The 72089-nt window shown below is 39.4% G+C and overlaps 2 protein-coding genes and 1 pseudogene across 4 annotated transcripts; all 3 read left to right on the plus strand.

The window, feature by feature from the left end:
* The first annotated feature begins 4122 nt into the window (after positions 1-4122).
* Positions 4123-30019, plus strand: LOC133252797 (uncharacterized). The gene is made up of 4 exons (XM_061425742.1): positions 4123-4612; positions 7356-7485; positions 13167-13228; positions 29831-30019. The coding sequence occupies exons 1-4, from the start codon at positions 4202-4204 to the stop codon at positions 30017-30019; spliced, it is 792 nt and encodes a 263-aa protein (XP_061281726.1). The 5' UTR covers positions 4123-4201.
* SPTSSB (serine palmitoyltransferase small subunit B) lies at positions 29835-60314 on the plus strand. Of its 3 annotated transcripts, none has more exons than XM_061416959.1 (4): positions 29835-31475; positions 42518-42611; positions 52046-52109; positions 58736-60314. In XM_061416959.1, exon 4 carries the CDS (start codon positions 58768-58770, stop codon positions 58996-58998), a length of 231 nt encoding a protein of 76 aa, XP_061272943.1. In that variant the 5' UTR covers positions 29835-31475; positions 42518-42611; positions 52046-52109; positions 58736-58767; the 3' UTR covers positions 58999-60314. The 3 variants fall into 3 exon arrangements, with proteins under 3 accessions (XP_061272943.1, XP_061272933.1, XP_061272930.1); XM_061416949.1 differs by lacking the exon at positions 52046-52109 and having other exon boundaries at positions 29839-30001; positions 30612-31475; XM_061416946.1 differs by lacking the exon at positions 52046-52109 and having other exon boundaries at positions 29839-31475.
* Positions 60315-67545: 7231 nt separating this feature from the next.
* Positions 67546-69612, plus strand: LOC133252802 (MAD2L1-binding protein-like; annotated as a pseudogene).
* The last annotated feature ends 2477 nt before the right edge of the window (positions 69613-72089 follow it).

Here is a 72089-nt window from a genome sequence, read left to right on the forward strand (position 1 = left end):
GTAGACCTGTCACAGATTAAATTTATGCATTTAAAACTGCTCTTGAGATTATCATACTAAATGAAATCAGAAATAGAAAGACAAATACATTATATCACTTATATGTGGAATCTAAAATACAACACAAATGAACTTATTATCTACAAAACAGAAAGAAGCAGACTCAAAGATATAGAGAATGGACATGAGGTGTCTGGGGGGCGGGGTGGGGCAACATGGGTTGCTGAGTGGGGGAAGGATCGATTGGGAGTTTGGAGAAGGACACGGCAACCCACTCCAGTATTCTTGCCTGGAAAATCCCATGGACAGAGGAGCCTGGCAGGCTACAGTCCGTGGGGTCACAGAGTCAGACACGACTAAGCAACTCCAATGTCACTTTCTTTCTTTTGAGACAAAACTCGTACATATAGAATGAATAAACAACAAGGTCCTACTGTGTAGCATAGAGAACTATATTTAATATCCTGTGATAAGCCATATGGAAAAGAATATTAAAAATGTGTATATCAATATATGTAAAACTGAATCACTTAGCTGTAAAACAGAAACTAATACAACATTGTAAATCAACAGTACATCAATAAAAAAATTTTTAAACAAAAAATAAAAATGGCCCTTGATTAACATTTTTGAAGATAAGTTTACAGACTTTCATGAAATGATGTGCCAAGTAGGTTGACTTGATTTACTCGCCTGCTTTTCACGTTGAAGGTAGAAACTTTCGGTGTTGAAGGCCAGGGCAATACCGACTGATGCTAATGATTCAACCATGAATACCTTGCTTTGCACATCATATTTAAGAAAACTAACTTTGAATACTGCCTTACTGTTTGTGATTTTATGTAAACATATTGCTTTGAAAGTGAAAGTGTCAGTCACTCAGTCGTATCCGACTCTTTGTGACCCCATGGACTGTAGCCCGCCAGGCTCCCATGTCCATGGAATTCTCTAGGCAAGAATATTGGAGTGGGTAGTCATTCCCTTTCCAGGGGATCTTCCTGACCCAGGGGTTGAACCGATGTCTCCTGCACTGCAGGCAGAGTCTTTACCATCTGAGCCATCAGGGAATCTTGCTTTACAGTTTAGGATTTTATGTACGTGTTTATCTCTAGAACTAATTCTGAAAGCATTTTGAAATTCCCAGGTGCCTTGCAATGTGAGGACAGTTTCTTTCACCCATCTCAAAATGAGAGTACTAAAAATCAAATAAGTCCAACCTCTTGGAGATTCCCACCAAATCCCTTGGTAACCAGATGTAAGTCATCAGTCAGGGTCCCTGAAGAATTGATAGGGTGAGACTAGGTTATTCAGCCTAAATCATAATATGAATTTTCAAAGGGGGTCCCTGGGAGATAAAAATCTGTTTAGCATTTTCCACAAATGTTATATATTTTAGAGACAGGGATGGAAAACATCTCATTCCAGAAAATTCATCAGTTGGTGAAGAAAAAGGGCTTCCCAGATGGCTCTAGTGGTAAAGAATCTGCCTGCCAATGCAGGAAACATAAGAGATATGGGTTCCACCACTGGGTTGGGAAGATCCCCCGGAGGAGGGAATGGTAACCCACTCCAGTATTCTTGCCTGGAGAATCCCCATGAACAAAGGAGCCTGGTAGGCTACAGTTCATAGGGTTGCAAAGAGTTGGACACAACTGAAGCAACTTAGCATGCACACAAGCATGCACAAGGAAGAAAAAAATATATAACCTTTAGTCAGAGTTATAATAGGCCCAACCCTTGAGGGAAAAAAAAAAAAAAAAACAGAGCATGTGTTCATCCATCTACTGAGTCATTATTTGCACATTCAAAACTTGCAGGTATCAAATGTACATATTTGCTTTGAAAAGAATTTTTGGAGCTGGAAAATGTTCTATTCCTGGTGACAACTTTGCCATCTCCTGACTTTTGTTCTACCATAAGTAAACATTTCTCAAGAGAAATTTTAATTCTTACAACTTTAAGGGTTCTTACTATTGTGCTAAAAAAAAAAAAAAAAAAAAAACATGGAAAAAACAAAAGAATTTTGCGCCTCTAGGTCCCACCCTCCTCCATAAAGCTTCACTTTAGTTTTGATTCTGAGTGCTGACCCTCCGGCAAGGTGCAAAAGAAAGTTCTCGAGGAGCAGTGAGAGAAGGCAAAGCAGAAAAAGGAAAGTAGGATACAGCAAAGGGAAAATGTTCTATTTGTATTCAAAGAAAATCCTGTGACTATGGTGTTGTGATTGAAAAGAGCTACCCTTTGGGCAGGAGATATAAAGGCACAGGGTATAATACATATGAGTGCTATTTGGGGAAGAGTTCAGAGAATATTTGAAATCAGAGTTGTCCTAGACCCATGTTTTGTCTTTGGAGTTAACAAATTCTTTTGCTAGTCTCTGTGGTGTGTGGCTTCAGAAAGTCTTAACACCATCTACAGCCTTCTTCACTTAGGCTACACACACACACACACACACACACACACAAACATACATATGTTAAAACGATAGCCAGATTTCTCCAAACACTGGGGTATCTTAATGCACACTGACATTTTTGGACTGGTTTTTGTATTTAAATGAGGTTTTTGACCCTGCAATACCTGCTGAGCCAGTCATGCCCCTATAAGGCATCCTGGTCCCCTGTATGGGAAAGCTGGTTATTATCCCTGGTTCATGTCTTCAAGCTGTCAACCTGGGGACCTCTGTGCTAGCTTACACTGGGATTTTCACCCAGCTGATTCCCCTCCATGACATTATTTGGAACATTTCTGAGTGTGTTTCATCATCTGCCATTCTGCAAGCCTGAGAACAGAGAACACCAGGATTGCCCAAAGGGATTCAACACTTGTAGGAACTTGAAACATGAAACATGCCATCAGCATCATCCCTCCCAATCTTGACCATCACTCTGAGTCTGTTGCTCCCTTTTTCATGGCCCTAACCCTACACCTCAGCATCAGGGACAGCCCTCCACATCTGAGTCCCACCTCCTGATTCATGCCAGGGGACCCATGGAGAAGCTAGAGTTAGCATCTTTGGTGGGCATCTCCACCGTGGTATTTGCTGTGTTGGAGAATAAATTCAAAGATACACAAGACACATCCCACACCTTTAAGCTGATAACCATCAAGTGTCAAAGGTAATCTCTCAAGTTAACAAAATGTTCTCATACCACATCCTCAGGCATGAGGAAGTGTTATAAAACAACTAGATTGTCAAGGATGTAGATAGGTTTTATGTCTTTTGTGATGTAGGTTTTAGGCCTTGTAGATAAGCCCCAAAAGGAGGTTAGGTGAGAGTGGGAAGATTTTCAATACCAAGGAAAGAAATTCAGCCGGACTTGCTGGATTATTGATAAAGGTTTTTAGGTAAGAGGTAGTATAAATGATATGTGAATTGGTAATACTACCCTATAGACAGCCTGCCAGGATATTTGCAGGGGGAAGTGTCTGAAAGCAGAAAGGCCAGCTGGAAGGCTAGTGTAATTCTCTATCAGGGAAAGCACCAGCGTCTGAGCCAGAGAAAGAAAAATTAAGAAATAGGAAGGCTTTGCAAAGGAAGAAGCCACAGGACAGGACACAGAATGGATAAATGCAGTGTAAGTCAAATTTCAACCACGAGTTCCAGAGAGAGAATTGAGTGATACAACAACCAGAAATCCTCTTTGAGTTAATGTAAATCTGTCCCTATGGCACCAAGAACCTGTGGTTCCCCAAATGGAAATCACGGTGGCCTTAGAAGTGAATCCTACTTTCCCCAGTTGTTCATTTAACTAGAATTTATTTAGTACTTCCTATGTGCTAGGCACTGGGCTTCCCAGGTAACTCAGTGGTAAAGAATTCACCTGTCAATGCAAGAGAAGCAGGAGCTGCAGGTTTGATCCCTGAGTTGGGAAGATGCCCTGGAGGAGAAAATGGCAACCCATTCCAGTGTTCTTGCCCAGAGAATCCCATGGACAGAGGAACCTGGTGGGTTACAGTCTATGCAGTAGCAAAGTGTCAGACACAACTGGGCGGCTAAGCACACGTGTGCGTGTGTGCACACACACACACAGGAGCTAGGCTTTAAGAAACCAAAAATAACGAAATAAGCTCCAGACTCCCTAGGTGTTCATCACCCAGTTCCATGCCTTACAGGTAATTATTTTGGTTTTCTTATCCCTAAAACATATTAATTGAACAGCCACTCAATTTTCATTCATGATTTCCCCCATAACCAATTATTATGCAACTATCTGTGTTGTTGGGTGTTGTCATTATAGACATGCCTGAACCAGCTAAGTCTGCTCCTGCCCCTAAAAAGGGCTCTAAAAAAGCTGTGACCAAGGCCCAGAAGAAGGACGGCAAGAAGCGCAAGCACAGCCGCAAGGAGAGCTACTCCGTGTACGTGTACAAGGTGCTGAAGCAAGTCCATCCGGACACCAGCATCTCGTCCAAGGCCATGGGAATCATGAACTCCTTCGTCAACGACATTTTCGAGCGCATCGCTGGGGAGGCATCGCGCCGGGCTCATTACAACAAGCACTCGACTATCACATCCAGGGAGATCCAGACCGCCGTACACTTGCTGCTACCTGGGGAGCTGACCAAGCACGCCATGTCCGAGGGCACTAAGGCTGTAACTAAGTATACCAGCTCCAAGTACATATAATATGCCTAGCCGCTGTTAACGGAGAAGGCAATGGCACCCCACTCCAGTACTCTTGCCTGGAAAATCCCATGGACGGAGGCCCTGGTGGGCTGTAGTCCATGGAGTCACTAAAAGTCGGACATGACTGAGCGACTTTACTTTTCACTTTTTCATTGTTTGAATGCATGTTCTCCTTGAGGTATCACTAGCCACTGCTAGTGAATAATAATATGTGAATTATTGATTATGCTCCTCTTTCTAGCTGCATTGTCAAAGAGAACACACAGCTGAAAAAAATCATCATTTTAAATGGAATATCAAACACCACAGAGAACCAGAGGCAATGGATCTACTCAGCTTTTAGCAAAAAGTATCCTTGCCCATGATTTGTCGGATGGAATTCTGTGCACCACTAGGAGGATGGGCCGTACGCTACACTGTCCTCAGAGCCAAAGGACATATGATTCTGGAGCATTTATTTTATTTGAATATCTGGGGTAATTTATTGATTTGAAATAGTTTATATTAAAACACTTACACCAAAACATTATGCAGTAGAACATAAATCTTGCACAAAATTTTCATTTTAATCAAAGATTAAAAATAATTTAGTGCTGGCCTGTTTGGGAGCATGTGAAAGGATTGAGGGAGCAGAGAGAGTAAAGTAAATATACTGGCTCTTAATGCTCTCCAGGGAAACATTTTGGAACACTGATGGACATGTGCAGCACAGCCCAATGGCTCGTATGCTTTAGGATGAAAAACAATCCCGGACCACTCAGTGAGACCCAAAACAGACACACTGGGTATCAGTATGTTTTTAAAATTCCTTTCCTTTTCCTCTATTTTTACTTTCAGTAGAGCTCATATGTGCTTTATAATTCTGATCCTACTGGCTACCTATTTTCAGTTCAGTTCAATTCAATCTCTCAGTCATGTCCAACTCTTTGCGACCCATGGATGGCAGCACACCAGGCTTCCCTGTCCATCACCAACTCCCGGAGCTTACTCAAATTCATGTCCATCACGTCAGTTATGCCATCCAACATCTCATTCTCTGTCGTCCCCTTATCCTCCCGCCTTCAATCTTTCCCAACATCAGTGTCTTTTCAAATGAGTCACTTCTCATCAGGTGGCCAAAGTATTAGAGTTTCAGCTTCAACATCAGTCCTTCCAATGAATATTCAGGACTGATTTCCTTTAGGATGGAACTGGTTGGATCTCCTTGCAGTCCAAGGGACTCTCAAGAGTCTTCTCCAACACCACAGTTCAAAAGCATCAGTTCTTCAGCACTCAGCTTTCTTCAGAGTCCAACTCTCACATCCATACATGACTACTGGAAAAACCATAGCCTTGAGTAGATGGACTTTTGATGACAAAGTAATGTCTCTGCTTTTTAATATGCTGTCTTGATTGGTCATAGCTTTTCTTCCAAGGAGCAAGTGTCTTTTAATTTCATGGCTGCAATCACCATCTGCAGTGATTTTGGAGCCCAAGAAAATAAAGTCTGTCACTGCTTCCATTGTTTCTCCCATTTATTTGCCATGAAGTGATGGGACCAGATGCCATGATCTTCATTTTCTGACTGTTGAGCTTTAAGCCAACTTTTTCACTCTCCTCTTTCACTTTCATCAAGAGGCTCTTTAGTTCCTCTTCACTTTCTGCCATAAGGGTGATGTCATCTGCGTAGCTAAGATTATTGAAATCTCTCCCGGCAATCTTGATTCTAGCTTATGCTTCATCCAGCCTGGCATTTCACATGATGTACTCTGCATATAAGTTAAATAAGCACAGTGACAATATACAGCCTTGACGTACTCCTTTCCCAATTTGGAACAAGTCCATTGTTTCATGTCCGGTTCTGACTGTTGCTTCTTGACCTGCATATAGATTTCTCAGGAGCAGGTAAGGTGGTCTGGTATGCTCATCTCTTGAAGAATTTTCCAGAGTTTGTTGTGATCCACACAGTCATGGACTTGACAATTCCATGAAATCAAAGAGCAAGCTATGAACAGAATGACTGCATTAGAGCTGACAGCAGTATGCATGCGTGCTAAGTTGTTTCAGTCGTGCCCCACTCTTTGTGACCCCACGGACTATAGCTCGCCAGGCTCCTCTGTCCATGGGATCCTCCAGGCAAGCATACTGGAATGGGTTTCCATTCCCTTCTCCAGAGCATCTTCCCAACTCAGGGATCAAACTCACATCTTTTACATCTCCTGCATTGGCAGGCGGGTTCTTTACCACTACTCCCACCTGGGAAGCCCCAACAGTGTTATATATGAGGTAAAATACTTGTGAAGATGGATACCATTATCTGCATAACACAGGCCACCCCCCTCACCATCCATGAACAAGTGATGTGTCCTAACTAAAATGTCAGCAGCTCAAATTCAAGGTTTGTATATATTGTCTGCTTTTGGTTTCACCCCACCTCTCAAGGTCTTTAAAAAATTTAATAGCCCAAATTCTCTGCCCCTCTAAAATGTCTGTGTAAATCTTGACACAAAGGAAGTCATCTCCATAGTAACCATGGATGAATCTAGATGGGAGAGTGATTTTGTTTCTCTACAACTGAAATGAGACAATCTGGTTCAAACTGTATGATTTTTGATGCTAGAGATGATGGATTCAAACTATTAAACACAAAATTATTGAAATCTGTCCTCTGTGGCATTTAAGTAAAGTGGGCATAGGATTTTCCCAGAGTTTAGCAGTTCTTGTGTCTGATTTCTGGGCCCTTTTGCAGCTGACTGAGCTTGGGTGTAACAGCAGGGTGACTTCCACAGGCAAAGCTATAGAATCTCACAGCTTAGAAAGACTCTTAATGAGGTCCAGAGCAGAGCAGGCCTGCATCCCCATGCAGAAGTGTTCACAGGGTATGGGCAGCCCTGTGATAACTGGGAGGAGAGAGGGAAGATGGCAACAGTCAACAGTGCTCTCACTGAACAGAAACAGCAAAGTACTGATGGAAGTAGGGGGCTCAGCAGACTGGTTTCCCCCCAGACAACAGTGCTACCTCCCACCCCTCTATTTGGAGGCATAATTTTGGGACGTTTTACACTTCCTGGAGAAGCAAGGTGTGGGAAAAGGTGAACTGCCCCCTTGGCTCTCTGGGGAATTTAACTTGCCTAGTCCCCACTCAGGTGCACGTGAATCCAGCTGCAGCCAGGAGCCACAGTCCCAGAGCCTGACTCCATCCCGCCCTGCCCCAGCGCATCTGACAGCCACTCAGGGGCTTACAGGGCAAGCAGGTCCCCAGGAACAGGAGGCTCCTTCAGCTCCAGGAGGAGAGGAACTGTGGGTAGGAATGACTAGCTGACTTTAGTTGAAAACTTTAATATTGATAACTTTAAATATTTAGCTATATAGTATATAGTATATGGCTGCTTTCAACCTGCTGAATTTTATCAAGCATCAGTAATCAATTTCCAAGAAATATTATCAGGGAAACATATTAAACCAAAGACCAGTGATGGGATCAGCAAAAGCCAGAATGTGACCACTCTACAGGACAAATAAACAGATTGCAAAGAAGAGGAAAGCAGAGGCTGGAGAAACAAAGACTTCTGAAACCACTCAGGCAGCGACACTGCTAAATGGACACTTGCTGGGATGGAGTAAGCTGACTGTAACATCATTCATGAGACAGTTGGAGTGATTTAAATACCTACTGGATATTTGGCTAATCTAAGAAGTTATTGCTAATTTTTTAACATGTGGTAATGGTATTGAAGCTCCAATACTTTGGCCATCTGATGCAAAGAGCCAACTCATTGGAAAAGCCCCTGATGCTGAGAAAGATTGAAGGCAGGAGGAAAAGAGGCTGACAGAGGATGAGATGGTTAGATGGCATCACTGACTCAATGGATATGAGTTTGAGCAAACTCAAGGAGATAGTGAAGGACAGGGAAGCCTGGAGTGCTGCAGTCCACAGGATCAAAAAGAGTCAGATATGACTTAGCGACTGTGACTGAACAACAACAATGGTCTTGAAGTCACATTTTAAAAACAGTCTTTCATATTTTAGAAATATACAATGAAATACTAATGAATGATGTGATGTGATAGCTGGGATTTGCTTCAAGATTATCTATTGTCAGGGGAAATAAAACATGATTAGATAGAGAAGAAACAAGTCTGGCCAGGAGTTGACCCCTGTTGAAGCCAGAACAGCATATGAGGGTTCATGAGAATATTCTTCCTAGTTTTCATAGTTTTTTCTCCTCCCAGCCTGCCTGCCTTTCTCCCTTCCTTCCTTTTAACCATATCTATACACTAGACTGGAAGAAGAATAGAAGTATTTTGGACCAAATGTTTTTCCATGTTAAATGGGGACATTATTTATACCAAAACATTTACTATATCAAGACAGTGTATGCTGCTGCTGCTAAGTCACTTCAGTCGTGTCCAACTCTGTGCGACCCCAGAGATGGCAGCCCACCAGGCTCCCCCATCCCTGGGATTCTCCAGGCAAGAACACTGGAGTGGGTTGCCATTTCCTTCTCCAATGCGTGAAAGTGAAAAGTGAAAGTGAAGTTGCTCAGTCGTGTCCGACTCTTTGAGACCCCATGGACGGCAGCCTACCAGGCTCCTCCATCCATGGGATTTTCCAGGCAAGAGTACTGGAGTGGGGTGCCATTGCCTTCTCCGAAGACAGTGTATAAGGGAAAGCAATTCTGAATCCAGAATGAGCTTTCAATCTCACCTTACCAGCTGGGTGACCTTGAGCAAATCATTAAACCTTGCAGAACCACACTGACAATTTTCTCACTTGTCAAACCATAATAAAACCACTCTGTTTGCTTTGTTGTAAAAGTCTGCAAGAATGTTTGAAAAGTGCCAGGAATAGGATAGGTTCTCAGTACACCGAAGTTACAACAATTGATCAGAGACACCAGTATTCCCATCATTTTTGCAAAGATGTAAATTTTTCAAGCAAAAACAGAAGACATCATTCTTGATTTGGAAACTTTCACATTTTACCATTTAATTAGCAATTTTCTTGGGTTTGCTTTTAATGTAAATTTCTTCCTTTAATCTGAGATAACATCCCTAGAAAACAGCAAGCAATTCAAAGTTCAATATTAAATGTAGGTCCGATAATAAAATAGTCTTAGGTTATTAAATTTTACCTGATTCTCACACCAGCTTCTGGCGAAATAGTTTCTGTGTGTGTATTTATCTGTAAGCATATCCTTGTGTCAGGATTTTTGAAATCCATCAGCTCTTGTGAGTTTAATAATGTGAAAGAAAGGAGTAAAGGAGGAATGCTACCATCAGCACCACATACACCGCTATCCCTCCTGGAATATGGGAGATGCTCCATTGGAGCTCTGTTTGCTTTGTTTCCCTCACCTCTTTGCATCCTAATCACTCCCCTCTCTCTCCTGCACCTTTAGTTTTTCCTTCACTACTAGGTCATTGCCTTGAGCATAAAATATGCCTTAATAGTCACCTATTTAAGGAAAAAAAATCTCTCCCTTGACCTTTTGTCCCCATTCAGCTTTCGCCCCATCCCTCAGCTCTTTACAGCAGCACCTTAAAAGATGGACAAATCCTCCCTTTCCATTCTCTCTCCAACCACTCTAACCATCTTTCTTTCCCCCTGTGCCCATGAAACAACTCTTAGCAAGGACCTTCAGCAAACATAGCGGTCAGTTCTTTGTCCTCATCCAACTGCATTTTGACACGGCCTTCCACACTCATCTTCACAAATCATTTTCTTCTCTTAGCATCCGTGGTCCCTCACTCCAAGTTCTCCAGTTCCAACTTTTACTTCTGTGCCCAGCTGCTAATTATAGAAGCCCAGGAATCAAGATTGCCGGGAGAAATATCAATAACCTCAGATATGCAGATGACACCACCCTTATGGCAGAAAGTGAAGAGGAACTAAAAAGCCTCTTGATGAAAGTGAGAGTGAAAAAGTTGGCTTAAGGCTCAACATTCAGAAAATGAAGATCATGGCATCTGGTCCCATCACTTCATGAAAAATAGATGGGGAAACAGTGGAAACAGTGGCAGACTTTATTTTGGGGGGCTCCAAAATCACTGCAGATGGTGACTGCAGCCATGAAATTAAAAGATGCTTACTCCTTGGAAGGAAAGTTATGACCTACCTAGATAGCATATTCAAAAGCAGAGACATTACTTTGCCAACAAAGGTCCGCCTAGTCAAGGCTATGGTTTTTCCAGTGGTCATGTATGGATGTGAGAGTTGGACTGTGAAGAAAGCTGAGTGCTGAAAAACTGATGCTTTTGAACTGTGGTGTTGGTGAAGACTCTTGCAAGTCCCTTGGACTGCAAGGTAATCCAACCAGTCCATTCTAAAGGAGATCAGCCCTGGGTGTTCTTTGGAAGGAATGATGCTAAAGCTGAAACTCCAGTACTTTGGCCACCTCATGCGAAGAGTTGACTCATTGGAAAAGATTCTGATGCTGGGAGGGATTGGGGGCAGGAGGAAAAGGGGACGACAGAGGATGAGATTGCTGGATGGCATCACTGACTCAATGGACGTGAGGTTGAGTGAACTTCAGGAGATGGTGATGGACAGGGAGGCCTGGCGTGCTGCGATTCATGGGGTTACAAAGAGTCGGACACGACTGAGCGACTGAACTGAACTGAGGACTAAGTCTTCAGTTCTTTTATCTTCCACCCCACTCTACCCCACCATAGATGTCATCAAGGCCCATGATTTTAGATGCTATTGCATAATTTCCTATTTATTTATATATTTATCTCCCTTCCAGGCATAAAGGAAAAGACACTTTGAGTTTCAGGTGATGATAGGCATGCAATTTTAACCACTTATTTAAAAGGTGACATATATTGAGTGCTTTTTTTAATGTGCCAGGTACTGACATAATCACTTGTATTTTTATTGCTTTATTATTTTCTCATAACAGTCACATTAGAAAAGTATAATTATTATTTTTATTACTATCACCTTGTGTGCGCATATGCACTCAGTTGTGTCCGACTCTTTGTGACCCCATGGATTGTAGACCACCAGGCTCCTCTGTCCATGGAATTTTCCAAGCAAGAATACTGGAGTGGATTGCTACTTCCTTCTCCAGGGGATCTTCCCAACCCAGGGATCAAACTCGTGTTTCTTGTCTCTCCTTCATTGACAGGCATTCTTTACCAAGTGAGCCACTGGGGGAAGCCCATTATCACCTTAGAGATGAGGAAACCAAAGGCAATATACTTGAAAAGCAACACAAAAAATGATGCAAATTCTGAAAGAAAATGTTCTCCAACAAAATGCCCAAACCAAACAATTGTCATATAACCATACACTGCATGGGATGTCTTTTTTCTCTGTCCTATGCTCCCTTTTTTCATCTTTGTCTGATGGTCATCTCTTTCCTCTCAAGTATTCTTCATGAAAAAGGCACCCAACTTTTAGAGGCATATTCATTCTTTCTCCCTCCTACACACAGGGGATCTGTTACATTATAAAGCTGAGCAAGCAGAACCACTGTGTTTAAATGTCAATTATGGAAAACCATAAATGAAGCCTATCATTCAGTTTCCTGCAGAAACACTTTGCTTTGATTCCCAGACTATTAGGACTGGTTTCCTTTAGAAGCATGGCCCTTACTTAGGAATACAGAGGGAAAGTGTAAAGGTAAGCACTGGGAAGCAAGGCTGCTCTTCAGAGCCGCAGGTCCTCATTAGATCACTTGAGATTAGCTTTTTACAGTCCTGGTTGAAAACATTTCAGTAATGCTTCAGTTTAGTTCAGTTCGGTCGCTCAGTCGTTTCCCATTCTTTGCAACCCCTTGGACTGCAGCACGCTAGGCCTCCCTGTCCAGATCAGTCGCTCAGTCATGTCCGACTCTTTGTGACCCCATGAATTGCAGCATGCCAGGCCTCCCTGTCCATCACCAACCAGCCCGATTTACAAATGAAGAAACTGACCAAGAGGAAGTAAGGGACTTTCCTAAGGTCATACATGGAGCAAGCAACAGAACCAGCATTTGTGCCCAAATAGCCTAGAAGGCCATATGATCAGCCCAGCCATTGCGGTGTCTTTTCTCAATGGGTGGCTTACTTTCGAGAAACCCAAAGTGCCAGGCATTACACAATAGGACTCAAAACCTTATTTCAGAAAGGAGTGGAACATTCCCAACTTCTCTAGGAAAGGTCAACAACCAGAAGCTAGTTCAAGATTGTGAAATAACATCCATCTTCAACCATTCCTGTCTAACTCATAGTAGCATCTGGGGCTATCAGTTTATCTGTAGTAAATTCAAAGACGACAGAACTTTACAAATCCTGAAAAAGCCATAATGTCAGGGCATAACTTCATCATAACTGACCAAATCCTACAAATTTTCATTCATCTAGTCCAATGATCCATCCCAAAGCTTCCAAAGCACAAGTCAGATTCTCAAAGCAATAGCTCAGTGTGCAGCAATAGGAGTAGAAGGCAGGGAAAAGAGAAACTGTAAGCTTCAGGAAAAAAAAAAAAAAAGAAAACAAGCATTGCTGATACTCTCCTTCAGCTTCTTCTTTCTACAGAAGTACTGATCTAAGGCTCATATCCCTATTACAGGGTTCTCAGATTTTAGCATGGATATGAACCAGTGGGACCAGGGGGAAGTTCCAAGTCCTGGGGTGAGTCTCATGCTCCTGGTCTAAAGCCCACACTTTGAAAGACACCGCCCTATAGATATTAATCCCCTCCCAAGCCTCTGCTTAAATAGCTCCAACCACAAAAGACACTGAAGTGAGATTAACACTGCCCACTCAACAAAGCAGGAGGTCATAATTTTACTTACTCACCAAGTAGAGGAAATGCTACCAAATGTTAAAGTTGAAAAATACCTTATAATAATAAATTCTTAATATATCTATTTCTGAAAAACAAACAACAAAAGTTTCTATATTTCACTAAAAAAATAAAAGGTCACATTTTTAAAATAATTACCAGAAATCCCAAGTCAAAATTGTCCGTATGCAATGTTTATGCCTGGTCAGAAGAAAACCCTTGAAGATCCAGAGGCTAATGCACAGGTTCTGAGTAAATGTTGACAGCCAGAGTCTCAGTTGAGCTCATTTAGCTTAACAAGTCTCTACGTCCAGTTCACAGTGAGAAGCAGAGAACAATAAAATTCTATAATTCTTTTCCATTAGTCTCCAGACTTTCTCTGCTCAAAATGATAAAGGATGAGCAATGGTCAATAGTGTAATAGACATAACCCAGAGCTGCCTGCTTATTAGAGCTTACTATAGTGACACAGAATTAAATGGCACTTTTTGCGTTTTTCTGGGGTTATTTTGGAGAGATCCTTCTTCTCAGGTTTAACACCAATTTACCAAATCCTAGGCTGAAGAGGGCCTTAGAAATATTTTGGTTTAACTTCTCATCAGCTTGTGTTATAAGAATCTTCCCTACAATACTCTTGGGAGATCTAAGTATGACAGTTGTCAAAAAGGTGAAGACAGAGATCTTCAAGACATCTCTCATTCGGAGCAACTTTACCTGGCTCCCTGACCTATTCTTCAATGATAGGATTGTTGTTTAAAATAAATCCTTCAACACAGAGAGTGAGAGAAAAATATCATGACCCCATATTGAGAGAAAAATATAGTTATGTTGTTTTTTACCTAAAAAGACATGGAAAGAAAACTTCAAATAAACAAGGAAAAAAATAAAAATAAATAAATAAATCCTTCAAAACTATGGTATCTAAAACAGGCTTGATCAATTAATTTACCATCACAGAAATAATACTCCGTGAAGGGAGGAAATCAGCCTGTGTCTGTCACCAGCTGAATACCAGAGTGGACATTCAGTTCAGTTTAGTCGCTCAGTCATGTCCAACTCTTTGCCACCCCATGGACTGCAGCACGCCAGGCTTCCCTGTCTATCACCAACTCCTGGAGCTTGCTCAGATTCATGTCCATTGAGTCAGTGGTGCCATCCAACCATCTTATCCTCTGTCATCCCTTTCTCCTTCTGCCTTCAATCTTTCCCAGCATCAGGGTCTTTTCCAATGAGTCAGTTCTTCACATCAGGTGGCCAAAGTAACAGTGAACATTAGTTGGATAAATTAATGAGTGAATGAGACCATCATAGGTCTTCATAGCTCTAATAGCATTTTGTAACTTTCCAGAATAACTCAAATGACTTGTTCTATTGCTGAGGATCCCACAATCCTTAGCTTGAGTTTGAAATCATAAGGAACTGTGTTTTCTACACAAAACACTTACTACTGATGCCAAAAGGGCATTTTGAAATAGAGAAAACTTAAAGTGTGTTAAGCCATGGATGAAAGTATGAAACATTAGTTTAAATTAGTGTAGTAACTTTTTTGAATTTTTAATTTTAGTTGGATTCTAACAAGGCTCTCTGTATATATGAACATGAAATCTACTCAGGAGGAAAACTCAAGCCTTAGTTAACCCATTTAACTTTAGATTGTAATTTTGTCACTTAAAAAAGCTTCCACTGTCAACTTCACTATTAGGAAGAAAACAAATAACCACTAAGTACCTGCTATGTGGTGGGAAAGACTCTTATAAGCATCATCTTATTCAGCATGTCAATAGGCACTAATTTTCAGATAGCCAAGTAATCTAGATATCCAGATATCTATTGAAACCAACAGTAAGTGAATCAGGCACATTTTGTGTTTAAATTAAATGGCCCAACAGCTAAGTTGAAAACTAAATTTCTAACACCTAACATCTGCCTTGTATATGTGTTAAGTGACAAAAACTGGAGAAAATAAACATTAGCTTTAGGAGATAAGAATAGGAAAAATGTTTCCCAGTCAGGCCAGAATACTATTTGAGATAGCTAGAGACAACAGGCATTTCAAAGGATGGTGATTACTTTCTCATGGACAAAAAAAAGGGCGGCAGGGGGAAGTCAACCATAAGGGCTGCAAACGACATTTTAAAAGGATTTAGCAAGGGTAGAGATGGTCATCCCATCATTCGTAAGAGGTCCAGGAAGTAAAAAATCTCCCGTTATACAGTAATGTTTACTAGGATGGTTAAAAGTCAGTGGCCGTAAACCAGAACTGGAGTCTTCAGTGTCAAAGATCTTGTTTGGAAAAGTTTAAGTTCTCCCTTAAGAATGCCTCTGTTTGTTGTTGTTGTTGTTTTAATGAGCTTCAGTCTTGTTTAAAACTACGAGGTTTTACAATTGTCTTGAAATCTGCTAAGACAAAAAAACCTTGCTCTATGCCTCCATGAAAAGCAATGTTTACGTTATCTGTAGCTTTATTGTAAAAAGATTTGAAATTGGCAAGTGTTGGATTTTCAGTTTTGTTTTTCACCTTTAAAATTACTTTGACTATGCTGGATGCCTTGCATTTTAATGTGGATTTTAGAAACAGCTTGTCAATTTCTGTGAAAAAGGTGGCTAAGTTTTCAATAGGATTGCTATCCCTCTCTACCGATTGAATCTGTAGATCAATTTGGGGAGTATGCCATCTTAACAAAATTAAGTCTTCTGATCCATGGACATCAGATGCCTTTCCATTTATTTGAATTTGGAAAATTTCATTGAATTTGGAAAATAAATTTTCTTATTTGAATCAGGAAAACCATGATTTTTGCAGGCCAGGAGAAGCACATACTGCAAGATGTTATCTAGGAATACCTGACTACTTGTAAAGCCAATCACTGAGCTAAAAAAAAATTAAAAGTAAAAGCCATGATGAAAGAAAAATTCCATTATAGAAGATTTGGGGGAAATGCACCATTACTGAGACACAGTGACACAAACCACTATATTGTTTCAGAGTAAAGAATGAAATCCTGAAGCAGAAAAAAAAAATTATCTTAATATATTTTTCAAAAGTAAAGAGAGATTCCCAGTGCTCATTTTGTTTCAGCTATTGATCTACCCCATAATTGCTCCTTCCTTTGTCATTATTGATTTCAAAATCAGTAGGAGGGCTGCACATTTATTCATTTGTTTATCCCTCAAATGCCTGCAGAGAGAGGGACAAAGGAGGTAAGGAGGGTGTCTTCTTGCCTCTGCAGCTTCTAAACTTAGAGGCAACCTCAGAGCCAAATGCCTCCAAAGGGAGGACACAAATACTAATATATTGCTGACTGAAAAGATTTGTCCTGCTTATGAACATCAAAGAACAAAAATCTGTGCTCCAAGATCCTTTACAGCTTCAGAGCTACCATCAGTTCCTACCATGAGTCCAGATTCACAGTTCTACTCTTTGCTTCCCAAAATCAGGTCCTTTCTTGTTGAATTCAATGAGCCTAACCCTGGTGCTACTCTTTTGGGACCTGAAATAGCCGTAGCCCTTAGAAGGATTTATGTTTTGATTTGTAGTTTCCAAAGGCCTCTCAGACTTTTGAGTACACCCTCCACAAAATCGTGTGACACGCGAATAGTCACTGCAGTTAAAATAACTTTCACTCTTATAACCTGGAATTGATTATACATTATTCACATAAACAGTTTGAGGGAAATGCCTAGATAACCAAAAACTTTTTAAAGATTACCTCTTATTTACTAAATAGGGCACTTCCTAATTAAGCAACTTGCTCTTTCATTCTAACCTCAAATTCAGAAGTCAGGCCTGTGGCTTAGCACAGTTATAAACTTCATGAACTGCTAGAATGATCTGAACATAGTAGAACTAAAAATATTACACCCATATAGGCCAACGGTCTATTTCATGGCCTTCATTAAGTGTTTAGAACTTCATTAGAACTGGACATGGAAAAACAGACTGGTTCCAAATGGGGAATGGAGTACGTCAAGGCTGTATACTGTCATCCTGTTTATATGTAGAGTATTTATTTAACTTATATGCAGAGTACATAATGCAAAATGCCGGGCTGGATGAAGCACAAGCTGGAATCAAGATTGCCGGGAGAAGTATCAGTAACCTCAGATATGTAGATGACACCACCCTTATGGCAGAAAGTGAAGAGGAACTAAAGAGCCTCTTGATGAAAGTGATAGAGGAGAGTGAAAAAGTTGGCTTAAAGCTCAACATTCAGAAAACTAAGATCATGGCATCTGGTCCCTTCATTTCACGGCAAATAGACAAGGAAATAATGGAAACAGTGACAGACTTTATTTTTGGGGGCTCCAAAATCACTGCAGATGGTGACTGCAGCCATGAAATTAAAAGACGCTTACTCCTTAGAAGAAAAGCTATGCCCAATCTAGACAGCATATTAAAAAGCAAAGACATTACTTTGCCAACAAAGGTCCGTCTAGTCAAGGTTATGGTTTTTCCAGTGGTCATGTATTGATGTGAGAGTTGGACTATAAAGAAAGCTGAGCACTGAAGAACTGATGCTTTTGAACTATGGTGTTGGAGAAGACTCTTGGACTGCAAGGAGATCCAACCTGTCCATCCTAAAGGAAATCAGTCCTGAATATATATCAGAAGGACTGATGTTGAAGCTGAAACTCTAATACTTTGGCCACCTGATGCAAAGGACTGACTCATTTGAAAATACCCAGATGCTGGGAGAGATTGAAGGTGGGAGGAGAAGGAGATGACAGAAGATGAGATGGTTGGATGGCATCACTAATGCGATGGACATGAGTTTGAGTAAGCGCCGGGAGTTGGTGACGGACAGGGAAACCTGTTGTGCTTCAGTCCACAGGGTGGCAAAGAGTCAGACACAACTGAGGGACTGAACTGAACAGACAGATTAAGTGTTTACCTTTCCTTTATATTCATTGATTTGCCCCTTAAACAATTGATAGGTAACATGTATATGGTAAAGAACAACTCAACTCACATTTTCTTCTTCAAGTTCTTTTGTGTTTAACTTTTATTTCAGAAACCTTCCCCTACCAAATTTTCCTACAGAGAACAAAAACCCTATTATTTTCACCTGGTTACCTCAAGGAATACTTCCTAGAGTAAAAAGCCAATTTTTTTTAACTATTTATAATTAAAATTTCTTCACTTGGGGTCCAGGCAGCCATCATATCCATCCAGTTCTGACCTGAAAAGCAGCAGTCACTAGTTTCTTCTCGGCCATAATGTCTGATACTCTTGATAACAGGCATTTCTCTTATTGCACCTCCTGTTCTCATCATCAAGAAATGTCCAGTAGGCCTCCTTTTCCCTTTCTAATGAGAGTTGTGTCGTCAGTATCTTGTAGTCAAGGCTAGTACTCTTCTCTTGGTCCATTTGCCTGAACTTGACAATGTCCTCCTGGTTGGTAAGCACTCCCTATAAATGCTAGACACCCACATGCTGCTCTCCTTTCAGTCTCTTAATTACCTGTTTCATCCCATCACAAGCTTCGTTATCAGTTGCTCGACTGAGTGCTTAACTGGATGTTCAAATCTAAAGCCTGAATCAGAGACCATTATAGGAGGTGTCAACTTGTAAAGTAGAAGAGAGAGTCTACAAGGTTTGCCACATCTTTAACTCCATCTGTGACAGTTACACCTTAACTTTTATTAAGTCAAATTTCTTGTAACCTCACATTGGCTACAAATCACTGAAATGTGGCATGAAAATAACTGTAAGCATTTTTACAAACACTTTGCTAACTTAAAAGTTCAAGAAATACATCCCCAGAGTGAAACACTTATTTTAGCCCTAAAGAAGCTGGATAATATGACAGTATACATTTTTAATGTAATTCAATAGAAATCACTTAGTGCCATCCCCCATTTTACCCTGAATTTCTCAATATGCTTCTTAGGCTAAAAGCTTTCAGAATTAATACAACATTGGGAAAAATGTTTGTGTTCTAATTTTATATTTGACATGGACTGAGTATCTTTGGTCATGCCAATTAAACTTCTTGGCCTTTATATATCCATCAGTTAACTTTCTTATTAAATAGGTCAATACTTGTTCTGTTTTCTTAAAGGGATGCTGCAATAAAAATGAAAAATACTGTAAACTTTCTGTAAGTATAAAATGTATTTTCTCAATTTACTTCAATAAGCACAGGGATCAATAACCACAATTCAGGACACTAAACCAGGTAAGCAGGATACTGGATTAACCAAGACATAATTCCTGAACATCACTAATCTTTATTCAAATTTGGGGCTTAGAATAAGAGTTTAATAAAAGAAGTATAAGACTTGTAAACTGAAAATTACAAGACATTTTTGGAAAAAAATCAAAAATCTACTACAGAAATGGAAAGACAGTTCATGTTCATAGATCAGAAGATTTAATATTGTTAAGATGGCATACTCCCCAAATTGATCTGTAGATTCAATCTGTATAAAGAGATATAAATTCCTATCAAATTTCAGCTGCCTTTTTCAAATAAATTGACAACTGCTTCTAAAATTCATATGAAAACACAAGGGATCCAGAATAGTCAAAACAATCTTAAAAGAGGAGAAAAAAACTGGAAAACCAACATTTTCCAATTTTAAAACTTATAGTAAACCTACAGTAATCAAAACAGTATGATATGGCAAAAGGCTACTAGAGGAATAGAATTGAGTCTCCAAAAATAATCTCTTACATTATCTGCCATAATAAAAATTAAACTAGGAGGCTTACAAACAATAGAAATTTATTTCTCACTATTCTGGAGGCTGAAATCCAAGATTAGTGTATTATTATGGTTGAGCTCTTGAAAGCACTCTCTTCCAAGCTGCAGACTTCTGACTTCTTACTGTGTTCTCATGGTGTGAAAAATTAGCTATTTAGCTTTCTGGCTGCTTCTTACAAGTGCACTCACCCCATTCATGAGGATTCCACCCTCTTTACCTAAGCAGTTCCTAAAGTTCTTAATTCCAACTACCACCACACTGGGGATTAGATTTCAAAATATGAATGTTGTGGAACATAAACATTCATATTTTTTAAAAATATTTATGAATTTATTTATGGCTGTGTTGGGTCTTTGTTGTGGCATGCAATATCTCCGTTGCGGTGCATGGGCTTCTCTCTAGTTGTGGTTCATGGGCTCAATTGTCCTGTGGCATGTGGGATCTTAGTTTCCTGACCAGGGATTGAACCCACATCCCCTGCATTGGAAGGGAGATTCTTAATCACTGGATCATCAGGGAAGTCCCTTGGGGGACACAAACATTCAGTCCATACAAATGGACACTTATTTGGCAAGGGTGCTAAGAAAATTTAATGCAGAAAAGTAGTCTTTTCAATGAAATGGTGTTGGGACAGCTTGACATCCACATGCAAATGAATGAATTTGGATACTTACCTCACACTCAGCACAAAAATTAACTCAAAATGGGTCATACACCTAAATGTAAAATCTAAAATTCTAAAAATCCCAGAAGAAAACATGAGAGGAAATCTTCATTACCTTGGCTAAGCAATGTTTTCTTACCTTCAGCACCAAAAGAACAACAGATCAAAGAAAAAAAGACAAAGAAAAAAATTAGACTTCATCAGATTACTAAAAACCATTTATGCTTCAAAGAACACCATCAAGAAAGCTAAAAGACAAGTGACAGGATGGGAGAAAACGTTTTCAAATGGTATACTGGCAAAAGACTTGTATCCAAAATATGTAGAAAATCTCTTTACAACTCAACAATAAAAGATCCAATTAAATAACCAATTTTTAAAAACTAACAAAAACTTGAATATGCATGTGTCTAAAGATGTACAAATAGTGAATACATTTATGAAAAATTGCTTAGTATAATGATTCATTAAGGAAATGCAAATCAAAATCACAATGAGCTATCATTTCACACACACACCAGAATGGCTAAAATCACAAAGACGAACAATAGCAAGTGTTGACCAGGATGTGAAAAAAAATTGGAACCCTCATACATTACTAGTGGGAACGTAAAATTGTGCACCCAACTTAGGAAATAGTTTTGTAGTACTTCGGAAAGTTAGAGTTATCTCATGACCCAGCCATTCCATTCCTAGGTTTATACACAAGAGAAATAAAAATATACCTCTACCAAAAGTATGTACACAAATGTTCATAATACTCCCAAAGTAGAAACAACACAAATGCCCATCAAATGATGAATGGATAAATAAAACATGGTATAGTCACACAATAGAATGTTATTCAGAAATAAAAATGAATGGAAAATTGATAAATGGTACAAGATGAATGAACCTTAAAAATGTTATGCCAAATAAAAGAAACTAGTCACAAAAGACCACTAAATGCGTGATTCCACTTACATGAAATGTCCAGAATAGGCAAACCATAGAGTCAGAAAGCTAAGTAGTAGTTGCCTAGGGTTGGAGGTAATGATTAAAAAATATGAAATTTCTTCTTGGGGTCATGAAAATATTCTGGAATTAGTAATGATGGTTGCACAGCTCTGTGAACTCACTAAAAACCACTGAAGTTCATCTTATAAATGAGTGACTTAAATGGTATGCGACTTATATCACAATGCTGTTTTTTAAAAATATACATATAACAGAAGAAAGCGACAGCCATTTAAAAAATAAAAAGATGAGGAAGTCAATATAAACTTTCAATGGCTAGTTTGGTGGGATTCTGTTTTAATTTACACAGATGCATGCTGTGTCTGCCTGATATTTAAAAGTCTAGACCTGCTGGGAAGAATTTCTTAGGTGATTAATACATGGTTTGTGAGAGGCTCCACTAAATTTCCCTGATGTCCTCCAAAAAAATATCATACAAATTTCAACTACAGGTCACAGATCAGATATTAAAAACTGGGGCAGATGAACCAAAAAGGACCATGGCTTCATTTTCAGTTGCCATTGTGTTTCCATAAGCTTCTTTTCCTGTTGTTTACTCTTGACATATGCATTTTCTTGTTGCCTTATTTTCTTGTGTTTTATTTTCACTCTGGATTTGTTCTTTTTATCCCTGGCCCCTAAGTTTAACTTGACAGTCATTAAAAATAACTTTACAATGAATGTCAAATTCTCCACAGAAAAATGTCAAGATACTAGAACAGCTGTGAATTTTCATAGTGCATAAGAGTCAGAGAAAGAGGTTTTGTTGAAGATGGCAGACAACTCACTCAACAGGGAGCAGGCAATGATGGTATAAGATTCTTCACTTTCTTATTACACAGTTATTCATTATAGCTAAAGAGTCTTACTCAATTAATTAAATATAAGAAGAGAAATCAAATCAAAAGCCTTGAAAGAAGCAATAAATCCCTTAGCAAAGGATGGGTGAACTATGCTTATTCTGGAAAAGATGCAGTCTTATGTCAAAGTCAAAAGCAGTGGTTGGATCAATCAAAATTCTTGGCCACTGTGATGATCAATTTTATGTATCTACTTGACTGGACCATAGGATGCCCAGAAATTTACTCAAACATTTATTATTAATATGAGTTTGTCTGTGAGGGTGTTTCTAGGTGAGATTAACCTTAGAATCTGTAGACTTAAGTAAAGCAGATTGCCCTCTCTATTGCAGATTCTTTTGAGGCTTCATCCAATCAGTTGAGGACCAATAGAACAAAAAAGCTGAGTAAGAGGTAAAACTCTTCCTGCCTGACAGCTTGAGCTGCAGGTCGATCTTTTCCTGTCTTCAGACCTAAACTAAAAAATCAGCTCTTAGGGTGTATGCCCAGTAGTGGGATGCTGAATCTAGAAAAATGGTACTGATGAACTTATTTGCAGGACAGGAAGAGGGATGCAGACATAGAGAACAGACTTTGGACACAGCTAGACAAGGGGTCGGGGCTGAATTGAGAGAGTAGCAGTGAAACATATACATTACCATATGTAAAAGCTAGCTAGTGGGAAGTTGCTGTATAACATAGGGAGCTCAACATAGTACTATGCGACAATCTAGATGGATGGGATGGGGTGGGGAGTGGGGAGGAGGTTCAAGAGAGAGGGAACATGTGTATATTTATGGCTGATTCAGAAGCCAACACAGAATTGTAAAGTAATTATCCCCCAATTTAAAAAAAATCAACTCTTTTTGAGTCCCAAGCTTGCCAGCTTTTGGACTGGAATTTACACCATCGGTTCTCCTGGGTCTCCAGTTTGCCAGCCTTAGATATGGGGACTCCTCGGCCTCCAGAATCCTGAATAAGCCAATTCCTTAAACTAAATGTCTTGACAGATTAATAGATAATTGGTTGTGTTTCCTGGAGAACCCTAACACAGCCACATTAGACAAATCTGTTTTTCAGATACTGAGAGTTCTGTCATTATTGTATTCAATCAACTTTTCTTACTCATAAAATAGAAAGTTTTCACATTTAAGCTAATTTTTCCTTTTAAAACCTGAACATTCTTATTTTTTATCAACTACTGTTTTAGCAAAAGTCTTTTAAAAAGATAAGGGAAATAAATAGCTCTGTCCCTGAATATGTGATACTGAGTTAAAGTATATTTATGTTGGTCTGACACATTAGGGTAAACAATGGGTCTCTCTGGGAAAAAAAAAATGGTTTGTCAATAGTAGAGTTGAGTAAGTCCTAGTTATCGGCACAAAAAGGGAGGAGCAAAAGATAGGGAATGATAGTTACAAAGGGAAAGGGAGCGATGAAAGGAAGGAAGGAAGAACCTAATCATATTCCTGAAAGAGTAGTTTAAAACTATATATATTATTAAAATAAAATACTTTTAAAAATGAAATTGTTGTATTAAGTGTTGTCTAAGGGCCAGATACTGAGTTATAATCTCATTGAATTCTCTGAACAGTAGTAATGAACACTTATGGAACATTTATTTTTCTACATGCTTTCTGTATATTAACTTAAATAATTCAATATGGTTATTACCCTTTATGGCAGATGAGGAAACTGAGGCTTTAGAGAGATTTAAGTTAGCTGGCCTTGTTCACAAAAGTTAAGTGGTCAAGTTGGGATTTAAACATGGGAGGCTTGGCTCCAACATTGGTTCTCTTAACACACAGCACAACACAGCCACTTTCTTTGAGAAAAGTATCAGGAAAAAAAGACATTTGAGAAATCATGGAGAAATTGTATAAAGTGAACTAAGAGTATAGGGTTAAAAAGCCAGGCTTTGGCATCCAAGTCTTATAATTGCATCACCTTAGGAAAGTTACCACCTCCCTGATTCTTGGTTTATTGTCTATAAAAATGAAATAAAAGCTACCTTGCAAATTTGTAGCAAGAAAAACAGATGATTAAGGAAAACCTTGATAGCAGCTCAATAAATGATAGTCATTATTATCATTACTACTCTTTTGAAGTTTTGCAGACAGGTCAAAGACTCCAGTCATACAACTTCCCTGTTTTATTTGTTTTTAACCTAACAGTCCTAATTAATGAAGAAAATAAAATGTTGATAAAGGAAAATTGAAACAAAAGAATTGATAGTAATGAGGGCTATCAGGTGCATTTTTATATCAACATAGGCAGAAGAGGGGGAAAAAACGTTTTCCATTTTACAGGAAAACAGAATTATCTACTTATTCTGAAAAAAAAAAGAATAAATATAAAAATTAGAAAAGGGACTTTGTACTAGCTAGCAGATAATTGGAGATTGGTTCCTTTAGTTGATTAATGTATTCCAATAATCTATTCAAGTACTTGATTAATTGTGATATGGTTCTGGAGAAGTTAGTTAGCTGGGTTAGCCAAAAGTGTATAGCTAGTTGGTAACTCAGTGAAGACTAAAAACACTGCTATATGTAAAATACATAACCAACAAAGACCTACTATATAGCACATGGAACTCCACTCAACATCATGTGGCAGCCTGGATGGGAGGGGAGTTTGGAGGAGACTAGATACATGTATACGTATGGCTGATTCCCCTTGTTGTTCACCTAAAACTATCACAACATTGTTAATTGGCTATACCTCAATACAAAATAAAAAGTTAAAAAATAAAATATGTAAAATTCATTAACATATGACAATCCCTTCAAATACCTTTATAAATCTATTGAGTGTTATGAAGAGTTCTGCTCTGGGAGAGTATTCCAGTGTCAACTGAAAAATAAAAATAAAAACAAGAAACATACAACCTAAAAGCTGCAAGCTATGATATATTTGGTGACCTTATTGAGGACTATTGCCTGGGGCGGCAACCTCTCAGACAGTTCCTTGGAATTGTTCCAAAGAGTGAAAGTGAACGTGAAGTCGCTCAGTCCTGTCTGACTCTTTGTGTTCCCATCGACTATAGTCTACCAGGCTCCTCTACCCATGGGATTTTCCAGGCAAGAATACTGGAGTGGGTTGCCATTTCCTTCTCCAGGGGATCTTCCTGACCCAGGGGTCTAACCCATATCTCCCACATTGCAGGCAGATGCTTTACTGTCTGAGCCACCAGGGAAGCCTAAGAGGTAAGAGAGGAGTCTCCGTTTATGAGTTTTTGCTGTGGAGGGGAAAAAGTAGTAGAACATCAAAAGATTACTGTTAATCACAAACAACAAACAAAAGCACACATCTCAAGTTAAGGATTCTAGTGCTTTTCTACCCACAGGAAGATGCAAGAGTCTGTAGTCATTGAAATTATTTCTTTATTATGCATCTTAATTATCTAGAGCCAGTATCCTGTTTTTCTCCATCCTAAATTCCCCTCAGGGCACACCAATAGGCAGACTCCCATGACTGATGGGGTGCAATATTGTTTACTAAAATGGCAGGCAACTTTTTTTTGTCATACAACAATAAAAATAAGTGGTGCTAATTTACAAGGTTTAAAAGAAATAAGGAAGGGTTAATTTCCACACCATAAAAGCAAACCAGAAGGGAGTAAATAAAATTTGCTTCAAACTTCTGTTCTTGCTTTTAAATATATGTTACTTTTTTTTTTCTTTTCCCCCTCCTGATAATAAGATCAATAGAAGAGAACAAGAGTTAATAGCTAAAAGGAGATACTTGCTGCTGATATAGATGGTTGGAGCCCTATTATTTTCTCTCAGTTCCTTTGACTTTTCATTGTCTTCTCTGTCTTATCCACATTGATGCAGTTATACCTTGGACATTGTCTGAAAAGACAGTGTTTGATGCTGCTTAAGAATAGATGCTTCAGAAAATCTTCAGTTAAATTGATCTCACTGCTGCTCTGGGAATTTCTGTATTGTTCTCTTAGGGTATCTTTATTGCTAAGAATAGCCTTTTAAGGTCATAATTGTGCCTATTATGATATATCTCATATGTTTGTTGATGATTAATGGGACAGGCAATTAGTACCTTAATGAAATACTGCTTTTCCAATATTTAGAACAAACTACTGATTCTTATTATGATCTTTATCCTAATATTAAATCTAGGAATGGCTAAATGTCAGAATCTTTCCATTAAAGATTTCAACTGAAGCACTGCATCTCTGTTAAACTGTAATCAGTGAGTTGGCACAATGACACTCATGTTGCTAGAGTATAGCCACATAGGAACTCAAAATATACATTAATTAAGAAGGAAGGAAGGGAGGGAGGAAGGGCAATCCTTCTTTTGCCATCCATCTTATAAGAGAAGGGTGAGTTATTTTTAGATTCAGATTTAGATTCCAAAGGTACTCAATCATGATGTTTGGATTCCTGATTGCTGAGGAGTCATAGAGGAGGTACCTAGGTCACTGAAAGGAAGGGAAGGAAGGTAGAGTCCTATTGACAAAATAGGAAACATGTCAATGGACAGAAGAGAATATCCTGAAAGATGATGTTTAGAGAAGGGGGAAGGTGTCAGCACAGGGGAGAGGGGGTGAACAGGGAGTAGGGAAGATAGAGAACTATACAAGTACTTTATAAACACAGGCTCTTTTAATTTTTCAAAAGAACCCCATGGAGGCAATATAATTTGCACATCATAGATAAGAAAAATAAAATTTAGAAATATTAGACAATTTGTCTCGGACTACAGAGTTTCTTGGGCTTCCCTGGTGGCTCAGACTGTACAGAATCTGCTCCAATGCAGGAGACCCACGTTAGATCCTTGGATCTTCCTGATCCCCTGGAGAAGGGCATGGCAACCCAATCCAGTATTCTTGCCTGGAAAATCCCAAGGACAGGGGAGCATGGCAGCTTACAATCCACGGGGTCACAAAGAGCTGGACATGGCTTAGGGACTAAACTACCACCACCACAGTTTCTTAGTAGAAAAGCTGTTAAATAGAACCCAGACTTTGCCCCAAAGTGCATACTCTTTCTACCACACCACCCTGGGCAGGTTTGGAGCTTGGGAAAACTCACATCTCAGGCTGTTAATTTTGGTTCCCTAGAGGTAAGACCATCCTCAGCAGATGTGTACAAGGCTGGATACCTGACAGCTGGTTATTTTCAATGCATTCTCACATCAAGCCCTTTCTCCTTCCTGGTGTTCTGAACTCCAGAGATCATTTCCAAACAATCTTTCTGGGTCATAAATACAGCTTTTACAAAGTGATCCTATTCCCTTCCCTGTAATTTTTGTCCTCAAACCTCCCAGGTAACCTGGAAGGCATAGAGTCTTTTAACTTTTAGTACTTTATAAAGTTTTCTACTCTAGCACACATGTGTTCTTCAGTTATTCAACAACTGCTTTATGATAATCATGATGAAAGGCCTGGTTCAAAATTCAATTGATACAATTAGAATTACTTTATATTCTTACACTATTACATGCTAAACAATTTTGCCTACTTCTTCAAACCTTATTCCACTTTCCATAAGCTGTGGTACAACTTAACCATTTGTTACTTCACAATTTCTAGTTATCAGCACAAAGGGAGGCTCCTCCTTGAGGGCAAAAAACATTGTCTGTTATTTTGTTTTTAATATCCTACTCACCTGTGGTTGTATACCATCTTTCTTTTTTTAATAAGGCTTGTATTTTTGTTTCTTGATTTTTTCTTTATCTTTTCAATAAAAGTTTTTTCTTTTTTTGATCAATTTGCCTTGCTTTTTATTTTTCCATTTTATTAATTTCTATTTTTATTTTCAATGAATTAACATAATTTTTTGCAATTTCTTCTAAGTTTCTTGGTTTGTATGTTGTTTTGCAATAAATACATTGAAGATTGTATAGCTTTTTTATACTCTCCTGATTTTATGTAGGATTTTTGCTTTCTTCTGTTTCTAAAGAGTTTGTAGTTTCCCATTTGTGCTTCCCTTTAATCTAGGTTTAACACATTCTTAAATTTTTTTTTTTTACATTCTTAAATTTTTAATTGTGCTCTATCAATCAAGGGGAAATGTGCTATTTATAATTTCTGCCACTTAAAATGTGTCCATCTAGAAAAAACAGTGTTGACAATGAATGACCAGCAAGGACCTATTGTATAGCACATGAAACTCTGCTCATTGTTACATGGCAGCTTGAATAGGAGAGGAGATTGGGGGAGAATGGATACATGTACATGTATGTCTCTTTGTTGTTCACCTGAAATTATCACAACAATGTTAACTGGCTATGCTATGCTATGCTAAGTCACTTCAGTCGTCTCCGACTCTGTGCGACCCCATAGATGGCCGCACACCAGGCTCCCCCGTCCCTGGGATTCTCCAGGCAAGAACCCTGCCAGTGGGTTGCCATTTCCTTCTCCAGCGCATGAAAGTGAAAAGAGAAAGTGAAGTCGCTCAGTTGTGTCCGAGTCAGTGACCCCATGGACTACAGCCCACCAGGCTCCTCCATCCATGGGATTTTCCAGGCAAGTGTACTGGAGTGGGGTGCCATTGCCTTCTCCGAACTGGCTATACACCAATGCAAAATAAAAAGCTTAAAAAAATAAATGAAAAAGAAAAAAGAAAAGGGTGGATCTTTATTTGTGATCTAGTTAAGTTTTGAGAATATTCTGTTTGTATTAAAAAAAAACCAAACACCTATTCTCCATTTGGGGGGTGCAAAGATGTGTGTGGTTATATTACATATATCATTTAAAATGATTTTTAATGGTATAGATGCATCTGCAAGAGATACTAGTTTCTCCCCACCTACAGTTCAAATAATGCCAGGTCTCATTGCCATTTCAAAAACCTTTGACAGGAAGAAGAGAGACTTGTTTCTACATTTCCACAAATGTACAGTCACCGGGAGGATGCGGGGAGGCTGTCAAAATCTGATAAGAAAACTAAACAATAATAAGACCTAAAAACGAGTGTAAATAGTATTGATCCCACCACAAAATGGTTTGGTGACCTTGGACAAGTCACTCCTCAAGGTTTCTATTTCCTTATCTCTTAATGGGAATGGTCATACCTGTGCTCCCAACTTGACGAGCTTTGTCAGAGGAAGCCAAGAGGTAAGAAATGTGAACATAAAGTAATAAATAAAAAATATTAGCAGAGGTTGCTAATATTTAGATACAAGATAAAAGATAACAAAATGTAAAACGGCCAACACAGACTCCAAAGTGCTCATTTTCTATTGGTTCCCTTCCCTGGACCCAACACCTTCAGGTTCCTTTGAGGACACCTCCCTCCTGCTTGGAGAAACCCCCGCCCAACTGTGTGAGTCTCTCTGTCCGTTGCAAAGGCAGGCAGCTTGGAACCTACTGGAAGCGAGTTGTGGAGGGAGCAGAAACCTGCCCGCAGCTAAAATTCGCGCTTCAGCACAATGAGGCCGAGCAAGTACGGCATCTTCCTTAGGCTGTGGGGGTTGACTGGCAGCTGTTGCCCAAAGACTTATCAATCAAAGGACGCTTTCGCTCCGGACTCCCCGAGGTCTTGGGCATAGCGTCAGCTAGGGAGATATTTGGGCTGGAAGCTTCAAGGGCCTCTGCGATCTCATCCAGCAATCGCGGCATTCTGTCTAAGCACTATGTCCTCGGTAGAAAAGGGATCCATGGTGTTCTGCATGAGGGTTTTCAGGGAAGATGCTCCTCACGGTCCCGCGCCTCCTGGGGAAGATAATTGAGCGCCGAGAGCAAGAGCGCTGGGTTCGGTGGTTCCGGAGCCGCGGCAGCCTGTGCGGTGTGTGTAGGCACCGGGCCTCCTCCAAGCCCTCTCTCCCGAAATTGCCTTCCTGCCGCAGTCCGGGCCCAAATTAATTCTCTTCCCTGGGCACGATCCTTCCGTTTCCCCGATGGCATCCAGCCTTTCAACCATTAACCTCCCAGCTACGGGGAGGAGGGGAGGTGCAGGATGGACGGAGTGAAGGGTGGGAGGCATTTTGCACGTTCAGAAGCACCAAAATTAACTGCCAAAGCTAAAAGGGTTTGCTTTCTTCCGTTTCTGACAGACGAATGCAGTGGGATGCCTGCTGGGCCGACTGCCGCCCCGGCCCGGAGCCCGGGGTCCACTTCGCAGCCTGCTGCTGAGTTTCAGACCGCAGTACTCAGCATCCGCCCGGCTTTGACCTCTTGCCGAAGTCTGCAGATCGATAGATGCTGGGCGTAGGTTTTTCCCTAGGTTAAAGCCCCAAAGCTCCCACCTTCGCCTTCTGTTTATTTGCCCGCTTCCACCACTACCATCGAAGTACGTGCCCCTCTGGTAGTGTTGGCGCTGCCACCCGAACGAAGGAAAGGGCGCCTCCCCATCCCCTCCTCCCCATCCCCGCCGCGACTCGGGGTTTTACTGCGGCAGCCGGAGGTGACAGCGACGCCTGAGCCTCCTCCTTTGCTCTCAGAGCCCCGGCTTCCCCAGCCTCCGGAAAGCGCCTCCTTCTGAGAGGCTGGTCCCTGGAGAAGTGCTAACGTGCTGCAGGAAACCAAATTTAAAAATGTAGAAGTCGCTGGGCTGCATTCCTCGGAGGACGAGCCTGATCGCCCAGGACCGAGTGTGGCAGCGTGTGGGAAGTTGGGACCATAGAGCAAGGGGGGAGGGGAGTGGTGCAGCCGGCATTCTCTTCTGAAAGGAGTCATTGGGAGCAGTGACCGGTTGGACACAAGTTTGCCTGGGAGTGTTTTCCTTTCGTCAATAATTAATCGCCGGCATCAGGCTGACAGAATTGGAGTTTTAGCAATAGTGCAGAGGGCGGGGCCGAACACCTAAGTCCAGGAGCTTTGAGGTGCCCAGCGCAGTAGGAAGCTCGCAGCAGTTGGGGAGGAGCCAAAGCACTGGTGCTCACCTAAGCCGCAGGAGATATACCCAACCCAACCGGGAGGTAAGCATCTTCCAAATACATGCTTGAACGGTAACGTAGCTTTTAAAGGATATAATTCCTGTCTTTAGAAGGAAAAATAATACCGATCCATAAAGCAATGTACCAGCTTATTATTTAACTGCACTAAAAATTTTAAGAATTGAATGGGTTTTTCCATTTGCCTTTAACTATGTTAGAAACTAAGATGTTTCAGTCAACAGAAGCCAAACTTTACTACTGAAACTTTCCCAGCCAAAAGAAGAGAAAATTACTTTGTTAATTACTTTTGTTTTTTATCTTTGTATAATGCAGTAACACTATTCAGAGAAATGTCATTGGTTGTTGCTTGATTTCATTCTTAAATATTTTGTTTATCTTGTTTCATGTTTTTATACAATACTTTTTGCCCATAAGCTACTTGAGGCAATAATACACACAAGTCAATTGCCCCCAAAGTAAAGAATTTCCAACAAGGGATACATTTTAACATTTTATCATGATTATTAAGCTGTATTGCTGTTTGTTTTAGTTGACAAGTCTTGTCCGGCTCTTTTGCAAACCCTTGGACTGTAGCCCACCAGGCTCCTCTGTCCATGGGATTTCCCAGGCAAGAATGCTGGAGTAGGTTGCCATTTCCGTCTCCAATTAAGCAGTATGTATTTTCTTTAAGATGATTAAGTGACCACTTATAAGTAACTAGACTTCTAAACCCAAGGAGAAAAGTACATATAGATAACTTTGACAAGGGAATGAGGATATGGCATAATGGATAGAGAAGAATTTAGATATGAGCAGAGATTCTAGATCTGTGTCAACTAAAATGACGTTCAACTGACTGGCAATTAACATATGAACCCAGCCCTTGATCAAATAAAGAATTTGAAGAATTATTAACTTTAAATTTTAGCCCTAAAACTACAAATAAATGCACCAAGAAAGTTGGGGCAATTGTTTTCCTGTATAACTTTGTGGTCTGGTAGTTCTTTTGAATTAAATAAATGTTAAGAAATGCATGATTATTTTTGCTTGTGAGTTTTGTAGATTAGTGTGTAAAATCAATGAGGTTTTAATAACTTAATTTTCACTTCTGAATTATTCCTATACTTTTTAAAAGACATCTTTTATTGTTATTTTTAATTGGTTTTTATTGGAGGATAGTGCTTTACAATGTTGTGTTAGTTTCTGTTGTAGAGCAAAGTGAATCAGCTATAACTCCTCTTTTTTGGATTTCCTTCCCATGTAGGTCACCACAGAGCACTGAGTAGAGTTCCCTGTGCTACCTGTGTTATCTGTTTTATAAGTTGTTGTTTAATTGCTCAGTTGTGTCTGATTCTTTGCTATCCCATATACTGCAACTCACCAGGCTCCTCTGTCCATGGGATTTCCGAGGCAAGAAGTAGTGTGTATATGTCAATCCCAATCTCTCGATTCATCCAATCCCTCTCTTCCACCCCTGGAATCCATAAGTCCATAAAACAGGCATCATTTTGATGATTGTTTCAATGGCTGTTGATGGTTTTACACATAGATTACTAGAGCAACAGCAAATGTGTGAAATGTACTATTACTCTCATTACCCAAAGATTTCTATACAACTATTTGATAACAACAAATTAGCAATGGTTTGCCAACCAAATTCATGGGCATTCTAGAAATGTAGTGGATATGAAGTTGAAAGTCAACCAATCCTCAACTTCAGTTAGCTTTCTTAGACCTCTGTTTGTAAATTTGCAAATATGTAAAAACTGTCCTTTGTAATTCTATATCTACTGGGCTTTTATGTCAGCATAAACTATTTTACTACCAAGTATACAAGATGGAAAATCTTCATTAAAAATTATCCAAATGGGACTCAACTTCCAATATGGTGGTATGAGGAACTCTGTGAACCTACCCTCTCAAGCAAAACAACAATAACTTTAAAATTACTGTTGAAAATTGTACATAAACAACTATTTGGTCTCTAGAAATTGTCCTGAGGAAATAAAACAAATGAAGAAAACTTTGTTAAAGACAATCTATTAAGTTTCAGTAAGAACAGCAAGAGCTTGGATTCTGAGCTACAACCCACTTCCTTCACCAACTCCACCTGGACATGATGGTGCTCCACTCTGAGGGGGAGTGCAGCCAAGAACACTGGGCTCACTTTCAACCTAGATCACAGTTGAGGGCTATGTTATGTCCCAAGAAAATAGGCCACCAGCATCTCATCCACCACCAGGGTTGCAGAAGCTCTATTTTAGTCAAGAGCAAGTGAACGGTCTGAGGCTTTCTTCTTCCAGCCATCCCCTATTCTTAAGGCAAAAGAGAAAAAACTCAACAACTAAAAAAGAACTAACCCATTTTATAATGGGCAAGGGACTTCAGGTATTTCTCTAAAGAAGATGGGTAAACAGCCAATCTACACATGAAGAGGTGCTTACCATCATTAGCCATTAGGGAAATAAATATCAAAAACACATGATACCGCTTTATACCAACCAAAAAGACTCTAATCAAAAAGAAAGATAGTAACAGTTGTTGGAGAGAGAGTGGAGAAATTAGAACCAGCATTGCTGATTTTTTATTGCTGGTGGGAATGTAAAATGAGTGAGTTGCTGTGGAAGATAGGTTGTGAATTCCTCAAAAAACTGAAATTTACCATTATAGCCCAGCCATTTAACTCATATAATTTCACTCCTAAGTATTATCCAAGAGAATTGAAAATCTAGGTCCATGTAAGAACTTGTGCACTGATGTTCACTGCAGCATTACTTATAATATGCAAAAAGAGACCTCAACTCAAGTATCCATTGACTGGTGAATGGATAGATAAAATGTGATATGGAATGGAATAATGGAATATTATTCAGCAATGAAAAGGAAAAAATATGTGCCACAGCATGGATGAACATCTAAGACTATACTAAGTGAAAGACCATATATTGTATAATTCCATCTATATAATATGTCCACAACAGGCAAACCTATAGACAGAAAGAAGATTTTGTGTGTGTGTGGTTAAGTATGACTGAAGTGGGGGGGCAGGGGTGAAGTTGAGCAGGAATGGGGAGTTACTGCTAAAGGGTACAAGGTGTCTTTATGGGCTAACAAAAATGGTCTAAAAGCGATTAGTAATGGTTGCATAACTATTAGTATACTAAACATCACTGAATTGTGTGCTTTGGGTGAATTGTATGGTGTTTGAATTATCTCTCTTTACTGAGCTGTTTTTAATAAATTATACAAGATATTAAAAGAATATATAGGTTCAGAATTTGGAGTTCATGAATCTTCATGTACCACTAGACCAATAGTTTACATGAAGCTCTTTCCTAAGGGCCACATTGAAATAGATGAAATAATTGAGTGATACACGTAATACAAATGTGATTTTCAGCCTTGGAGAAGGAAATGGCAACTCACTCCAGTGTTCTTGCCTGGAGAATCCCAGGGACGGGGGAGCCTGGTGGGCTGCCGTCTATGGGGTCACACAGAGTCGGACACGACTGAAGTGACTTAGCAGCAGCAGCAGCAACACACCTGCCCAAGCTTTTCTCTGTTTTGAAATGTCAAATGTCTTTAATGCAGTCCTATAGAGAACTGGTTTGCAATACCCTAACTTTTTTAACTCATGCACTCATTAGATTAATACAAGTTCAGTGAGGCCAGTCATTCCTCCCGTTTCTAGATAAGTCTAGTCCTTTATCACTTCTTCAGGCCAGTTGTTGAGAGAAGCCACAGTAGGTTAGAGAAGGAGGGGACCTGAATCTCAGCCAAAAGTGTACTTGTCTGACACTTAGACAACCCCAGTTTCACTTACACTAGAATGGCTCAGAAGTAGAAGTCTTAAGAAGAAAGGAAGAGCTGGAGCAGCCACGATAATACTCAGAGCACACTGACATGTCACTGCTGGGAAGCATCTCTAGTGGTTTTAACAATCTCAAATATAGAAGATTCCAAATAATTAATATTCTCCTCTACTCAACTTCTATATTTTGAGTTTCTATAAACTACCTGATCCTCTACTAAAAACCATGGAATTGGAGATAATGTTTTGTTAAAAAATGGGAAGATAAAATTAGTCAGTCTGAGTTTCAGAGGGGTAGTCACTAACACCTGAACTTGTTGCCAGGAACAGGTATGAGCACACTGAGCCAAAGCATACCTTAGCTTTAGGGATTCAAGCAAATCCACCTGCATCCGGAAACCTAGGATTTTCCATTCTCACCAGGTCAAGCTTATCCTTCCATATATATGTTTAGAAGAGCGTACCATGCTGATGAAAATGGGTTCCATGCAATTTTTGACCATTGAGGGTTTTATAGAGATTGTATTGTCATGTTTTGTCAGATTTCTATAAAATAGTTTAAATGTCCAACCAATTGTCTATAAATTAAATCCATGTAGGAAAAATCTGATTGTAGTTATTATTTATTAATATTGCTTTGATCAGGATTAATGCTTCTTTTATTCAACATATTTATGGTGCATCTACTCTGTACCAGGACAATTCTAGGCCCTGGATGAGTAATAAAACAGACAAAATTCCTACCCTTAAGGAACTTAACATTCCAGAGGGGCTGTCATATAAATATGTAATTTTTAAGTGAATTATACAGTGCATGAGTAGGAGATAAGGGCTCTGGAAAAAAATTAAACAGGGAAGGGAACAAGTTACAATTTTAAACTGTGGCATCAGGCTAGGAAGTACAGTTATGTAATTCGATAATATAAAGATCATGTATGGGATGGGCCATGAGGATTACCTGCTCCAAGTTAATTTTTTCCCCCAGGAGCTTCATTTCCCCTTCCCGTCAGCATTGTTTTATTACCTTGAATTTACTGCTGTTTCACCAAAGAAAATATTACATTAGCCCTAACATTCCAAGCAAGAACAAGGAAGACAGAACTTCTTGCCTTTTTTAAAGAACTACAACCCAAATAAAACACCGCCTTATGACAACAAAAATTATTGTTAAGGAAAATCATTAGCCTGGTATTTCAGTTTCTTCTGGCTTTTCTCTCTTGCTGTGCCCTGGATTCTTGTAGTCTGCAAGAGGATTGTGTGGTCAATGATTGAGAACCACTTTCCCAAAGTTAACACCTTTTGAAAGAGTGAAGAGAGTACGGGAGAGTTTGAGTGGAAAAAAATGTCCAGGCCTCTCTGGAAAGGTGAAAGGAGAATAGATCTTTCAGAACTACAGAACATAGGAACCCCACCGATCAACCTGAGAAAAGGGAAAAAGCAACCTGCTTTCCCAGGCCAACCCACAGTCTCTCCTCAGGATTAAAGATACCTGAGATATCTGATATCTGATACTTAAAAGATACCTGAGAACACACTGTTCTAGTAAAATATAATGGGTGTGGCAGCTCGCCTGAAATAGGACTTTAAGAAAATGGCTTAAAAGGGATCAGGGACTTGATTATTTTTTAAGTCAAAAGGGAACACTTATTTTAGGCTTCGACCAGAAGTGTTTAAGAGTCAGGTTAGAAATAAAAACCTCCCGTTGTAATAGAGTCGTTATGGAGCATTCAAATTCTCATTTATTTAGTAAATATATTTTAATTGAGCAGCCACCATATGTCAAGTACTGGGGGAACAACACAGGCCTTGCTTCAAAGACCTTTCTTTCGGGTTACCTCATATGCCCTTTGTCACAGAGTAGTCAGAGCACACAATGATGAGGACAAGAACTTTTTGACCTGCTTGTCCTGACACTCGCTTCTAGTTTAGATTAGAGCCTCTTTCCATGCCCCAGAGGACCCTCCACTTCCCTGTCATAGCACCTATCACAGTGTATGGGATGCCTGTGTAACTGTCTCTCCTCCTCGCTAAAAAGTGGTCTGAAGAGAGTACGTCAGTGTTATTCACAGTTTATATATCCCTGCTGCTACTGCTGCTGCTGCTAAGTCGCTTTAGTCGTGTCCGACTCTGTGCGACCCCATAGATGGCAGCCCACCAGGCTCTGCCGGCCCTGGAATTCTCCAGGCAAGAACACTGGAGTGGGTTGCCATTGCCTTCTCCAATGCATGAAAGTAAAACGTGAAAGTGAAGTCGCTCAGTCGTGTCCGACTCTTAGTGACCCCATGGACTGCAGCCTACCAGGCTCCTCCATCCATGGATTTTCCAGGTAAGAGTACTGGAGTGGGGTGCCATTGCCTTCTCCTTATATACCCCTAGTACATGCTTACTGAATATTTGACTAGATGGACGGATGGATGGATGATTTGCCAGGTTGTAACCAGACGTCTCTGCCAAGAGAGGCAGTCTGGAAGAACAGTAGTTAAGAGTGTGTTCTCAACATTAACTGAGACTTTGGGTCACTATTTAAGTTTCTCAATGCCTCAGTTTCCTCATTTGTAAAATGGATATAGAAATAGTGCCTCTGGTGTAGTGTTGTTTAAGTGGACTAAGGTAATACATATAAAATTCTGACACATAAGTTGCTCAATAAATATCCACTATCATTATCAGTACAGAATGGTGGTTTCCTTGGTGACCATTTGCTATCCAAATATCACATCCCTGCCCTTTTGGCTCCATTATAAAATCAAAGGATGTCCATTAGGGCTAAAGTTATCACTTTGGGCTCAAGATCTCTGAAAAGATTAAAAGGAGAATTTGGAAATGAATATAAGTAGAAATTGAATAAGAAAATTAAAAAAGGAAAAGTACTCAAGATGGCATGTCCAAAGCAATTTTTCTGGGGCAATAATACCTCTGCTTCTCTCACATCCACCAGCCAACATGCCAGTTCATCTCTGTTCTAGAACATACTTGTGCCTCATAAGATGTCATGCCCGATAATTTACTGATGCAGAAGAAGAAAGAAAAGTGGGAAAAAATTTTATTTGAAGTCAAGCCTTATCTAAACCTTAGTGTTATATAATCTTTTTTGTTTCTTTTGGAAGTTTAATAATCCTTTTTGTGTGAGATCTGTAATCAGGATAATCCTAGTACTTCTTCAAATACTGTGTTTATTACCTTCTAAATAAGGTGAAATGCCAACTTGTAACTATCTGTGGAAACCTAGTAATTTTAACATTTCCCTCTACTGCTGTTAAAGAGAATTCTTTTCGCCTCTTCCCCAATCATAGAGGAATCTCTCTCTCTCTTTTTTTTTTATCTTTTCCTAAAAGCAAACTGATTCTCCTTTATTAACTCATCCGTTGAAGAGTAATTTTTAATTAAAGCTAGCTTAGAGTCATTTTATGGATAGAAAAAAATTAGAGTAAGAATTTGTAACAAACCCTGATACTTCAATTACTAACTCTTTTTAGGCTGCAGATATTTTACTCCACAAGGGAGAGCTTGGTCATTAAATTTTTAATAGGATATCTTATTGCAAAACTTTAAACAAAGGAAAAATCAATCAGGTTGGCCTAGTTCTGATCTTGATGGGCAGGAAAATCATGTTATAATTCAGGACAAAAAGAGTGGTTCTACAGGTTTCCTCCATTTAGGAAACCCTGATGCAAATGTAAAATAGATGATATGGTACCCCTCCCCATGACCTACAGGGTGAATTCTTTCTCCCAGACTCATGAGAGTCACCATTTTACCCAGTTACATCACTTGTGCTTTATGAGTTCAAAAGAGTCACCTACAAGGACTCTCTTAGGAGAAACTATAAAATGCATGTAGAAAATAAGAGGAACAAATAATATTCTGATAAAAGTTACCATCTTTGAGCCATTATTAAAACCAGGCTCCATTAAGTATCCTTTACCAATGTTATATAATCTTTACAACAACACAGAAATAACTAATCATCTCTGTGTTACCAACACTTAACTGATGTTTATAGAGGTTAATCAATATCCTGAATATCACATGACAGCAAACTCCAGTTTGCCAATTTCAAAATCCATATTCTCTTATTATGGAAAAAAATTATGAAGCAAATCATTCTCCAATGGGATATTGAATTCTATTATGGAAATAGCACCTTAGATTTGATGAAAGCTTAATAATATCTTCTTCAACCCTTCCTCCTGATTGTTAGCAACCCCCAGAAGGTATTATCCAGATCTGTGAACAGTTCCCTAATGGAATTCTCATTACTTCAGTCAGCTAACCCTTTCCCCTTTAGATTACTCTTACTGTTTAAAGTTTTTCTTGAGTTTTTTGTTTTTGTCTGTGGCCATGTCACACAGCTTATGGTATCTTAGTTCCCCAATCAGGGATTGAACCCAGGCCGCCACAGTGAAAGGGCTGAGTCCCAACCACTGAACCACCAGGGAATTCCCTAGTTTTTCCTGAGATTAACCTCTGAAAACAATAAAACAATTCCAAACCTTTCCCTCCATCATAGCTTATAACACCATTTAAAATCTCTTAGATCTTTTAAGACTTCCATGATACATTCCTTCCCCCCAAATCTTCTTGCAACCTTTCCTATTGGAAGCCTTCCAGATTTTCTCCATCTGGCTTCCTGAGGACATGGTCAGCTTCCTGGAGTGACTGTTTTCATCAGATGGAAGAAGGATGCTAACCAAAGCCAAGAGCTGTGGCCCCCTTTTCTTATCTGTGGCACAACACTTCTATAAATATAAAGAATATTGGTGCTATGGTCCAAATGTTTCCCCCTCAAAATTCATATGTCAAATCCTGACCCCCATAGGAGATGGTATTAGGAGGTGGGTCCTTTGAGCGGTGCTTTAGTTGTGAGAATGGGATCTTCATGATGACATTAGTGTTCTTCAAGCTCTGGAGTGATCCCTTGTCCCTTTGACCAGCCAGAAGGTAGTAACTAGGAATAGAAAGAGGACTTGGCCAGAACACAACCACACTGGTGCCTTGATCTTAGACTTCCTAGTCTCCAGAACCATGAGAAATGAATTTCTGTTATTTATAACAGTCTATGGTATTTTGTTATAATAAACCAAACAGACTAAGACAATTGGATCACTTCTTTGTAAACCATTTCATGACACTATTGGTTCATAATGAACTTGAAGTCAAATAAAATTCCTTATCCTTTTTTATTTGACTTGATTGTTGGCCACATTTTCCCCTATCTTATCCTTGGACAATTAACTTTTTTAACTGAAGAACAAGACTTTGTATTTTTCTCAGAGTTTTACCCTTGGTCATTCTTGGGATTCTGTAATCAACTAAGTCTTTTATAACTCCATCCCATAACTCTGGTTCATCTGCAAATTTGACCACCTATACTTTCTCTGGGCTGGATGAAGCACAAGCTGGAATCAAGATTACATGGAGAAATATCAATAACTTCTGCAGAGATGCAGATGACACCACCCTTATGGCAGAAAGCAAAGAACTAAAGAGCCTCTTGATGAAAGTGAAAGAGGAGAGTGAAAAAGTTGGCTTAAAGCTCAACATTCAGAAAACTAAGGTCATGACATCCGGTCCCATCACTTCATGGCAAATAGATGGAGAAACAGTGGCAGACTTTATTTTTCTGGGCTCCAAAATCACTGCAGATGGTGATTGCAGCCATGAAATTAAAAGACGCTTACTCCTTGGAAGAAAAGCTATGACCAACCTAGACAGCATATTAAAAAGCAGAGACATTACTTTGCCAGCAAAGGTCTGTCTGGTCAAGGCTATGGTTTTTCCAGTAGTCATGTATGGAGGTGAGAGTTGGACTAAAAAGAAAGCTGAGTGCCAAAGAATTGATGCTTTTTAACTGTGGTGTTGGAGAAGACTCTTGAGAGTCCCTTGGACAGCAAGGAGATACAACCAGTCCATCCTAAAGGAGATCAGTCCTGAATATTCATTGGAAGGACTGATGTTGAAGCTGAAACTCCAATCCTTTGGCCACCTGATGTGAAGAACTGACTCATTTGAAAAGACCCTGATTCTGGGAAATATTGCAGGTGGGAGGAGAAGGGGATGACAGAGGGTGAGGTGGTTGGATGGTATCACCGACTCAATGGACATGAGTTTGAGTAAACCCGGGGAGTTGGTGATGGACAGGGAGGCCTGGTGTGCTGCAGTCCATGGGGTCGCAAAGAGTCAGACACAAATGAGCAATGGAACTGAAGTGATACTCTCTCTGACATAATTCAGATGGACAAAAATGCTACAATGGTCAGGACAAGATGCAGAGCCCTAGAACTCATCACTAAAGTCCTACTCACCATAAGTGAGTAAAAAACTCACCTACTTTATAAAATGCTTCACCAATTACAAAACAATTTCACAAATATCATTTCATTTAATTCTTATAATTCACCTGTGAAAAAAATATTATCATCATTCTATTGTGCTTGTGCTCAGTCATGTATGACTCTGTAGCCCCATGGACTGTAACCCACCAGGCTCCTCTGTCCATGGAATTTTCCAGTCAAGAACACTGGAGTGTGTTGCCAGGTCCTCCTCCAGGGGATTTCCCAATCCAGGGATTGAACGCGTGTCTCTTCTGTCTCCTGCACTGGCAGGCAGATTCTTTACCACTAGCACCACCATTCTATATACAAGGCCAGAGCTTCAGAAAGACTATCTGACTTGCCTGATGTGATACAGCTAATAAATGACAAAACAGGAAACAAGCCTTAGAGCTTCTGTCTCTGCTTCAAGTGCTTTGTCAAAGAAGAATGTTTAAATACAATGATTAACTAATATTTTTCCTTTTCCCCTCATATAGATATCAACAGAGACTAATTAAAATCATGAAATATTTTTTCTATAAATAAAATCTAGTGTTTTTGTTTATAGAAAATATATAAAACCCAGAAACCTAGTGTTTAAAGCAGATTAAAAGCAGTCTATTCTGATATAAGTGAGATGGGGGCTCTTAGATTCTCTCTCTTGTCCCACCTGGGGCCTCCCTTCAACCCCATCATAGATAGTAATGTGGCACCTTATAATCCTCAGAGTACATTGGGAAGTCACTAGTCAATGGCATGTCCTCAAACTGTAACCTTCTCTAAAACTAAATTTTAAAATAAGGCTGGTTTCTGATACCTTGTTTTTATTAATATAATACATTCTAGAATTCTGTGGGAGATCATCTCTCTAAGGTTTAAAGACCTTTTATATAGAATAGAATTGTTTTAAAGTTTGAAGTCATCTTTGAGTTTATTTAATTCAAATCTTAATTTCACAGATGAAGAAACTGCAACCCAGAGAGGAGAAGTAATACACACAGAATCATTCCCCAGGAGAAACAAGGACAACACCCCAGACCTGGACTCTCCTAGGTAGGTAAATTCTTCTGTTATATCATGGAGTATTGTTTTTAGAAATCTGCCCCTTTTCCTTAGAAGATGACATCTTTAATGAGATAAAGTTTCTGGTTCTCACTTAAGCAACCATGAAACATTTACGATATGTTTGATTTTACAAAGGCACTTAAGATATATAGGACTGAAATGTGCAATTAGCTTTAATAATGAGGCTTTGAAACAGTGGTTCTTAACTTACAGACATTACAAGCTCCTTTGAAGTGGGCTTCTCTGATGTCTCAGGTGGTAAAGAATCTGCCTGCAATGCAGGAGACACAGGTATGATTCCTTAGGTTAGGAAGATCGCCTAGAGAACAGAGTGGCTACCAACTCCAGCATTCTTGCCTGGAGAATTCCATGGACTGAGGAGCCTGGCGGGCTACTGTCCATGGGGTCGCAAAGATTCAGACATGACTGAGAGACTAGCACTTTGAAATGGATATCAAAAAATGTCTATGCAAAATTTGAAAACATTTCAAGGGGTTCATAGATTCCACATCCTCCCCCCTCGCACACACAGCAAGTTATTGGCCTCCTGGTTAAGAACCGCTGGCCAATTCTAGTACAAATGCCAAGGTAAGGATTACATAGCACCAACTACTATCTTATTTATGGGTCTGCTGGTTAAAGCTGCTCTGTTTCTGCATCCTTCATTTTTTATTTAAATGGAGCACTGTCTTATCCTGGAAGACTTCTGATACAAGAAAGGAGTAAATGTTTCAATAAGTTCTCAGTTAACCAAATTAAGAGAGAAATTTGATAAAATAAAAACATTTTCATAAAAAATGTTAATGAAAGTAAGGCTAGTCAATCTTCATATGGGACATTCATTTTCTTTCAACTTATTTTATTTTTAAGAAAGAAAGAAAAGGAAATGGAGTGGAAAAAGCCTTAACTACCACTGGCCACATACCCACTTTTATTAAATCTGTGTTGTAGTGGTTTAGTTTCTAAGTCATGTTTGACTCTTGTGACCCCATGGTCTGTAGCTCACCAGGCTCCTCTGTCCATGGGATTTCCCAGGCAAGAATACTGAAATAGATTGCCATTTCCTTCTCCAAAGTTCACACATTTTGCCTTGAAATGATCTCATTCTCATTTATTCTTTGCCTGGTATTCATAGCCTCAGCAATAATATATTAGTGTAGCATATAATAATCGTAACAGTTAACATTCACTTAGGCCTTCTTTCTATGTTTTATTCTAAATACTTTACACCTTTTAATAGTCCCAGAAATTGTATGAATGAAGTTCTACTATCAGTCCTTTTTTTCTAGTAGAGGAAATTGAGTCTGAAGGATTGAGCAACTTAGCCAGGGCCAAACCCAGACAGGATCCAGAGATAGGCCTCATAAACACTCACCACCCTGCCTCTTGGCAGTATTCTCACCTGGATTCTCACCCAGCTCCTTACGTGGTCACTGTGAGACTTTGGGCCTCAATTTCTTCATCATAAAATAGGAATCATTTAAATTAAACATTTAGCCAGTGCCTGCCACAGTGCTACTTAATAAATGCTGTTTCTGTTCCCTAAAGAGAATTCCACATGATACGATTCTAGTACCTTTAAGGAAGAGATCTGAATTCATTTCCTAGGGCTGCTGTAACACTGGACCACAGTGTCAGTGACTGAAAGCAAGAAAATTATCCTCTGATAGTTCTGGAGGCTAGAAGTCTGAAATCAATATATCAGCAGGGCTGCAACCCCTCTAAAGACTCTAGGGGACATTCTACTTTTCTTCTTTCAGCTTCTGATGGCTTATTGGCTTATGGCTACATAATTCCAATCTCTGCCTGTCTTCACTAGCCCTCGCTTCCATGCCTGTCTTCTGAGGACACTTGTCATTGGATTTAAGACTGGCCTGGGTAATCTAAGATGAGCTTTTGCAGAGATCTATAACTGAATTACTTCCACAAAGACACTTTTCCCAAATAAAGTTATACTCACAGGTTTTTGGATGTGGATGTATCTTTTGCAGGGTCACCATTCAACCTACTACAATCTCTTAACGCAAATATTTTTCTGTCTTGGCAGATTTCCTCTGGTATTCTTGACAAACAAGCCCATATTTTCTCAAAGAGGGCAAAGAATGTTTCATCTCATCCAGTTTGAGCCTATAGTTAAATTGGTAACAAATCTATTGGTTGAAATATTTTTCTTAATATGCCCAGTTGCCATTAGCCTTCTCCTTGAGAATCAACAATGTTCTTAGGAAACAAACAACTGTTACTTATTTAGAAGAATAATCTTGGAGCTCAGCCCTTTTCTGCTTTTCACTAGAAGCATGCAGGTACCCACGCACCTGGGAGCAGGTGAAGGAGAATGAAGCCAGCATAATATGTCCATACCATTCTGCCCAGAAGAATGAGGAATCCACTAGGCTAAATTGGCACTGATGCTTCTTTCTTTTAGCATCTAACTTAAGTTACTCACTTCTAAGTATCAGATTACAAAATCTAATTAATTTAATCGCCTAAAAGCAATGATGTCTTGACATAACTCTATTACTCCTGCCCCTCCATTCTCAACTCTCCCTATCCCACCCTAGAAACTGACCTACATTGTTAACCAACCCAGTAGGGAAATCTCCCCTGAGCTGGGGGTTAGCAGAGAGAACATCTCGACAATGCTGTATCTATCTCCATGAGCCTTGGAGTCAGCCTAGCTCTCCATTCGTTTTCTTAAAAGCAGTGATAACTGAGGTACAGAAGCAAGTCAGGTGAGGGCAGTAAAAGGGTATTGGAAAAAAAAGCGAAAAACCAGTAAGAGTATCTTACTATTCTCACAAAAAAATCACACCTATGCAAGTTCAATGTTACTAGTTACCAAAAAATTGAACTCATCACCAAAAGCTTTCCAGATAATGCAATAAGATGTAAAGAATAAGCCAGAAGAATGAGGAAAAGAAAGAGGAGAAGGAGGAAGAACAGAAAAATAAAAGCGATTGAAAGTTTTATGAGTAAATCTATTCAATGTCATCCAAAAAATTGCCCCCAAAGGACCAAAAAAAAAAAAAAAAAAAACACCAGAAAATTAGTACTAGAAAATACTATTGGAAGAGTCTTAGTTGACCAACTGCTTATGCAAGCAGATTTCCTTTGGCAGAACACTGGGAACAAATGCTTCGCAAGTATGCTTTTGACAAATCAGTATTGTAGTAACTCAACCTTCCTTGCCTTCAGATCTTCCTTGGGAAAAAAAGTCTTCTATTTCTGAAGACAAATCGAATATAATGGCAATAGGCAGGGATGAGATAAAGGCTTGATTTTTTGTGCCAGGTTTCTAGCTCCTAAGGAAACAAACAGTCCTTAGAAACAAACAGTAAGTGGGTATTTCCTTTACCAAAGTATAGGTTTGATGGTGAAGACCTGGGGATGAAAAGAGAAAGTCAGAATTGTTATGATGTGCATGGCACATAGTTGCCAGTAAAGGGGTCTGTAATGACAGTAGAAAGGTAATAGCTTTAGTCAAATGATTTAGCCACTTTTCCGCTTACTTTTAAATATTCTGGTTTTGGGAGTCTTATGAGCCCCTTATTTCACAGTCTTGTCAAAAACAGGTAAGCATATCACAGAATTTATAATTCCCACAAGTACTGTAGGAAATTAAACCATGAAAATTTCACAGATGCCAAGAATCAACCTAAATAGATCAACCCTCCTCTCAGAAGATTCTTTGCATTTCAGCAGTTTCCAATTTTCCTCTTATACCCCGAAAGCCAAGGAGAGGAAAACCCCAATTGGGACTTTAAAATGATTATTTGAAGATATATTAGGCTTATTCATTTATTCAATTACAGGTGATCCATCCAAGCAATTTTGCTAGACTAGTAGAGCCCCAATACAAATTGAGACTCTCAATGGCTTTTAAAAGATATTGTTCTGAGTATTTTTAACGTATCTTGAAAAACTGAAATTTCATACCCAATAAACAAGTCCCAATTTCTCCCTTTCTCCAGCCCCTGGTAATCACTATCCTACTTTGTTTGCTTGAGTTTGACCACTCCAGATATCTCAGATAAGTGAAATCATACAGCATTTGTCTTTTTGTGACTAGTTTATGTCACTTGGCATAATATCCTCGAGGTTCATCCTTGTTACAGCATGTGTCAGAATTTCTTTACTTTCTAAAGATAAATAATATTCCATTGTAGGTATATGCTATTAATACTTTTTGTTTATCCATTCATCGGCCAATAGACATTTGGATTGCTTTTTGGCTATTGTGAATAATGTGCTTTAACATGTGTGTACATTTAATGACATTTAAAAATGACTGTTCGTGTCTTTAAGTCAACTGTTAGTGTTGTAGCTGTATTCACATTTTACTTCTAAAAACAAAAAACAAATTGGTAACCTTTGGGAACAATATCTGCAGAGGAAAATACAACCCAGAAGCTGTATTTTTCTTTCTTTTTTTTAATAAAACAATAAAGAGGTTCATCCTAAGAAGTGACATTAGAGTTAAAAAGTTGGTCCAGAAGTCCTACTCTCCATTCCCAAGTTAGCAGAAATAAAGAAGGATACTTGCCCTGTTTCTTTTTTTGCTGTATTTTTTTTTAAGAGGCTTTTTTTTTTTTTTGTCCTCACATGGCTTGCAGAATCTTAGTTTCCTGACCAATAACAATCCAGACATGGTGAAATCACAGCATCCTAACCACTGGACCATCAGGGAATACCCCCTGCCCTGTTCCTGTATGAGTCGATGACAGGATCCCAGGAATAACTATATCATCCCCTATTACAAGTTTCTCTTCCTAGTCATAACATCTATTTAGCATTAATATATGTACTGCTTTTTTTTCTTGGTTTTATTATGTGCATCACCTTTTTAATAGCCACATGACATTGAAATTGATCTAATCTGAATTTTGTATTTCCTAAATGATTATGAAATTTTCTCTTAAAATGAAATTCCAAATTTCCTTTCCCAGAGAGAAGTCCTTCATTCATAAATTTCTCTAGAGTCGGTGATAAAATGTGAGACAGCAAGGACTGCTTTGAAATTAGTATTTCAACACACACTGTGTTGCCCAGTGGCCTCAACTGATAGTTGGACTAGAAATACGTGTTTTCTATTGTTTTGCTTTTGTTGGTCTTAATGGAAATTGGAAGCCAAAAGTTTGGCTCCACAAAAATACTCTACTCTTGTGTATTACTCAAACTAACACCACACCACCAACAACTGGGCTAAATTGTTGTCGAGACATTTTCCTCTTAGTATACTATTTCAATAACTCACTTCTAAGTATAAGACTATAAAACTGAGTAACTTAGCTGCCTAAAAGCAGAAACATGCTTCAACTTACAATTGTTTATTTCTTCCTCTTCGAGGAGTCTATAAATTGTCCATCTAATTCATGAAAGTATAAAGACAGTTCCTTAATTGCCCTATAGTTATTTGATTTGCTTCTCACAAACTTTTAAGGTTTTTTTGTTTTTGTTTTTTAAATCTCCCTCTGAAGACCTGGACTTCAAATCCATCACTTCTGGTCTGATATCCAGTATTCACCTTGGTATCTGACTTGCCAAAGGGTGACTGGAGAGTATTTTAAGATGAAAAGGAAATTCTCCAGAAAATGTTAAGCAAAAATAGAACCTTCTGTGGGATACAGAAAAACTGGAGTCACCCACAGAAAACTTAGAGCCAAACTTAGAGGAAGTCAATAAACGATTATGTCTGATTCTTACACAGACACAATGTGAGCTTTTACCTTTAATAATACAAATTTGTACCTCTGTCAATCAAATTGTGTTCATGTAAAGAAGCAGTTTGTGGTTAGGTCCCTAAGATATGAACAATGACACAAGCTTATGCAACACACAGTCCACACGACGGTTTGTGGTGGCCCTGCCCAAAACACATTTAAAAATTGTGTTACGATTATAACACCTTTCAAGTAATGGTTTGCAGCGATGGCTATATATGTGTGTTGTTTTATTATAAGTTCTTAACGTACTAGGCAATTCATCTAGCAAACATAAATAGGAATGAGGTTTTTTCCCCAAGCACTCCATTGTTGAGGTGACCATTATAGGCTATTCTATGAAGAATCTTTGACGCTAAATTATAATTTAATAAAATCTTGCAAATAGTTTAAAGTTGTACCAATCCACAAGGAACAACAACAAACATCTATTACTATGACTCTTACAAATATTCCTAAAGAACTCACAAACTATGCCTATATTCCTTACTACATCACTGAGACAGACAGAGAAAATTACCAATTATCTCCATTTCACATAGAGAGGCTGTGACACAGAAAGACTTTGGAACTTTCTCAAAGACACAAAGTAATGAATGAATTAAGAGAAATAAAGAGAAAAATAGATGAATAGAAAAAAAGCTGTAATACACTTCAGATCTTCAGGTGTTTTCATCCTGGAATTATTCCCATTAGAACCACTTTTCTACCTACCGATCTTAAATTGTTACTCACCTAGAATACTCCCTTGTAAAAAGTCATTTTAATGGGATTTAAGACAACTTTAGAAGTGTTTTTATTTCCCCCACAGAGTCCATGAGCTTTGAACAGTACTAGAAAATTAAAAAGCATTTGTCATAATAAAAAAAATTAGTACCAACTCCCTTCCATCTTACAAAAAACAGATTACACTGAATTTGACAGTACTTAGAAAACAGTATGTCTAAAACTCATTGCCTGAAAGCAGATAATGAGAATTCATAAGTTCCTTTTATGGGCCCACATTGTGCTACAGAAATATTAAATAAATACAAGTGTGGTCCCTGTGCTTCACAACCTTACAATTCAGTAAGTCAGTCAGTCAGCCAACCAGCTCATGAGCTGGTATATAAGTATCCCACATTCCAGACATTGGGGATAGAGAGATGACTGTGGCATATCCTCAGTATTCAAAGACCCCATAGTCTAATGGGGAAACATTGTATTGAATATGTGGCTAATTATAATACAGTATAATTGCTACAATGGTAACCCATAGAAGAAAGCAATATACATTCCTTGGGAAAGGTAGTCTCCTGAGAATGTTTCGTAGAAGAAAGAATATAGGAACTACATCTTGAAAACAAATAAGATTTTCTCTAAAAGAAAAAATATTTCTAGAAAAGAAAAGCAGGTGAACACAGAAGCTTAGGAGTGAATGGCATTTAGCAGGAAAGTTCAGAGAGGTGGAGGTCTTAGATGAATGCTTCATTTCATAGAAAATGGAGAGCTATGGAAGGGTTTCAAGCAGAAAAATAAATCTGTTATTTTAGAAAGTTAATTCCAGCAACCGCATGGAAGAGTGTAAGGTGAAAAGGAGACAAGTGGTAGATGGGCTATTACATTAGTCCAAACAAGAGATGAAGAGTCCACAGCACTGCCCAAGAAAATTTTTAGCAGTGATGGAAATATTCTGTATCTGTGCGGTCCAGTATGCTAGCCATGAGCCACATGCGGCTACTGAGCACTAAAATTTTAAATTGCCACATGTGGCTAGTGTTTGCCAAACTGGACAATGCAGAGACATCTTGAGTTAAACCTTAAAGGAGAGTTTTTCCAACTGCAGGTTGCAATTGGTGGGTTAAGAAATTGATGTGGTAGGGAGTTCTCCGGTGACCCAGTGGTTAGGATTCTGGGCTTTCATTGCCATGTCCCAGGTTGGATCCCTGGTCGGGTAATTGAGATCCTACAAGCTGTGCAGCACAGCCCCCCAAAAATTGATGTGGTAGTTCACAACTGGTATTTTGTAATGAAAGAAGACAATAACACAGAAGACAGCAGAAGAGAAATGAGTGGAGTAGAACAGAATAGGAGATAAAATGTCAGCACGCCCTGAAGAGTATTATTTTGAGAGATGTTTATTTCAGTTAAAGGTATATGTATGGGTGTGTACCATGGATCACAGTGTAAAGTGCACTTTTATATTGTGTTTGAAAATTTTTGAAAGTCAGTCTTTTGTGGAAGGCTATTATTTAGCTACATTCAGAGTTATGAGGAAGAGATTTCCAGACAGGAAGGACAGCATAAGCAAAATTCACTGGAGTTTGGAGTAAAGATAACTGGATGTTTTAGGACTTTCTATTTTTTTTTTTTTTGCTTTTGTTAGAACATTAGAATATTTTGAACATTTTTAGACCTACAGAAAAATTGAGACAATAATACAGTGAATTACCATATGCCCTGCACTCAGCTTCTGCTATCAGCATCTTACATGAGTATGACGTGTTACAATTAATGAGCCAGTGTTGATATGCTATTATTAAAGCCAATACATTACTCAAATTTACTTTGTTTTTAGCTAAAATCCTTTTCTTTCTTCAGGACTCCATCTAGGCTAAAATACTACATTTAGTTGTCATGTTTCCTTAGGCTGCTTTGGGCTGTGACAATTTTTCTGTTTTTGCCTGTTTCTGATGACCTTGAGAGTTTTAAGTGCTAAGAATTTTAAGGGCAGGCATTTTGTAAGAGGCTCTTCTGTTGAAAATTTGCCTGGTGTTTTTTCTCATGATTAGACTGAGGCTGTGAATTTGGGAGAGGAAGACAGTAGAAAAGTGCCATTTTCATGCCATGATATCATGGATACCTACTGTCAGCCTGAGTTATCACTGCTGATAGTGGCCTTGATCAGCTGACTGAGCTTATCAGTCTCCTCCTCTGTAAATTTACTCTCTTTTATCACCATTTTCACACTGTAGTCTTTGGAAGGAAATCACTCTGCTCCTCTAAATGAATTAGTTAATTAAAGGAAGGCTTCAACTTGAGTCAGTCACATTGAGCTCTTTCTAAAGAAAGCTACTTCCAAGTACAGACACAATCTCTTTTTAGATACAGCATCTCCCTCTGCGGCAGCAGGCAGGATACTTTTCCCACTTCTCAGGTTTTCAGGTTCCAAATATGAAGCACAGAAAAAGCTGAGTGATTGACGTAGAATTCCAAAATAAGTTGGGAAGGAGTTAGCCCACGATCAATTGTAGATCCTTCTGACTTTTCTCTTTAGCCCCAGATTCTGACATTTTAGAAGGAGATTTAAACCACAATGTGTTAGGTCCCACACCCACCTAAGGAGGGAAGATTCATTTTTTAGCCAATGTTTAGAAAGGAAAATCCCTTTCTTAGAAAATCCAATCATTTGGAGTACTTTCTTTAGGCAGAGGAGGGCTGCAGGATCAAGTCTTTTGCAGTGTTCCCAAGGTAAACACCGCCCTGACAAATCATCAAGTACTCATCTTTCATTGTGGTTGCCTAACTTTTTACCACGTCCATTCCCATGGAGAGATCCAAAACCAAAAAGCCTCCTAAGCAAGCCCAGCCTCTACTTTTGTCCCCACCCTGAAGGTTCCTTTAACAGTGTTCTCATTTTGTGACTCATGTATTACATGGGTTTATGCGAGCATATGGGTTTTTTTTATTGCTCTATTTATTCTAACCTTCTTCTCTGCTCAGGCCAGAAGAAAGTTTTGTCCCTGACTAATGTGGATCCCAAGTCCCAGGACTTCTCCCTTTCATTGTGAGAGACGAGATTAAAACTTACCTTTCCTCACTGTATACAATCTAGTGAGAGAAAAATCACTCAGTGATCATATTCAGAAATAAAAAAATCATTTGGAAATTAAAAATAGCCACTAACTCTCCAATCAGTTATGACATAACTTCTTAGGGAAATTCCAAGTCCTCCTGTTTTCTACTGTCACTGTGTCCCCATTCATTCCCTGGGTTCCCTGCAGGAATCTCTCTCTCCGTCTGGTTCCCAAGACTCTCTTAATCATTCTCTAATACACTTTCTCCCAGCTTTTTCTTCCCTCAACTTGGCAAAACTCCACTTTGGGTCTTTTATCCATGCTAAGTTGTACACTGCTAACAGTAACCTTGGCTTTTGCCAGTTCCCAGTAATATCTGCAATATGTGGGCATTCAGACCTTTATTTGACTGGAAGAGAATCTGGGGTTTCAGGAGTCTTGAGTAAGAGAAGAGTAGAATCTGGGGAAATTGAGAGAAGGTGGGGCTTAAGTTCTTCCAGATACCTACACACTTGATACCAATGTCCTTGCTCAACTTTGAATCTTTGAAGATCACAGAAACCCTCCACTGGAATGTCTACTTCTTTCATCCAACATCAGTTCACAAAACACAGGGTATTCACCACCTGGAATAATCTAGTCACTTTAATTCGGTTTGACAAACCAATTTGACGTCAAGCAATTTAATATCCATTTAATGTTTAGCCTCATAGGCTTGACACTTTTCTTTAAAATTAATGACTGGGTCTAGGGGATTCTACTGGAGAAGGCAATGGCACCCCACTCCAGCACTCTTGCCTAGAAAATCTCATGGATGGAGGAGCCTGGTGGGCTACAGTCCATGGGGTCGCTAAGAGTCGGACACGACTGAGCGACTTCACTTTCATTTTTTCACTTTCATGCATTGGAGAAGGAAATGGCAACCCACTCCAGTGTTCTTGCCTGGAGAATCCCAGGGGCAGGAGAGCCTGGTGGGCTGATGTCTATGGGGTCACACAGAGTCGGACACGACTGAAGTGACTTAGCAGCAGGGGATTCTACAGTCCATCCAGCCACTAACATTCTAGGATTCCACTTTAGCTACTTAACACATGGTAAATATTGTCTAAAATGCATATATGTGGAATATATCCAGCTAAATTATAATTATCATTCTTGGGAACAGTGGCCATGATTGTCTCAGTCACTATGGAATCTCCAGTTCCTAGTGCAATTACCAGGATAGTAGTAAATAAAAAGGAAGGTAGAGAGAGGAAAGTCTTTCTCTGGTTAGATTCCATCTTCCTATCTATGTACTTCTTCCATATACAGATCCCTTTACTTGATGCTTTGCTTGCATTTTTGCTAATCCTCACAGCAACCTTAAACAGAAGGGATTGTTATTTCCATTTACAGATGAGGAACTTGAGGTCCAGAATAATTAAGTAACTGTGCCAAGGTTACATGCCCAGCAAGTGGAGGAGTCAGAACTTGAGCCAGTGCTTAGGCTTAGTCACATATACATACATACATATGCATATATGTATATATACATTTATTTACACACACTTACACATATAAATACACATAGAAATTGAATCACTTCTATACACCTCAAACTAACACAACATTGACAACTATACTTCCATTAAAAGAAAGAAACATTAAAAATCAAATGGCCCAGAGAAAGCTTTTCCTCTGGCCTCACAATCCATCCCTCCAGGCAACAGGGCTGGCCTTTGTCCCACCCCCATTTTTTACCAAGCACTTCACTGACTTTGTGTCCTGAAGGGGCTCCCAGTCCTCCCCACTCACCTGAAGGCATTACGCACAGCTTCAGCTGCTAGAGCCAAACCCATCCAGGCCACTGTACTACTGAACACAAACCACCATGTGCTTAGGCAGTGTCACCTTTGAATGCACAACCTCCTTAAACATTTAAGAGGGTTTTAAAAAATCATCAAGTTTAGAGGAAAAAGTAAAAGGAGGAGGAGGAAGAGAAAGAACAAACTACTTGCTCCCTCTTTTCCATATACAGGAAATCATCTTTTAAAAAACACAATTAAAAACAAGGAGATGCATAGTATGCTTAAATAGAGTAAGCATTTTATGTCTTTTTTTAGCGTTACTAGGATATGCCATCAGGTCTTTAAGGGCAAGTTAATTTCACACTTCACAGTGAAAATTAAGACATTAAGATGTTTGCTGTTATCTAGTTCTAGGTTGGGCTTTCCTGGTGGCTCAGTGATAAAGAATCCTGCCAATGCAGGAGATGCAGAAGATGCGGGTTCAGTTCCTGGTGAAGGAGATCCCCTAGAGAAGGAAATGGCAACCTAATCCAGTATTCTTGCCTGGGAAATCCCATCAACAGAGGAGCCTGGCAGGCTCTAGATCATGGGGTCACAAAAGAGTTGAACACAACTTAGCAACTAAACAACAACAATAACAGTTCCAGGTTACCTGTGGATAATTAATTTCATGCCATTTTTGTCATCTTATTTCCCAAATTCAGCCTGTTTTCCTAACTTGCTTCTTAGCATTTTCCATGCCCTTTCCCCACATTTAGTGCTCATTCCTGGCCCTCATCACTGCATGTTTGCTACGTGGTCCAGTTTGCTGCTGCCAAGAAGAGCATCTTCTGTCTGCAATGCCATTTTGGAATAGAGTCCTTTTGAAGCTGTTACTACTCAGAAAAAACCACATAGCAATACTCAAAGTGCAGTTGTTTAATGAATGAATGAATTCTCCTTCCCACATTACTCATCTTAAATTGTCTAAAGTGGTTTTCTTAAATCTTGCATGTTGTCCCATAGGAAATTTAAAAATAGACTCAGTAGAAAGGAAAAACATATTATCTAAGCAAATCTAGAATCTAAATATAGTGTATATTCTAACAATAGGTTGTAGCAGATGGTTTACCAATAATAACCAACTCTTCTCACCTTTTCATGACCAACAGTAAATAGATGATCTTTAAAACTGCATCTCATTAATAAGGGGGAAAATAACCAAAGGAAAATGGGACATCAATGCTTTTTATTGATTCTCCTACTTTGTGAGACTGGAATGAAATGGGACCATAAAAGCATGTCAGAGGTGACAACAGAGAGGGCTGGGAAATGATCCAGGGCACTGTAGAAATGGGTGAGAATACAAAAATTCAATCTTAATCCTTTAAATTGTTAGCAATATGTAACCAAGGCTTTTCCAGGTATCCAGCTTTGGAGTGATGCATGTTGGTATGCTTTAGAGCCGTTGTTTCCTTGATCGTTTGACTTTAACAGCTAATAACAATGAACACTGACCACCTCAGGGTTTCTATGACTTAGAAACGTGGGCACAAGTGAGCTTAGTGCCTCGGCTCAGGTTCCCTCACAACGGCACAATCAAGGTATCCACTGGGGCTACTCAAGCAAGAACTTTAATTTTTTAAGAGAAACCAATGGCTAGGTAATTAATTAGTACATTAAAAAAAATTTTTTTTAATTAGTACATTTTTAAAAGCTACAATGTATAGGGGAAAAAGTCAATGATATTTCTAAAAGAGTGATTTATCTCATTTATAAAAGTAAAAAGAGCAATTGAAAATATTTTAAACAGATTTCCAGTACATGGTTGATTCTGAATGAGTAATTTCTATGGGAGGGCAGAGGCAGAGATTTACTGAAAATTCAAAAGCATTTCAACTTGGCTTTAGAATGCAGGGAAGGCAATGTGTCTATATGAACTTAAAGTCTCATCCTCTCAAACCCACTACAGCATTCCCGTATTAAAAACCTCTGGAGCCCCCTCACTCGTAGGTTCAAGCTTAGGGTGTGTGGCCTCACTCTGGTCATTTCCTCCTCTTTAGTTTTCTCATACTCCCAGTCTCCCTCCCCAGATCTCTGTGCTCCATTCACTGCCCCACCCAACCTCCTATCAAACTCCTTCCATCCTCTAACTTTTGAACAAACACAAGTTGATTCCTCTGTCTTGGCCATTCTCCCCACCTGACTTATCTGTTAGACTCACAGTCATCTCTTGGATTTTACCTCAAATATCTCTTCCTCAGAGACATACTTAGGCTGGATTAATTTTCCCACAGCCCCTTTATACATTGCTCCTGTCCTTTAGGGCATAATGTAGTTGATAATTATATATTTACATATATTGTTTGATTGCTACTTGTCTTCCCAACTGGATCAAGCTTCTTAAGGGGAAGATCTGGGCTTCCCTGAGCCATCATTCTGCCACCTTCACCCAGCACAGTCTGGAACTTCATACATGATGAATGGACTCTCACATTCCTAGTCACTTACCTGGCACCACCCTAAACTGTCTAGGTAATGAAGAGGGAGCAAGTATGGGTATCCATGAATGAGATTCTTAAAAATCAAATTTAGTTTGAAACATACAGTTGTCTAATGAAACAGCCTAATAGCTCAAATAGTCATATCTCCTAATTTTCTCTATCAGTCTATCAATGGAAAATCTTGGTTACTTGGATAATATTATTCACTAAAATTATCACTCCTTCTGTCACTCATTTTCTCTAAGACCTTTGACCTTTGCTCTTTCTCTGCAACTAGAGTTAGGAACGAAGAACACTGGAGGTAACTCCTCACTGAAGTCCACCTGCCACGGCAATGCATTTATATCTAATTACTTAGTTCCCTACTCCGGCTTCTAGAAAAGATGAGAGGCTCACTTTTCTTTTCATAGGAAAGTAAAAACAACTTCAGTTTCTATTATCTACTTATTTGGATTATTCTGACCATTATTACAAATAATCATGACCTAGTAACACAAAGGCTTTCCCATTTTAAGTTTTGTGGAAATTATCCTTATCAGAAAGGGTTGCTGCTGCTGCTGTTGCTAAGTCGCTTCAGTCGTGTCCGACTCTGTGCGACCCCACAGACGGAAGCCCACCAGGCTCCTCCATCCCTGGGATTCTCCAGGCAAGAACACTAGAGTGGATTGCCATTTCCTTCCCCAGTGCAGGAAAGTGAAAAGTGAAAGTGAAGTCACTCAGTCGTGCCTGACTCGTAGCGACCCCATGGACTGAAGCTCACCAGGTTCTTCCATCCATGGGATTTTCCAGGCAAGAGTACTGGAGTGTGTTGCCATTGCCTTCTCCAATCAGAAAGGGTTACTTATTATCAAAGCCAAGCTATTGAAAGTCAGCAATAGCAAACTGTATCCCACTTAGGTCCAGACCGAGTCATCTCTATTTTTTTTTAAGTTAGTTACATGTTGTTCATTTATTTACTTATTAGTTCAGCAAGTATTCACTGATGACTGTCTTTATGCTAGGCCTTAGGATCATGAGAATCTCCCCATAACCTGAGGAGTCCACGGTCTTATGCAGCAAAAATATCTTGCTTTTACTCAAATGAGAATCAAAAAAAAGAGAAATACGTTCATGTCAGAACATAGGAATGATCTTCAAAAGATGTAACTGTGATTTGAATAGTAAAAGTCATCAAGGTGGACTTAGATGATGTGGCACCATGATATTCTCAGGAATAAGCAGAACAAGCACAGGTCAGCTTATGTATACAAGGACATCCACCATGTCTATGGGTGTCTGATGGCCTTCCTTCTAGGAAGTTTTAACTGTGATCCTATCCGAGGGCCAACAAAACATTCTTTTGGCTTTCATAAGTTCTCTACCCCCAAACCAAATGACCACCCAAAGGTACACTTTTGGCTTCCCCTTTGTTTCCGAGGTTCTAAGACCAACCACATGTCAAGTGCCTCGCTAGAAAGACTCATAGGACTCAGCATATATTCACACTCACAGCTAAGGTTTATTGTAGCAAAATGATGAACAACAGGATCAGCAAGGAAGAGAGACATGGGCAGAGTCTGAAGAAATCCATATATAGGCTTCAGATGTTCCCTCCCTCCCATGAGTGGACACCCAGAGCGTGCTTCTTTCTTTACCAACAAAAAGTACCATGATACATGTCAAGTTTCTGCCCAGGGCAGCCCATTAGAGACTCAGCACCAAGATTTTTATTGGGGCTGGCTATATGGACACTCTCTGCCTGGCAATTACAAAAATTCCAGGCTCCCAGAATAAAGCAGGTGTTCACCATAAATTACAGTGTTTACACAGTCTGGGCATGGTGAATCATCCTTATCCATTAGGGAATGAAGAGAACATTCCAAAAACCAAGTTCCCAGATGCCAGCCAGGGGCCCTTCTAAAGATAGCGGCCTCAGGCTTGCTGTATTAACTCTTTCCCACATACTATTTTTTAAACTTCTTCTTACAAAATATAATCGTAGGAAATAGAAAATTCATGTTTATTTCTCTCAATGTACAGAGCTAAATAAAATGTGGTTAGCCTCAATTGTAAATACTACTATCACTAGAATTATTACTAGCATTAATGATTTTTAGATAAATATTACTGTTAATAATATTGCTATTAATTCTAGTAGTAATTATTAGTAGTAATGACAATATTATTAATTCTTATGATTAACATGCTGTGTATTATATCCATGTAATATTCCTATTAGTAATTCACTCAATTATCATTAACCTTCTTTGAAAATTTTTAACATGCTGAGATCATGAAAATCTAAGGAGATTCTGTGTTCAGTGCCTTATTTATGTTTTGTTCTAATCTGTTACCTTTTTTTAACAGGACAGACTTTCTGCAGCTTGAAGGAACCAGCCATGGATTTCAAGCGTGTGAAGGACTACTTATCCTGGCTCTACTATCAATATCAAATCATTAGCTGCTGTGCTGTCTTGGAGCCTTGGGAGCAATCTATGTTCAATACCATCATACTAACCATCTTTGCTATGGTAGTGTACACTGCCTATGTTTTTATCCCAATCCACATTCGCCTGGCTTGGGAATTTTTCTCCAAAATGTGTGGCTATCACAGTACAATTTCTAATTGATCTTTTCTGCATTCTGCAAACTGGCATTGCATATGTGTATGCTGCTTCCAACGCATTGATTTAGGTGAATACTGTGGCTTCTTTCACTGTCTAACCTCAAAAGCTCTCCCCTCTCTATGCAGTCTTAGATCCTGCCTGAAATTTGAGATAGATGTCTCTTTAGGTTCTTTTATACACACCATGTTGTGCATCAGACCATGGATAACACAGTGACCTTACCTCACGTACCATATTCTTTCAACTTAAATCTATGAGTTCAGATTTTGTTTTTAATTGGTAAATTGCCTATAAGCTTTTTCTGGAAAAATAGGCTCATAAGAGATCTATCAGAATCATATTTAAAATGCTCCCTTGATACCTATTCTATAGTGAAGGATATATTTTTTAAAAATTTGTTCATAAGCTACAAAGTATCCTATCTTTGTTTACAATATACAAAAAGATCTGAATAAATTATATAGACCCCTAAAGTCTTATTTTCTAGAAACCTGCTGATACCTAAAATTCTTTTCCTTCAAGTGCAAAAGAATTGAAGGCATTGGTTTAAGGCAATTAACTCCTTTCAGACATGTTTCATGAATTGTTTCAAATGTCTCTAAAAGTCTGGCTTTATAACAGTTTAAAATCAACAATGTTGATTTTAGACAACACAGTAAGTATTATAAAACAAAATAATTTTAAGCATAAGAAAAAATACATAATCAAAGTAAATTCAGATGTTGTGATTGTGATGCTGCCTTGCCTTGCATGATGCTGGGGGAAAAGAGACAAGAAATTGCATCCTTTCTGTGCTTTCACTCAGTGGAGAGGGGGGTAGGGATCATATATTGGGCTACGGGAAGAAAAGCTAATAAATAGGCTGGAAGTAATATTCTACCAGCAGGAACTCGACAGCTTCAGTTAAATGCTTTGATATAGTGGCTCCTTTGCAGAGCAAAAACAAGATTTATTAAATTTCCTTCAAAGTGTTTATCTTAGAAACAAATACAAGTTTTTAATTATACTGTTGAGTCAAATGTGAATGCCAAAGAACAAACCTTGCAGTTTTCCTTTCCTCTCAATAAATATTAATGTTAGTAATTCTGGAGGGTAAAAATATAAATAGTTTTTGGACAATATTTGCACCTTTCTTTGTGTTATGAAAGAAAATTTCAGGGAGAACTAGAGGGAAAGATGTTTGGCATGCCAAATTACCTTGCATGTTTGTTAAAAAACAAAAACGTGTTTTGAAGATAAAACAGATCTGAACATGTATTTGTTGATTTTTGCAAAATAAAATTAGGTTTAATTTTATAAATAAAATATCCATCTCCAGATTTGCTTTTTCCTCCTATTGCACTCAATATCTAGATGCTTACATCCATACTTCTCTGCAAATATCATTCTTACTAATCCAAGGTGGCAACTGATCTTAAGATGGCAGGGTAAGACTACATTTATCAAGAGTCTTCTACATGGCAGACATGTTTTACATATTCAGATAGGTATGAAGGTCTCCCAGTTACAGATAAGGAACCTAGAACTTAGAAAAAGTACATTTCTTGTTCAAGGTCCTTTAACTACTAGTGGCAAAGCCAGGAAGCAAATCCAGGTCAGGACCATACTGGGCCCTGAAATATTTGCCACGTAGAAGCCCATGGGAGGACAATGTAAGCAAATGAAAGTTAATTGGCTGAGGGCCCCTGACATGCTAGAAAGCAGAATGTCATCAATAAAAGGGGTGAGGGGCTGAGGATACAGTCAAGATCAGAAGAACAGTAAGCCCAGATCTGAACTCTGCTTCTGCTGTGTATGCAGCGCTGTGTTCGCCATTTCTATGTTGTCCAGGTCCATGGGCCTGTTTTAAAAGAACGCTTTCACTTTTAAATATTTCACAGAGGATTCTCAGTTAGGCATAAACCTGGATGCATTCCCAGTTCACAATGATTCAACCCTTTATATACAGGGACCCCTGCTAAGTACTCTTGGAATTCAATCACTGACCTTCTTAAATGCATTGACCTTCTTAAAATCCTCCTTCTAAAAATAAGAATTAAAATAAATGTGAATAGACACAGTAAAGCTTAATAAAGGATATTGCGAAGCACTGCCCCAGGATGTCACTTCAAAGGTAAGCATTTCCTCTGAGCAATCAAAATAATAAATGCAGGGTCCAAAAGATATAATCGACCGTAGTTTGAAAACAACCTATCTGCATGCAGAAGGAAGAAAGCTCTACCTGCTCTTCTCTGTCAATTTTGCAGACTAGGCAGAGATGCTCTTTACCTTGACCGTAGTTAGCCTAGATAAGCAATACTTTTTCTATGTTTTCCTTTGCTTCTATAATGTGTATATTTCATGGTATGTACAGAACTTAAAAAAAAAAAAAAAAGCTAAGAGTTTCATGATTCCAATGGGCTTGCATTTGTCATTCACTAAACTAGGAATCATAAAATATTCCTTCATTGGTATTGGCCCAATCAACAATTGTTTCCACCTACTTGTGCAACAACAAACACAAAAGGCCAAGAAATCAGGCAGTTTTAACGTTGAGATGGCACTGGTTGGTCTTTATTAACAAGTCATGCGTGCATGCAAAAAAAAAAAAAAAATCTCTAGTCGACATCCTCTACTTCTTTCTTCTATCACTAACATATTTGGATCTTCTCACTATTCGAGCATGTGCCTCTGAAAGGCAGGAAATTTGTCTTATTTCTCATTTTTCTGGCCTCCTCAGTTTTCTGGCCCAATGCCTGGTACAGAGCTAAACAGATACACGTAGTACGGAACATGACATAGTTCCCCAGACCCTGTGTCCACACAGAAATAAGGAGGCGTAGTCTTGTGTTGAGTCACCTTAGGACAATCAACTTCTATTTACCAAAGGGTAAATTCTTCATTTACCCATTCATTCAACAAATGTATTAAAAGTCAACCATGTGTTGATGGGTAGAGGAATAGAGAGATGGATAAATACATGATGAAGAAAGTACAGTAGAAACTAGGGGTTAGATATTTAGGTGTTCGTTATAAAGTTCTCTATAGTATATGCTTGAAATTTTTTATTTTAAAAATACTGCGGGAAAAGTCCATCATGTCCATTATTGCACTTGCCACCAGGAACCAAAGATAAACAAGACAGAAATATTCCTGAATTTATGAATCATACAATCTGCTAGGCAAAATGATACAATAAAAAATAAGCAAATGAACTATTTTCAAATTATTGTAGTCTTTTGAAAGAAAGAGCAGAGTGCTGGAGAGAAAGCAAGAGGATGGGAGAGAGGGAACTGCATTAGAGGAATTCAAACTTCTCTCAGGGCAAGTCTTTCAGCAGGTGAGCAATGTAGGGTGGGAGGTCATTTACACTCTGAGATGAGGACACCGGCTGTTGTATGTGAGAAGATGTAATGGGGGCATGAGTCTGAGCAGGTGGAGCCAACACAGATGAGAGCCAGACTAAGGTGGTGGCATCAGAGACAGAAACACTGTGTGATGTGATGTAATTTTTGGAGCTATAAAGTCAACATATCTTGCTTATGGGTTGGAGCAAAGGAGTAATTTCAGTAAATACATAAAGTATTTTTTAAAATCATCTAAAGGAAACTTCCTCCTCATTTTGGGAAAGTTATTTGCAGAGCAATTAGCTGCCCTAAAAAAAGGATATAGTCTTTTTGAGAGGTCCAAGGAAACAAACTTCATATATTTTTACCTACTTTTGCTAGGTTTTGAAGCTTCACTGTATCTCATCAAGAGTCCTTACACTTCTGATTGAAAGCAAAGACTACAATTTTCCACCATGAAATAGAATGTTATTCTCTAGGTACATTGCATCATCGAAGTTGACTAACCGAAACACCAGTAGCATCACGATTCCTGCAGATGAAATAAACCAACACTAAGTTCTAGAGCTTGAAAAGGCTTTGAGAGCAAACTTCAGGGTTTGAGTTCTCTTTGATTCATTCTTGAATTATTATGTTGAAATAATGAATGTGATAGTATTAAGGAGATTTAATGGTAGGGTTAGCAGGGAAGAGAGGACCAATTATTTATTTCAATTATTTTCTTGGAGATTATAAAGAAAGAGAAGGCAAAGGAGTTCCAAAATAAAAATTACAGTTGCTTTTACTGTAATGCCAAAGTCTATTTTTATAGCAATGATGACACATTCCATTGACAATAATCATACTCCTAATCACTTCCACATGAAATTTAAAATTCAAATTGCTCCTTTTTATTGTTGAATTTCTACTTCTAACAGAGGTAACACTTAACCCAGATATCTGATTGTGGGGTAGAGGGAGACTGCAAAATGGAGGCGAGAGCTCCCTATGCCCCACCCTCCATCCTCTGCTGGCACAGCCATCCCCACACACAGCAGGTGAGTTCCCTGGGTGGCACCATCTACATCACTAGGGAAGCACTGATTGGAGAGAGCCTCATGTCACTCAGCATGGATTCCCACTCAATGATGACACTGGACTGGAGAAAGGGAAGAGGAGAATAAATGTGGGAGAGTAGTGAAGAGGGAAAAGTAAAAGGAAGGAGCATTATCCTTTTGTTTTCAGAGCTTACATGGGAAGGCCTCACTTCTTAAACAGCATATTAAAAAGTAGAGACATCACTTTGCCAACAAAGGTCCATCTAGTTAATGCTATGGTTTTTCCAGTAGTCATGTATGGATGTGAGAGTTGGACTATAAAGAAAGCTGAGCACTGAAGAACTGATGCTTTCAAACTGACAGCAAGGAGATCAAACTAGTCAATACTAAAGGAAACCAACACTGAATAATCACTGCAAGTACTGATGCTGAAACTGAAGCTCCAATATTTTGGCCACCTGATGCAAAGAGCTAGTTTATTGGAAAACACCTTGATGCTGGGAAAGATTGAGGGCAGGGGGAAAAGCAGGTGACAGAGAATGAGATGGCTGCATGGCATCACTGATTCAATGGACATGAGTTTGAGCAAACTCCAAGAGATAGTGAAGGACAGGGAAGCCTGGCGTGCTGCAGTTGATGGGGTAGCAAAGAGTCAGACATGACTTAGTGACTGAACAACACTTCCAAGTAAATTGCAATGCTGCTCCTCTGTCCTTATCTCTCCAAGAACTACCCTAATCTTTTATTTTTTTTCTAACATGAGTCATAACTAAATTGGAGAAGGCAATGGCACCCCACTCCAGTACTCTTGCCTGGAAAATCCCATGGATGGAGGAGCCTGGTAGGCTGCAGTCCATGGGGTCACAAAGAGTCAGATACAACTGAGCAACTTCACTTTCACTTTTCACTTTCATGCATTGGAGAAGGAAATGGCAACCTACTCCAGTGTTCTTGCCTGGAGAATCCCAGGGACGGGGGAGCCTGGTGGGCTGCCGTCAATGGGGTTGCACAGAGTCGAACACGACTGAAGTGACTTAGCAGCAGCAGCATAACTAAATGCTTCACATCTGGTTCATATTAATATTTCCATTTCTTTAGTTAAAATAATTCACTTTTACCCAATGTTAAAACATGAATAATCAGGCAACTGATCTCTCCTTCATCCAGTGGGTCCTTGGTCTTCCCTTTTCTTATAGCCTGGCTTTATAAGGTTCCCTCTGCCTCACCTCATCTCCACCCCACTCCATCACTATTTCTCAAGGTTAGGTCACTTCATTAGAAAATCAGAGTGGAGTGAAGTCTCTCCAGTGACTTTTCCAATTGAAAAGTCTACAGTCTATGAAGGGGCTTCCCTGGTGGCTCAGAAGTTAAAGCGTCTGCCTGCAATGCGGGAGACCGGGGTTCGATCCCTGGGTCAGGAAGATCCTCTGGAGAAGGCAATGGCAACCCACTCCAGTACTCTTGCCTGGAGAATCCCATGGAGGGAGGAGCCTGGTAGGCTACAGTCCATGGGGTCGCAAAGAGTCGGACACGACTGAGCGACTTCACTCACTCACTCACTCACTCACAGTCTATGAAAGTCTAGCTTCAGCTTCCTGAAGCTTTGGTTATTGACAAGCGTCTGACCTCTCTCTGAAATCCTATGGCCTTCCTAACCCCAGCATTAACCCTCATTGTGGTGGAAATAATATAGTCTACAAATAAAACAAATGAACAAACAATTATACAAAATCCCAAAGAGCAATCAAACGGTCTTTTACCTGAGGCTGGGGTGAGAAAATCTATTCATTCAATGAATAGTGGGTTTATGGGAGAGGCTTCTCTGAGGGCTTCAGCTTGCATTTCAGTAGCTACATACACCTAATCCATACCCCATCCACCCAATCCCCCATAGCCCCTCAGTCCTTTTAACCTCCTCCTAGCCCTCACCCTGTCAAGTATTACATGTAGCCCCAGGAAGGTTTTACTGTCATTCACTGCAATCTCAGTTGTCACCACCAGGTGGGAGAAAGATGAGGAATCAGAGGTGAGGAAGTACAGCTCTAAGTAGAATTAAAAAAAGAGGGAAGGGGGTTCATGCCCTGGTCTAGCCAATAGAAAAAAGATCCAAAAAAACCAGCTGTTGGATATGATCTTCTGTTAGTTTATTTCTTGCACCTTATACAAAGGCAGTACCATCCTCCCCGCCCAAGTTACATTTTCATGAACCATGGAAAGTACCTGGCTCCAAAGAAGGAGAGGGAAGAAGAAAAGTCCATTGCCGAAATATGCATATTTTGTCCCTCTCCTATAATATTTTCCAGAAAATTATCCAGCTGTCATTTCTGGAGAGCAGAGACTATGCTTTTTTGTCCCATGTATTCTTGCAAAAGTTCATTAAGTGAATTTAATTGATGAATAAGTCATTTTTCTGAATCCATGTTAGGAAGCATAGTCATATTCCAGACATGATTTGTCATTATAAATCGTATTGAATGATTCATCTATAAGGAGAGCTTCCAAACTCTGAACAAGTAGGTGATGGTTTTGAGAAATTGTTCCCCATCCTTTGTATTTTCCTACCTGTTGCTCCTTCTCTCCGCTCCTACATTTATTCTCACAGCAATCCCTACAGGAGAGTTGTTAAAAAAGAGGATCAAAAAAAAAAAAAAAGGCTAATTGATACATTTGCTCCCCAAGGACCACATCATTGGTTCATGTTTTAGGATAAACATTAGAATCATCTGGGAGCTTTGAAAACCACCACTGCCTGGCCCCACCCAAAAAACTAGTCCACAATCCCTAGAACAGACCCCCAGCATGGGAGGGTTAAAAGTCCGCAGGTGAATCTAATATTCAGCAAAGATTAAGAACCACTTTACCAGGGTTTCAGTAATGCTAAGTAAGTCACTCACATTCAGCTTAGAGCCAGACACTCCACTTACTTTCTCCCATTTGCCAGGTTCCCTGAACATGTGCATGATATGGTCAAGTCTCTACTGTTGGTCTAGATTCACTCAACTGTAACAAACACCACTTCCCTACAGTTCTTTAGTAAAAGTACTTAACACTCCCATAAGGGCTTCAAGTGCTAAATCATTAAGAATATCACACTCTCTGCTGGATATTGTTCCACGTAATGATGTCTTCAATCATTTCATCGTGCATCATTTTAAAGCTGTAAAATATCACAATTTATGCTTACAGACATGAAGCTCTAAGTATCCTCAGTCTGCTGTTGAGCTTGGTGGAGCTTTTCAATTTGCAACCTGAGTACAAGATCATGTCACAATAATTTGGTTAAGCCTGATAGATAGTGCCATCAGGACTGCTGCAGAGCAAGCAAGGCTTATGAATTTCACTACAATGGTGTAGGGCATCTCCTGGATGAATGAGTGTATCATGTTTCCTATTGTTTTTAATTATTTGCATATACATGTCTTTAATAAATATGTGATATTGTTAAAATCAGAAACAAACAGAGACCAGCCTGGAAAATTCCCTGAGCAGAAAAAATCAGTTCAATCATTCAAGCAAAGCTTAGTTTATTTTATAAGACCGACTTGACCTGGGTCATTTCTTGCTTATGCCTCTGAAAATCAAAAGCAAAACTTACAACTGTTTCCCCAAACAGATTATGTGGCAACCACTAACCCAGTTCCCTATCATTTAACAAAATTCTAATATTATAACCAATCATGGTGAAGAATAAAAAGGCACTGTCTTTCCAATGAATAATTTGTTTTTTAGCAATACACTTTGAGCCTCATTCCATGTTTTGGTTTGAGGGCTCCTGGTATGTGAACTGTCTTTGTGATGCATGCACAATAAACTTTTACTGATTACCAGTTCAATGATTCATTGGTTTTACTTCTGTTACTGATGAGCTTTTGACAACCCATCTACACACATGCATATACACATACATACACATGTATTTTATATATATGTATATTTAACCATTTATTAATAAAATTACATCAATGTACTTGGTGTCAGAAGCCATTCTAATTAGGAACTAAGCTAACCAACTGATATGTTAGGAAAATAAATACCGTTATATATGATGGAATGACAAATACCAGCCAAAGAGTAGAAAAGTCCAAGTTCCAGTTCTCACTCTGGCTGGCTGTGTAACATTTGGGCAAGTCACTTAACTTCTTTAGATTTTAAGTCTCTCTGTGGTGCCACAAGGGACTCACCGGGGAATGCCGTATGTGATTTTATCTTTTTGGTTCCTCCAATCATTGGCAGGGCCTCCCAGGAGGCCCATGGTGAGACGCATTCTAAGGTTGCATCTTCTCACTGGAAAGAAGACCATTATCAATATATCAGAATCTGTCATGAGCTCAGGAGAAGGGAAGTGGAGTGTAAGTTCCACTGGGCCAAATACGGAAGGATTACTTTCCCAGACCATTGCTGTGAATAGAGACTAGTAGAAATAAAATGAAAACAACTATTTACATCACCTTCACCACTAGTTTTTATAGCCTTATAAAAGTGTGTTCCTGAATCCTGGTAAAAAGTTGTCTTTATCCAACTACCTTGAGCTTCATCTCAAATTCTACCTCTTTTACTAGACCAACCACATGCCAGAATATTAATCGGTAATACTTCAGTAGCATTTACAATGTGTCAAGCAGTGTTGTAAGCATTTTGTACATATAATTCATTAAATTCTCACACCAACCCTCTTGGGTAGATACTATTTATTCCTATTCTACAGGTGGAAAAAGTTGAGGCACAGGTTAAGTGACTTGCTCAAGATTACAGTCAGTGAGAGAGCTGAAGTGTGAACCAAGGCAGTCTGCTCTAAGGAAATGTGTTTAACCATTGGATGAAATGGTACCTTCTGAATATCCAGGTCAACCACCCCCTATACCATAGTTGTTTTTTTTTTTTTTTTTTTTGCATTCTATCATTTTCTGATTGTGTGAGTACAGAAGATCTATTAGTATGGAAAGCACTCTGAGATTGAGACATAATTTTATAGAGGGTGACCATATATTCTCGTTTTCTGACTGTGTCTTTGGAAGGAGGTGGGGAAATTCAGAGAAGCATTCCTTCATGAAGTGATGCCTGAGTCACTGAGTTATTTAGGGATAAAAACCAATTAGTCACATTAAAATTGGGAGTTAGGATCAGTTTGTTCTCTAATACAAAGATTCTTCCTTGCCAATTTATCATATTGTTTGGACTCCAGAATACATCCTTTTGTAAATGAAGTTGACTATCCCTTCCCCAAATTCAAAGAAAACACTAAATTACCTGTAAGAATAAAGTTCAGTCCTAGGGTAATAACGGTACCCCCAGAACTGGAAGTGCAGACCCGGGAGAGGACGTGGTGAAGAAGAAATCTCCAGCCACTGCTGAGGAGAGCAGCAGGAAATGCCAACATGTCCTGGCAGAACTGGAGAGTGTCCTTGGACACCTAGAGGGTCTTTTTGCCTGAACGTTAGCACAAGTGCTGATGCTCCTTGGGGGCAATGCCTGAAGTTCCAAGGAGTTCTATTTTAATCAATAGAAATTGATAAAAGGCCAGATGAAGAACTCAGGCAGTGCTTTATTGGGACTCACGCTGCTGCAAAGGGAGAGAAAATGAAGAACAGGTGCCCTTCCTCACACTCTCCAAGGAAGGCATGCTGGGGGGAGGGGAGGGCGGATAGGCCAGTCAGGCTAGAAGGGTGGCTTACGTGGTCTGCTCACCCTCTTGGTAGTGCTGTGTGCGGGTATCATGGGTAGGACCTTGCTTTTGCTCTCAGCACATCAGAAAGCTTAGTTGGTTTGTGGCATTTTGTATTTGATTGTTCATAATTTGCCCCACCTGCCCATGAGCGTAGTTATTTTCAGTCCCTAATTGTTTCTTTATGTTCTCTTGCTTGAGGAGATATTTGTCCAAGTACAAGTGCAAGCCCTCCATAAAGAGTCCCAGGTCCCAGCCGGTCTCATTCCTACCACCTTGACTTGTCCTGCTTGACCATCAATAACATGGACCCGAGCCTAAGCACAGCAGCTTGTTTGCGCCGTCTCTTGCGAGCCATTTTCCTTGTGGATGCCTTCGGTGAGCTGCAGCAACTCTGCTCATGGGCACCATGGGCACAGCACAGGGCAGCTGTGACTGTGGAGACTGGTCTGGACCCAAGCTCAGCTATAGAGTGCCCAGCCAGGGTCGCAAATTGACCTTGTTCTGCAGATGACTCTCCATCCCAACCACAGCTTGGAAAGATTACATTTGGCTCCCGGCACTAGTGACACTAAAAGTCTTCCATGAGTGAACTGGATGCTTCTCAATCACGAACACAATGGCTAAATTATCTTTCCTCTGGTGGCACCAAGTGACTCATCTTTTGTTTGGAGCTGGTTACTTCCTGGTGAGAGGAAGTTTCTGTCCTTCTGGTTGCCTTCCTGTCTCTCTTCCTGGTGGGCTGATGGTATGGTTAGGGCTGTAATACTGTCATAGAACATCTTTTTGAATCAAAGACTAATTTTCCCAGAGATTGTGGAGTCGAGTATTTCTATTTGAGGTAGGAAAGCAAACATGGACCCATAAATAGACACTCATATGGTCCTTTTCTCCTATTTCTGTGGCTTTTCATAATTTTTACCAGGGACATAATGTGGGTATGACTCATGAACCTAAATATAATGCGAATGGATTCATAGTAACTTTTCCTGAAACTAAAAAAAAATCAGTCCCATCATAATCATGGTAGCTTACTTCACATGTGGAAAGCTTTAAAAGGTCACTTCCAGATGATGTCCTTGGGTTGTTAGAAAGGGAGGGAAAGATTTAATGAAACTCTTGATTCCAAAAAGTTAGGAATCTTTCGGGCTCCAAAAAATATTTAGAGCCAAATATTTCAGGACACAAGAGAATGAGGGAAACAGTTTCTTCTTACAGTCAAGACTTCAAACTCTCCAATAAATCAAAGGTAATGAGCTGGTAACTCCATGAGGATGGGAGGGAAAAGATGCTACATTTTGGTGAGTTTCAGACAAATAAAAATTGATTCTACTTATACTCTGAGACCTAGTTTAGGGAGGATTGAGCTAATAGGAAAGCACACTAATCAGAGAAAGAATAAGAGGGAACCACATTGGACTTCATCTTTATTTGTTTCTGGTTTGGTGATCATGACTTTAACAGTCATATATTTTAAAATTTATTATAATAATGAATAATTTTCAACCTGACCACAACGGTGCCTTATTCCACAGCCAAGCAGAGATACAAGCCTTGTAAGACACATTTACCTGAATGCATTGAGAAGCTCAGAGAAGAAAGGCAGGAAGGACACTTTTCACTTCTCCAAAGCCACACCAGGATGGCTCTGAGTTAATTACCATAAGAGGACACTCAAACCCAGTTCAAAAGTCTATCTGCTTTAAAGATGATCATATATCCAGGAAACTTGAAGGTGCCTGCCTGCCAGATGATGGGCAAGGGGAAAAATTGATAAAACTTATCAGGAGGGTGGAAGCCTGACTCTTCCGCAGACAAAAATTGACTTATAAACAACAAGAAACCAGTCAGAGGTGATTTCAGTTTACCATCAGGATCTGGGCAAACAGGAAAATAATCAGGGGCTAGGAGAACAGAAAGAGGGAGTCCAGACCGAAGTGAGAAAATTCAGCACCTGGAGTGGGAATACTGCCCAAACCTCCCCATTTCCCAGCCCTGGTAAGGGGTTTCTGAAGGTTCTAAATTCCAGAGAGGTAGAGGACTAGGGGATTTTTGGTCAAACTATCCAGTGTCCAGTGCCGAACACCAGCTCCACCACTTTTGGAGTGCATTTTTGGAACCATTTCTGACTTTGAAAAGATACCTCTCATGAGTCAAAACATTTAAGAGGGCAGCAGAACAAGTCTCCACCTGAAGTCATCTAACATCAGTGTCCACAATCAAAGTGGCCCTAAAAGTAACAGCAAACCCAGTGTGCCCATTTGCATCAGTTCGGTTCAGTTCATTTCAGTCGCTCAGTCATGTCCAACTCTTTGTGACCCCATGGACTGCAGCACACCAGGCCTCCCTGTCTATCACCAACTCCCAGAGTTTACTCAAACTCATGTCCATTGAGTCGGTTATGCTATCCAACCACCTCACCCTCTGTCGTCCCCTTTCCTCCCACCTTCAATCTTTCCCAGCATCAGGGTATTTTCCAATGAGTCAGTTCTTCATATCAGGTGGCCAAAAGATTGGAGTTTCAGCTTCAATATTCAGGACTGATTTCCTTTAGGACGTACTGGTTGGATCTCCTTGCAGTCCAAGAGTCTTCTCCAACACCACAGTTCAAAAGCATCAATTCTTCGATGCTCAGCTTTCTTTATAGTCCAACTCTCACATCCATGCATGACTACTGGAAAAACCATAGCCTTGATTAGACGGACCTTTGTTGGCAAAGTAATGTCTCTGCTTTTTAATATGCTGTCTAGGTTAGTCATAACTTTTCTTACAAGGAGTAAGCGTCTTTTAATTTCATGGCTGCAGTCACCATCTGCAGTGATTTTGGAGCCAAAAAAAAAAAAAAGTCTGCTACTGTTTCCAGTGTTTCCCCATCTTTTTGCCATGAAGTGATGGGACCAGATGCCATGATCTTAGTTTTCTGAATGTTGAGCTTAAGCAAACTTTTTCACTCTCTTCTTTCACTTTCATCAAGAGGCTCTTTAGTTCTTCTTCACTTTCTGCCATAAGGGTGGTGTCATCTGCATATCTGAGGTTATTGATATTTCTCCTGGCAATCTTGATTCCAGC

This window comes from Bos javanicus, chromosome 1 (assembly GCF_032452875.1).
Source record: "Bos javanicus breed banteng chromosome 1, ARS-OSU_banteng_1.0, whole genome shotgun sequence".
Taxonomy (NCBI): Eukaryota; Metazoa; Chordata; class Mammalia; order Artiodactyla; family Bovidae; genus Bos; species Bos javanicus.

Excerpts from the sequence above, each read along its gene's own strand:
- LOC133252797 (XM_061425742.1), top strand. The coding sequence starts at position 4,202 with ATGCAACTATCTGTGTTGTTGGGTGTTGTCATTATAGACATGCCTGAA. Across the intron at positions 7,486-13,166 it reads CATGCAGAAGTGTTCACAGG|GGTTCTCAGATTTTAGCATG; the intron begins GTATGGGCAGCC and ends TCCCTATTACAG. Across the intron at positions 13,229-29,830 it reads GGGAAGTTCCAAGTCCTGGG|GTTCCTTTGAGGACACCTCC; the intron begins GTGAGTCTCATG and ends CAACACCTTCAG.
- SPTSSB (XM_061416959.1), top strand. The coding sequence starts at position 58,768 with ATGGATTTCAAGCGTGTGAAGGACTACTTATCCTGGCTCTACTATCAA.